This window comes from Lolium rigidum, chromosome 7 (assembly GCF_022539505.1).
Source record: "Lolium rigidum isolate FL_2022 chromosome 7, APGP_CSIRO_Lrig_0.1, whole genome shotgun sequence".
Taxonomy (NCBI): Eukaryota; Viridiplantae; Streptophyta; class Magnoliopsida; order Poales; family Poaceae; genus Lolium; species Lolium rigidum.
Window position 1 is genome coordinate 160717369 of NC_061514.1, and position 72089 is coordinate 160789457.

The window sequence follows — 72089 nt, forward strand, 5'->3', positions numbered from 1 at the left end:
TAGCTAGCTATCACCAGCAAGATGAACCCACCATGGTAGCAACCATGTATAAATAATTGCTTAAGTTGCTCATGCTTAAGTAAAAACAATACAAGCCCTAGTAGCTAATGAATCCAACTAAGTTGTGATCCATCTAAACCTTACTCCAAAAGTTAGTTGAAACCATAATAAACCATAGAACTCCACAACCCTAATTATCATACTTGTTCTTTATCAAAGAACATGTTCTTCAAAAGTTATTCTTTTGAAGTATATGATAACTAATCATTAACCATGCCATATAGAGCTAAAACCAACCAATATTCATTAAATGTTAGGATTATACCAAATGATATTGTTTGGTGCTATTTGTGTTATTATTATGATTTATTACATCACCTGTTTATGATACCAAGTAATTACACCTGAATAAGAACCTTGTATGTGAATCAATCTAAAAAAATGCAACACACCCTAAACCAATCATTACAACTCACTGATCCTAAATCATCGGGGTTAGGTCACGTTTAGAACGATTGCATCTCATACTTATGCATTATTGCATCCTTGGCAATCTTTTAAACATCGTCCTTACCGGACGATGATGCTATTTCAGAATTTGGAGTTACCGCGTATCGAAGACCTTGGCTGCATAATCTTGCAGTCAAGAAAGGCAAGTTCATCACTTGCTCATGTCATTTGAGTATTTTTATCAAATTACTTGCAAAGTATTATGGTTATCACTATTGCACAAAAATCAAAACCACTACTTTCATAACTATGAATATGACTATGTGGTGGGCAATGGAACCATGGATTGTGTTGGTATGGTGGAGGTTCCATTGCACGGGTTTATATCCATCTAGGATTAAACAACAAATGTCGCCGATGATTCTTGTGCCGTAATACCCGTGTTAACCATAAGATCCGGAGTGGGACGGAGTAGTCAAAAGTGTTTCCACCTCTCGTTCATCAACGGATGCGCTTTACCGTAGACACTTGTATCCGTCGGCGGCAAGCGGTAGGGCTGGGAAGCCTTAAGTCCCCACGGCACAGTCCGTAGACACTTGTCGATCGAAGAACAAGCGGTAGGTTGGGGAAGCCTTAAGTCCCCACGGTATTGCGGTCTATGATGGGTTGCAGCCACCGGCGTAGGAGTGTATGGTAGAGCCCAGCATCTGTTGTCGTGGTCGGGGTCCACCCTGAAATTACGGGAATAATGGGACCGACGTGGACCCAGGGTCGGCGCATGCAACAAAGGGTGGGTGTTCGAGGTAGCGGAGGAACATGATTGGCTAGACCTTATACCGGGCCTCACACCAAAGGAAGTGTGGACGGGGAAATTGCCGGTTGGCACCAAGGTTAAGATCTCTTATGGGTAAAGCAACACACCTCTGCGAGTGTAACGAATCGTGACCTGTCACTCCCTGTTCCGGGATATGGAACTGCGAACGCTGCCGGAAAGGAGCTCCATGAAGTTCTAGTAAACCGGTGAAGGCTGACGGACATAGCTCTTCTGAATAAAAGCAACCTCTTGAAGAAATGAATATGAAAACCTGCATTGGTATTAGACTTTATGGTCTAATGCTGTAGCTAGTGCATTAAACACCTCTTTCCTATAATGAACTTGTTGAGTACGCTCGTACTCATCCCACTCTTAAATCCCCTGCTTAGATATGGAGGCATTGAAGGAGGATCTACAGTGCAACTCGAAGGCCGAGGAGTCAACAACTACTTCAAGAGACAGGACACTGTCAGAGGAGTCAGATACCACATCCAACAAGGAGAAAACCTAGTTTAGCCATAGAAGGGAACTAGCTTCCTAAACTTAGCTCCTATTTAGCTAAAATCTATTCATAGCCCTATAGCTAGTCAAATACTCTACAAATAGAGTTCGTGATAAGATTAGACTACGAGTCGTTCTTCTGGAGTTTATTTGCAGTTTTACCTCATTGTAAAGTAGGAGGCTGTGATGATCTTATGTAATAGAGTCGATGTTGTAATTCTATAGACATGCCTTGGACCCGCATATGTTTACGTTGTACCACTCTGAGCGATATAATACTAGTGGAACGGTGTTTCATTGGTGTTATATCAGACTTGCATACTACACCATGCAGTGGTATGCCGGGTCACCACAATTGGTATCAGAGCAAATGCTTTGACCTAGGATTAAACCCTTTAAAGGAGACCTATAGGATTGGTAGTGTCTATAGGAAATTGTTTTAGATAAACCAAATACTTCTTATGACTTGAGATGGATATTCACTTGAGAATAATCCTGACACACTTGAGTCAACATTTCTTACCTAACTTACCAAGATAAAGTAAAGTTAGTCAGCTAAGCCCAAATATGTAGTATACCATTAAGTCCTTAAAACAATAGATGAGTAGATCACAGTTGGTATACAATACATGATAGTCCAAAGAGAGGATACAACCATAAGGAAGATATCCTATTGGAAGATGTGTACCAACATATGTTATGATTAAGTAAGAGTTATCCAGACTGGTAATAGGAATTATATCAATTGATGAAGATAATTAAGATATCCCAATAGAAGATGTAGACCAAGTTAAGTAATGAGTAAGTAAAACTATCTAGACTTGTGAAACCATTGATAGTAAGTGATAACTCTGAGTTTTGTGAGGTAGTATAGACCATGATGAGTCAATCATGGGAGGTAAGGAAGAGAGATAGGAATAAAGTATGTATACTTACAGGGTAGAAATAGAAATCATATATGATTCACCTGAGAATCATTATGTGATGGATTAGAACATCATAATTATTTAGGAGAAGTACAACAAGAAGTCAGGTGATCACCAATAGTGCAAGAGTTGTGTTCCAAAACCATGGGAAGTGTGCCAAGCACATCATGACCATAGGTTTATGGTAGAAACACTTGAAAGGATAGGAGATATATTCTAATAGCTATATGTTTAGAGTAGCCAGGTTAGAACCAAAATACATCATGTGAGGTAGTCCTCAACAAAATAGAAGTTGAGTGGTACTTCCAAAGAAAAATTAGGTTAACCACAACTATCCTAGACCACTTTGTTTCAAGTTTATCTCATTGCTAATGTGCAATTAAGGTAAAGGTTGAGACAAATAGTAGAATTCCCTATATTCGTGCTAAGTATCACGATATAAACCTCTATTATGTGGTGTTCTATACTACACATCGAGCCCGATGTTTAGAGATGTCTTACTCAACAATCATATTCAGGCTTATGATGATGTGTATTATAAGCACAAAGCTGAATCTTCTTGGATTTTATTGGATTTTCATTGTTTGACTAGATCCATACATGAAGTTTGACTTTGATATGCAAATGCATGTTGTAATATCAAGTTCCAACTTAATGCTATAGATCTAGAGGGTAATGGTAAACGTGTGAGGAAGTGACGAACTCTGAAGATCTCAAAGACAAGATGAAGGTTCATCAGAAAAGGGAAGTAAAGTTGTGGGATGTAACCACAATATTCTGAATGAAGTACAATCAGAAACTCATGCTTACCTCAATAGAGGAGTACTTTTGTACGAAAGAAGCATGAAGGTGAGAAATATAATGATTATGGTGAAGCTGAAGCAGATCCATAGTCAACATAGAAGAGGGAATGCATGGGAAATCACTTAGGATACTATAATCATAGTGTCAGCTAGTGGTTTTCTTGCAAAATAAACCCTGAATAAAGGAAGGTGATATATGAAATCATAGTAGACATAAGAAGACCATAGTCGATAACAGAAGACCACAATAGGTATAATATCAATACTGCGAGATAAAGCAGAAGATGACTCGTCCAGTTGATCAGAACCTATAATAGAATCCATTTTTAGATATCAAATAGCCACAGTTGGGATAATAACCACAGCTGGTATCAGTTGGTATTACAAATAGTCCACGATTTAATTAGTTGTACCAAGAAGTTGTGAACAAATAAAATTTTGTTAGCCAAATAACAATGACCTATAATCATTTAGTCGAAGGATTCACATTGGATATCCACAATTGAGTGGATACACCACAAAGATTCTTCGTAAAACCATAGAGGAATATAAATCGTAAACTAGACTTATACAAATATTCTAATTATCAGTCCAATAGTTGGAAGAAAAGGAGTTGAAGAACATAAGTGAACTCTAAGGGGTAGAGTAAAGATTGAGTTGGATTACAATGACTCAATACTTTGAGCAAGATAGAAGAAGAAGGTCTGAACTGAGAGGAAGTTCGATCTTATTTTCATAAGATTGATGAACAATACTTTCAGAAGGAAGTCAGACCAGAAGCCGAGGTTCATACCTCGAGGAAGTAAGAAGTGGATTATAAATTGAGCAAGTAAGTATTATCTACTCAAAAGTACTTAAGCTCAAGTAAGTCAAAGATAAAGAAGTTGGATGAAGAAAATACCATAGACCAAATAAAGCTCAAGATGTCCAAAGACCGAAGAAGATTGACCATACCAAAATTAAAGACTAATTGAAAGATTCCTTTCATGGAACCTAAAAGAAATAAAATAGTTAGAGGTATCAACCATAATCCATGATTGGATGGACTCAATGAGTCTAATCCATTCTTAAAGGAATAAACCATCATGATCAATTCCATAGTTAGTACCTTATTAAGCATCATTATTGCAGTTTTGGTAGTAAGGGAGAACAAAGACCTATTTTATCAAATAGGAGATTGTTACCCAATTAGTCCTCAATTAAGACTGTCAGGACAAGAAGAAGTCCCAATCATTGAATATTCAATGAGAAAGGAAACAAGATTATGATATTGGAAGAAATCAAAGAATCAAAGTAAGAACCATGGTTCAGAGACAGACACTAATGGATTCCAGGAAGAATCTGGACAAGGGATATATTCAATTATATCCAGTAAGACCAATACGGAGTTCAAGAAAAGTCGTAGTCTGCACAAGTCTGATCCAAACTCCGAAACGTGAGAGTGTTCAAACTTCGAGGACGAAGTTTAGTTTAAGGGGTAGAGACTGTAATATCCCAGGTATTGGGGTTACAAAAATAGAGGAAACAGATGTGTGCATTGCATTCATGCATAGAAAATCTGGGGAATTTTCGCGCTTTAAAGTAAAACAGATCACAAGATATCGAAGTTTCACTTGACCTTGGTGGAATTGAAGTAGCTCATCAAGTCAAGCGCTATAAACCTCAATGTGACTTTGCTAAAACTTTGTTTTGGGTAGAGATGATTTGATCTAAGGGGTTAGATCAAATGGAACCAATAATCAACACAACAACACTTTACTCAATGATCAATTGCTTGATCCTATAAGAGATTATAATATGGTAACTCTTGTCATAACAGATGAATATTCATCCATTGGAAATCAAGTGACAATAATTGGAGAAACTATTCTTCACTTATCTTTTCCATGTCTTAAATTAATCCATGATCCTACCATGAACCTCATGGTATTCATTTTACTTCAATCTTGGAAACATGACAAGGAGATCAACTCTAGAAATAAATATTCTTCTCTATTCCAAATAGTTAAGCACCAAACCTAGAGAGGTGAGAGTTCTATTATAATTATTAGAGAAGCATTAACAAACCTCGAGTTAAACCTTGGATATACATCCATGTAATCAAATCATCATCTTTCAGAGAAAACCTAGGATGTTAATCAAGACAATCCTTAGAGAGAGAACCCATTTCTGTTAACCATAAGTATTGGTGACCACATCATTATCTTTGGAGAATAAACTTAAGTTAGCGTTGTAGTCTTTCTCAAATGAGACAAAGACCACTCATACCAATATTAGCTTTACCTATTTAAGAATAAAGGGCAACCTTTGGAATTAAAGTATTAACCATTTTCCTTGGAGTGATGAGATAACCTAATATCACATGGAGTAATACCATACCCCAGAATTGATAAGGTGAGGAAGAGACTAACTCAATTAAGCTAGACAAATGAAACCTTAGCAAAAATACCTAAGGAGATATTAGGAATACACCATAAACCCTAGAATAACTGTTCTTAAATGAGAGAGCTCAACCTATAGTGTTATACTCAAGATAATTGAGACAAACATAACCATGCTCATTCAAGAAACTATAAAGGAAAGTACTATACCTTAATTGATCAAGGCAATGCTTGATCATGGAAGTGAGAAACCTAGTTAATGAGAGATACCTTAGGAAGCCAAACCTTGATCATTATAAATTGAGTAATGATCATAAACCCTAAGAACTTGAGGTAAGGAAATTAAGAACAAGTGGATCATGCCTAATCCATGATCATGCTTTGGAGAAATAGGAGAATAATCCAAGTGCTAACACTTATATGAATAGAAGGTATTGTTCACCACATGAAATTATAGGGAGATCACTAGTATGCAACCCTAGGCTTATATCCTAACCTTATCTTGTGAACCACTTGGTGATCACAAGTAGAATTCTACCACAGATACATTCCACTCATTCTTCATCTAATAAACATAAGCAAAACCTTAGAGTAAAACTCCATACCTAATTGGAGAGAAACCATCCATTCATATGACCAAAGTTAACTATAAAAAGAACTATAATCAATATAGTTAAATCAATGATAAATTGAGGTTAATAATAGAAGTTAATTGGTGGAAGATAACACCAATTCTAAAATCCTTAGTAATTAGAGAAGCATATGAAATATTAAGCAAGTAACCATCTTATCATGGTTAGGGGAGATTAACCCTAGCACATGCAATATAATGTCATCCCAATTCTATAAACTAGAATTGTACCTCAACCCCTAGTTTATGTATCACTATGGTGATCATAATATGAACCTAGGCCATAATTGAAATTCAAACCAATTGACATTAGGTGAATACTATTAGAACCCTAGTATGGCATAGTAATAAAATCTTATACTTCATTTATTAAACCTAAGGAAACCTTGTGATACATCTTATAATTAAATCCATAATGTGATTATCAACCCTAGTATTGCAATGGAAGTCATAATTCTGTCTGCATGGGGAATTTGGATTGTCAGAAACAACAAGATATTCAAAGACCAAAATACAGATTTCAATAACTGGAAAGCAATCTTTCTTCAAGAACTGCGGTTGCTAGTGTATAGAATGAAAAAGAAACATGTAGATTCCTTCAGAGATTGGATTCAGTCTATTAGTTAGTTCTAGCTTCCTTTTTCTTTTCTCTTCTTTCTTTTTCTTTAGTTTGAGAGTTTCTCACTCTCACCTGTAATAATGTTTGATACTCTTTTATTTAAATAAAAATTGCAGGGGGCTTTTGCCCACTGTTTTACCTTCAAAAAAATATATCAAAACTAAACCATGATAAGAGTATTATTAACTCTAAGTATTTCAAGGTGACATTAAAATACCATGTAGTAAACAATCTGAATATTTTCGAAGGCTATTATTCAAATACATGTTCATATGGAAACTTAAACCTTATACCAATACTATTAACAAACAAATGTTGAAGTATCATTCTAAATTTGCAAATACACCACTCAAGAATTTGTAGTACCCTGAACTAATTCTTGTATGAATGAAATGAGCAATACCCGCAAAATAGAAAATAATTCAAGTATGAATTCAAAACAGAATTCAAAACAAGAAATAAAAACAGAAAAGGAAAACGAGAAAAAGAGAAATAGAAGAAGGGCCTCACCTGGACCTTACCTGGCCGAGCAGCCCACTAGAAGCCCAGCAGCATCGGCCCAAACACCAGCCCAACAACAGCCCATACCCCTTCGTTGAAATATCAACGAGAGGGGGATCGACCTCATCCTCTCTTCCTCGTGCATGGACGACAGCACGACGACGTGCTCGCTCCTCCCTCTCGCTGGCGACCACCCCTGGCTCGACGTGGTGACTAGGCGTGCCCTAGCGCCGTATAAAGGCTCAAGACGAACCCTAGCTCGCTTTCTTCTTCCTCTCGCCTCACACTTTCCCAAAATTCCAAAACCCTAGTCCCACGGGCTCCGGCCGTCGCCGTCGACAGAGACCACCCCGAGCCTCGCCGTGACCACCATCGAGACCGCCGTCCTCGACTTGCTCCGCCTGTAGGAGGAATCGACCCCAGATGACCCGTAGCGCCGCCGTCGAGCTCGTCTTCTCCGACGACGGGAGCGGGCGATTCCGGCGAACCAGGCCACGCCAAGCCTCGCCGTCACACGCGTCGTGATACTGGTGAGCTCCTGAGTCCCCTAGCATGCATGCCTCGCTCGATTGCTGGCCGTAGCGCCCTCGCGTCGCTAGCCCGTGTGTGTCGCCGCAGCACCTCGCCGCCGGGCAAGCTCCGGTGGCCATTTCCGAGCGGCGCCGCCACGTAGAGGTTCAGCACACTCACGCGCGTCGTATGCGCTAGTTCGCGCCGCCCCGCATTCGCCTGAGCGTCGAGTCCATCCTCTACTGGGCGCCGGTGGTGGCCATGGTTGCCACATCACTGCTACCGTGGCAGCCAACGTGGCTACTGGCCCACCAGTCAGTCCCTGGGTGTAGATTAACCCGGGTAGCCTTAGTAATTCCGTTTCAAATTCAAATTCAATAAACATCTGCAACTTCAATTGAATTTAGAAAATTCAAATTAAGTCAGAAAAATATAAATGAGATATCAAAATTCTTAGAAAAGAAAACTCTATCCAATAAAAATATAAAATGAAATTTTTATTTTTAATAAAAATTCAATTTTTTTATACTTATTAATTAAGCCTTTTCTTTTAATACAAAATGCAATTAAAATTTAAAAATTAGGAAAACTTTCCAAATTAAATTAAAACCAGTAAATAAATATAGAAACATTAAAATTAATTTTCTTTATTTGTTAAATTGTTAAATCCTTATTAGAAGGATTTAAACCCTGATTAATAAATACCTTAATTATTAATTGTTTAAAAGTAATAAAATATCAAATCTTATATCATTTTTATTTCCAAGTTATTAATAACTTCAACTTTATTAATGAAGTTATTAATCCAATAATTATAGGGTAATTAGGAAACCCTAGTTTCATTATAAACTAGGTGATAACTTCCTAATTTTATGTGGAACCATAAAACCCTAATTCAATTATGCACCAAACCCTAACTCCATTAATTCATATGAATCCTAGTTTGCTTCTAACCTAAACCCTAGGTTAGAACATGTGATCATGTTACCTCATTAGTAATCATAGATTCCTATCTAGCAACTAAATGCTAGTTCTAATCCACATAAAATATGGGAACCCTATCACTACTAATTAGCATCCTATGTGTTCATCTTCATCAGACCTAGATAATTAGTAGGGTTAACCAAGTGTAAACCATAGATCCTATTACCAAGGCCAACATCCTTATTCCTTCCTATTTAGCATCACACCATTGTGATGAGCCCTAACAGCAACCATACCTACTATTTTACTTTACATAACCCTGTTCCACTACACCCTACTAGTGTGAGGTATTTATCCACCATCCTATTTAGGAGTCAATTATTCCTTACTTAATAGAACCAACAGTAAAACCTAGACCACCTCAACCCTAATTGCAATACTTCTTAATATTTAAGAAGTATGTTCTTAAAAAGTTATTCTTTTGAAGAAAATAAGGAATCATCATCAACCCTGCCTTATAGGACAGATAAACCCTAGCTAGCTATCACCAGCAAGATGAACCCACCATGGTAGCAACCATGTATAAATAATTGCTTAAGTTGCTCATGCTTAAGTAAAAACAATACAAGCCCTAGTAGCTAATGAATCCAACTAAGTTGTGATCCATCTAAACCTTACTCCAAAAGTTAGTTGAAACCATAATAAACCATAGAACTCCACAACCCTAATTATCATACTTGTTCTTTATCAAAGAACATGTTCTTCAAAAGTTATTCTTTTGAAGTATATGATAACTAATCATTAACCATGCCATATAGAGCTAAAACCAACCAATATTCATTAAATGTTAGGATTATACCAAATGATATTGTTTGGTGCTATTTGTGTTATTATTATGATTTATTACATCACCTGTTTATGATACTAAGTAATTACACCCGAATAAGAACCTTGTATGTGAATCAATCTAAAAATGCAACACACCCTAAACCAATCATTACAACTCACTGATCCTAAATCATCGGGGTTAGGTCACGTTTAGAACGATTGCATCTCATACTTATGCATTATTGCATCCTTGGCAATCTTTTAAACATCGTCCTTACCGGACGATGATGCTATTTCAGAATTTGGAGTTACCGCGTATCGAAGACCTTGCCTGCATAATCTTGCAGTCAAGAAAGGCAAGTTCATCACTTGCTCATGTCATTTGAGTATTTTTATCAAATTACTTGCAAAGTATTATGGTTATCACTATTGCACAAAAATCAAAACTACTACTTTCATAACTATGAATATGACTATGTGGTGGGCAATGGAACCATGGATTGTGTTGGTATGGTGGAGGTTCCATTGCACGGGTTTATATCCATCTAGGATTAAACAACAAATGTCGCCAATGATTCTTGTGCCGTAATACCCGTGTTAACCATAAGATCCGGAGTGGGACGGAGTAGTCAAAAGTGTTTCCACCTCTCGTTCATCAACGGATGCGCTTTACCGTAGACACTTGTATCTGTCGGGGGCAAGCGGTAGGCTGGGGAAGCCTTAAGTCCCCACGGCACAGTCCGTAGACACTTGTCGATCGAAGAACAAGCGGTAGGTTGGGGAAGCCTTAAGTCCCCACGGTATTGCGGTCTATGATGGGTTGCAGCCACCGGCGTAGGAGTGTATGGTAGAGCCCGAAGCATCGTTGTCGTGGTCGGGGTCCACCCTGAAATTACGGGAATAATGGGACCGACGTGGACCCAGGGTCGGCGCATGCAACAAAGGGTGGGTGTTCGAGGTAGCGGAGGAACATGATTGGCTAGACCTTATACCGGGCCTCACACCAAAGGAAGTGTGGACGGGGAAATTGCCCGGTTGGCACCAAGGTTAAGATCTCTTATGGGTAAAGCAACACACCTCTGCAGAGTGTAACGAATCGTGACCTGTCACTCCCTGTTCCGGGATATGGAACTGCGAACGCTGCCGGAAAGGAGCTCCATGAAGTTCTAGTAAACCGGTGAAGGCCGACGGACATAGCTCTTCCGAATAAAAGCAACCTCTTGAAGAAATGAATATGAAAACCTGCATTGGTATTAGACTTTCCGGTCTAATGCTGTAGCTAGTGCATTAAACACCTCTTTCCTATAATGAACTTGTTGAGTACGCTCGTACTCATCCCACTCTTAAATCCCCGCTTAGATATGGAGGCATTGAAGGAGGATCTACAAGGCAACTCGAAGGCCGAGGAGTCAACAACTACTTCAAGAGACAGGACACTGTCAGAGGAGTCAGATACCACATCCAACAAGGAGAAAACCTAGTTTAGCCATAGAAGGGAACTAGCTTCCTAAACTTAGCTCCTATTTAGCTAAAATCTATTCATAGCCCTATAGCTAGTCAAATACTCTACAAATAGAGTTCGTGATAAGATTAGACTACGAGTCGTTCTTCTGGAGTTTATTTGCGCTTTACCTCATTGTAAAGTAGGAGGTCGTGATGATCTTATGTAACGTAGTCGATGTTGTAATTCTATAGACATACCTTGGACCCGCATATGTTTCTGTTGTACCACTCTGAGCGATATAATACTAGTGGAACGGTGTTTCATTGGTGTTATATCAGACTTGCATACTACACCATGCAGTGGTATGCCGGGTCACCACATCCATGTAGTCGAACAATCTCCCTGAAAAACAGGTTAGCAATATGCGACGCATCGTCGCTTTTGTGGCAGGCAATAAAGTGTGACATTTTAGAAAATCTGTCCACTACCACAAATATAGAATCATGGCCTCTCTTAGTACGCGGCAAACCCAACACAAAATCCATACTAATATCCTCCCAAGGTGTAGTAGGTGCCGGTAACGGAGTATACAAACCGTGAGGCTTCAGCTTGGACTTGGACTTGTTGCAAGTAATGCACCTCTTCACATACCTGTCCACATCCCGCCTCATCTTTGGCCAATAAAAATGATCAGCGAGCATGAGTAGCGTCTTCTCACGCCCAAAGTGACCCATCAAACCTCCAGACATGTGATTCCCGCAATAAGAGCAAACGCACAGACGATTCTGGAACACATAGTTTGTTAGCTCGAAACAAGAACCCATCGTGTATGTGATACTTTTCCCATGCTTTACCCATAACACACAAGCGGTACGGTTCAGCAAAATCATGATCAGTCGCATATAAATCACATAACACCTCTAATCCAGGAATTTTAACATCAAGATGGGTTAATAGCATAGTCTTCCTAGATAAAGCATCAGCAACAATATTATCTTTTCCCTTCTTATGCTTAATAATGTATGGAAAAGACTCAATGAACTCAACCCACTTAGCAAGACGCCTATGCAAAGTAGATTGGGCTTTCAGATATTTTAAAGCTTCATGATCAGAATGTATGATAAATTCTTTTGGCCACAAATAATGTTGCCAAACCTCAAGAACTCTAATTAAAGCATACAATTCTTTATCACAGATAGGATAGTTCAACTTAGCACCGAAAGTTTCTCGGAAAAATATGCAATTGGGCGACCCTCTTGCATCAACACACCACCAATTCCAATACCACTAGCATCACATTCAATCTCAAATTGCTTATTGAAATCAGGAAGTGCAAGCAACGGTGCAGAAGTTAACAATCGTTTCAGTTCATCAAAAGCATGATCTTGGGCAACGCCCCATTCAAATGCAACACCCTTTTTAGTCAATTCATTCAAAGGTGCAGCAATAGTAGAAAAATTGGGCACAAAACGGCGATAAAACCCAGCTAGACCATGAAAACTTCTTACTTGACTCACATTCATGGGAGTAGGACAATTTTGAATAGCTTCAATTTTAGACACATCTACTTCTACTCCATGCTTAGAGACAACATAACCCTGAAATATGACCTTATCTTTGCAAAATGTGCACTTCTCAAGATTACCATAGAGTTTACTATCACGCAACACTTGCAAAACATGTCAAATATGTATAATATGATCAGATTCATTGCGGCTGTAGATTAATATGTCATCAAAATACACAACCACAAACTTGCCAATAAAATCACGCAAAACATGGTTCATCGGTCTCATGAAAGTGCTAGGTGCATTAGTTAAACCAAAAGGCATTACTAACCACTCATATAAACCAAATTTTGTTTTAAAGGCGGTTTTCCAATCATCCCCTTCTTTCATCCTAATTTGATGATAACCACTACGCAAATCAATTTTAGTGAAAACAAGCGAGCACCACTCAATTCATCTAGCATATCCTCTAAGCGGGGAATAGGATGACGATATCGAATAGTAATGTTGTTTATCGCTCTACAGTCTACGCACATACGCCATGTACCATCTTTCTTAGGAACAAGAATAACAGGAACAGCACAAGGACTAAGGCTTATGCGGATATAACCTTTGTCGAGTAGCGCTTGTACTTGCTTCTGTATCTCCTTCGTCTCTTCGGGGTTCGTTCTATATGGCGCCCGATTGGGTAGCGAAGCTCCGGGAATCAAGTCGATTTGATGCTCAATACCTCGCAATGGTGGAAGTCCTGCAGGTACCTCGTCCGGAAACACGTCGCCAAATTCCTGCAAAACATTAGAAACACCAATAGGAAGAGGGGTCATGTCGTTAGAAACCAAAACCGTACCCATGTACAAGAGCACAAGAGGCATGGCTGTAGGATCCTCACTAAATTCTCTCATATCTTCTTTGGTGGCTAATGAGACTAAGGAATTCACTCTCTCACTTTTCGTTATATCACTCACAACATTACAATTCTCTCGCCTATCTAATGAAGCATCCTCCAAGTTAACTTCAACTTTCTGACGAGACTCATTGACAATTTGCTGTGGTGTCATAGGCTGTAAATTGATTTTCTTGCCCTTGAACTCCAAGTGATATGTATTAGCACGGCCATTGTGTTGCACAGAACGGTCATAGAGCCAAGGCCGTCCCAGCAGTAGGTGACACACCGTCATAGGAACAACATCAAAATCAATGCAATCCTTATATGGTCCAATAGCAAATTCAACACGCACCATGTGGTTTACTTTCATCTCACCATTGTCGCTCAACCACTGAATATAGTATGGATGCGGGTGCGGTAGATACTTCAACTTCAGCTTGGTACACAACTCCTTGCTTGCTAAATTGCGGCAACTCCCGCCATCAATAATGACCTTGCAAGCCTTGTCAGGACCAACTAAAGCCTTTGTTTGGAACAAATTGCAGCGCTGAGTAGATGCACTAGGCAACACATTAAGAGCACGCTGCGACACAACAATGGTGCGAGCCTCAGACGGATATGCATCTTCACCATCAGTGTCATAGTCATCATCTTCTGGACCATTAGGATCAACATCATCTCCAGTCTCGTATTCATTGTCTTCATTGATAATCATGACTTTACGGTTAGGACAATCTCTCTTGAAGTGACCCTTGCCACCACATGTATGACAAACCATATCATGGTTACGCGCAGTAGACACATTAGAGCCACTCGTACTTGCAGCAGATTCGGACTTCTTTGTGTTAGACACATTGGAGACCGGCTTACTAGGCGGAGTAGAGTAAGGTGCGGAGCGCGTCGAAGGCGCCGGCGCCGAAGATGGTGCCGCGCGGGGTGTGAAACGCCCACCTCCTGTAGCTCGACCTTTGATCTTTGCTTCGTCAGCCAACTGTGATTCAGCTTCTCTTGCATGATGTAACAATTGATTCATATTGGTGTAGCTGTAGTGACGAACAATGCCTTTGATATCATACTTCAAACCGTTGAGGAAACGCTGCATTGTCATCTCAAGAGACTCACGGACACGGCCACGCTGCATAAGCATCTCCATCTCCATGTAGTATTCATCCACAGTCTTCACACCTTGTCTCAACATAGTCAGCTTATCATATATATTCCGCAAGTAATTTGTAGGCACAAAGCGAGAAGTCATTGCCTCCTTCATGGCACGCCATGTACGTATAGGCTGCTCACCATCCTCGTCTCGATTACGAACAAAAGCATCCCAACAACGCAAAGCGTAGCCATCAAACTCGGAAGAAGCAAGCTTGATCTTCCGGTCTTCAGTATAATATGGATGGTAAGCTCCACAACTTCTCAATCTTGAGCTCCCAAGTGAGGTATTCTTCAACATCAGCTCCTCCTTCAAACTTGGGGATAGAAAACTTGGGCTTTCCCAAACCGTCTTCCTCATCTTGTCCACGACCATTGCGGCCAAGTGGAACCCAACCACGAGGACGATGACCACGTGGCGCATCACGAGCATTGTGTGCGTCATCTTGAAGCTCAGGATCTTCGTCATCTTCTTGTTGTTGTTGCGCGGTCAAATTCTCAACCGCCAAACGCAAATCAGCAAGACTGCGTTGTACATCCGTCATTTGATCTTGCATTGTAGTGACGGTCACATGAGTAGCATCCAGCTTCTGGGAAATCTCATCAATCTTCCCATTAAGCACCTTGTCCTGAGCGCGGAATTCACGTCGCATCTCATTACGAAGAGCCTCATACTCCCATCATGTGATGATATCTGCAGCACTCTTGTTTTCCTGGTTAACAATTTTATGATCACTAGCAGACATCGTTAGTAGATTAGTGCACCAAATCAAAAATATATGGTGGTACTCTCACAACTCACTCAAAACTGATAAGAAAAGGAGATCTTACCGTTCCAAAGTAAATTAGTGTTGCTTACCACTTGTAGTAACAACTAATGCACGGATGTAGCGAAACGAATATCAAGGGTATAAGAACAAATCACACGACAAAGCAGGGTATATGTGGGGCTGTAGGTAGGTTACCTATTTGCACCAATAACAAGCTCTAGCGCTGACCGTAGACAACCAATGATACTCACACAAGGAGATATAATGGGGCAATGCAACTATATGTGGGAAAAGATTGCAATGCACAAGAGAGACGCTAGCAAAGCTCAACGAGACAGGCACAAGATTGCTCAACTACGGGTGCAGTAAAGTAAACTTAGGCCTTCACTTGATTCAACTAGCACTTCACTTTTCTTTTTGGATTTTCTTTTTGTAGAACACACGCAGCTATGTAGCTCTTTTTGCTTCTTTTCAATTTTCTCTCTTTTTTGTTTTGATTTTCTGACACAACTCCTTGATAACATGGCCAATAGAAATATGCAAAGCACCGATAACCTAACGAGCAGCCTGTCGAGCGGTAAAACTAGTCTCTTCTGGGGAAGTTCCTAGTCACTTTATATCGAAAGGATGTGTCTATGGTTGGGAACAAGCACACTGTACGCTATGTGGACTCGGAGTAACAAAACTGACACACTATGATAAACTAGATGATAGAGAAAACACAAACCCTAAAATACTAGATAGAAAGAAAATATACGCAAAAACAACTACGAAAAGCAACTAAAACTCGAAATTAGTGCAATCTAAGGCTATGGCAAACCCTAACCCTAATTTTTTTATGGCTTTTTTTGGATAGGAAAACACTCACAACTCAACTATGGGGTGGATTGTGGATGGCTTACTGAGGAAAACTGGAAATCTGATACCAAGATAATAGGGGGTGGCCCGATCTTCTCAGTAAGCAACGGTGGTGATGATGATCATGGGGTGATGGCAGCGGAGAAACACGACGATGAAGTAGATGATAACTTGTATGACGGAACGAGATCTCTCGATTGGTCCCTGTCGCCAATGCAACAGCTCTCAACCCTGCAAGATATTCGCAACTCCACACACTTGCGCACGTAGCCGCCGACCACGAAGCGGTAAGTTGCAACCGTCTAATTCCCAATGGAACAAGCAGATCACACAAGACTTTTTCAGGATCTACACAATATCAAGCAATATGGTGTAGGGATTCAATAGTTTTGCTAGAGCAAACAACTAAGAACTAGGGTTTATCTTAAACGTGGTCTAAAGCAGCTAGGGGGCGTCCTGGGCACTTATATAGGTGTCCGGGACGAGTTCTGGTCGAAAAGATACAAGAATAACCGACCCAAAATAGATCTGGTCGAGACGGACTCGGACGAATCCGGTCTGGAATCCGGTCAACCGGGCCAGGGACCGGGTCGGCCGGTCTGGCATCCGGTCGACCGGGCGGCAACCGGAAACTTCGCAACTTTCCGGTTGTTTCCCGGTACGATGCATCATTTCCGGTTGGCGGCCGGTTGGCGACCGGTCAACCGGGCTGGGGACCGGGCTGGCCGGTCTGGGGCTCGGTCGGACCGGGTTCTGGACCGGCCTGGACGTCGTCTTCTCCCCTCGCGCATGCCTCCCGCTCCTCCCTCGCGCGACCATGAGATATCTTCATGTCCAGCTCCATGTCCAGCTTCACGTCCATCTTGACGTCCGTCTTCATGTCCAGCCTGCTCCTCTACTCCTCGTGCGACGCTCGTCTCCTCTTGATACACGATGATACATAAGTAATAGGATTTAGGCAGTATAAAGTTCTCATCAATCAAAGTACCGTTTAGAAACAAGTTCACCTGTTGTTTAAGTAGCTTCGCACGAGCCCTTGTAATTGGTCCAATCCGAACTTCATCGGACTTGAGCTTCACAGCAGGTTCATCTTCACTTATCAATGACGGAGGTAGTGGTGTAGTAGGGATGTCCTCATCAAAAAGGGATAGCACCAATGCAAAAAACGAAGTTAGCTGTGAAAATTTCGGCCAGGCGGAACTTCCGGTGTCTGGGGGCGGAACTTCCGGTCCCGGGCGGAACTTCCGGTCGTAATCAGATCTGCGGGCTGTTCATCGATTTGGGCGGAAATCCGAGCCGAAAATCTTCGAATTCGCGGAAAATTTGGCACTAGAAGCTGTGGGAAGGTGGGGGAATTGTAGATCAACACCAAAGACAAGTTTCTATTGGACCAAAACCACCAAAAACTCAACAAATCGCGAGATCCAACCAAGGCCAATTTGAGGCTATTTTTTGGGATTTTCGAAAAAAATTCTCAAGAATTTTTATGGGGGTGTGGGGGTCAAATCCGTGGCAACCAAGGAGCTCTTGATACCATATGATAAGGGCTAAGCCCAAGGGTGTGCCCGATCTTCACGGATTTGGGTGGAATTCGTGGGGGAGGTGGAAGAACGCGATGAACACGAAGAACGCGGAGGGGAATCGTGGCATACAAACTCACACACACACAAATCAGTTTGTCCTCGTTGGCCCGAACCACCAACTCGATAGAGGTTGTAGGAAAAGACCTTCCGGTAGAAGTCCCGCAAGATCGACGAATCGAACCCGAGAGATCTAGAAGGTTGAAAAGACCGGAAGGTTGATAGAAGTGCAAGCAAAAGACCAAACGGTAGAAGTGCAAGCAAAAGACCAACAATCGGTAGAAGTCACCAAAGAGATCACAAAGGTTCGACAAGGAGATCGAGTGATACAAGATCTAAGATCTATGGTAGGGTTTCCCTCCTGGGGCAAGAGCAAAGCTCAGGTTTAATTTCACATCAAGTCTAATCTCAGATCTGAGCCAACAAGGCTATTTATGGTTGGTGGGGCGAAGGGGTAAGTTACATGCTGAAAAAGTGTTGTTTGTGCTGAAAGTCGAGCAGGCGGAAGTTCCGGTCATCCTGGGCGGAAGTTCCGGCTGGATTCCCTTCACTGGGGGCTGGACAACATCTTGGAGGTATCTGGGCGGAAGTTCCGGTCCCGGAGGCCGGAAGTTCCGGTCAGGGCGGAAGTTCCGGCCAACTTCCTGTATAGTTCCGGAAATGGCCAATTTTCTCGCAGTAACATCCAGGGTTGTTTTGGCGCATTTTTGGAACTAGGGTGGAACTTGGGCGGAAGTTCCGGTGGCTGGAAGTTCCGGTCGCTCGGGGCGGAAGTTCCGGCTGGATCCTTTTTCCTGGGCGATGGAAGGCATCTGGGAGGCATCTGGCCGGAAGTTCCGGTCCTGGGGGGCGGAAGTTCCGGCTGGGGCGCTGTAGCTCCATCTTCTTCATTTCCAGCTCCCTCTCCATTGGCTTGGTCTCCATGGCTTGCGTCTTGGTCGATGTACCTGATTGAACATAGGGTATTCGCATGAGGTAGCATGCCATCCAATGATGTATCAAATGTATACGTGGAAAGGAGCGAGTTCACCTCTTGGTGTAGGGCTTGGGCACGAGCTCGTGTCATTGGACCACGAGGAGGACTTGTCGGTCTTGAGGAGGCGGTGTCCAAAGGCCACCCCGTATCACGACGCCTCCAAGAAGTTAACAGTGCACAAGCGCTGTCGTCGCCTGATGATAGATCTTAGGTTTTCACCCTGAAGAAAGACCTCACTCTCAAAACAATGCCTTCAACAAGGCTATTGCCAAGGACAACAAATTAAGGCCAGACCTTGATTTTTCACCCTGGAAGGTAAGGCTTTGAAATTCTCCTGTGCAGTCGCCCCCACTCGCATACCGCTGCTCCAAGTCACAAATCACCAAGCTAATTCCTCCTTGCCATCAAGACTCGAGCCACCATTGCTAGACCTCAGATCTCGGCTTCCATGTCATTCTCCGCCAGCATCACTGAACGAAAATGGTGCTCCATGATATTAACAGCCAGCAAAGCTTCGAAGCGCTCCCTCTGAAACCAAACGGTCAGAGTAAAACACGGGTGTGCACGATCGAATCCCACCCGATCCGGCAAACTCCAGGCATAAAACGCCGAGTGCAGCACCGATGGAGCCTTCCGAAACACGCCACTTCCGCCAGATCGATGGGGAGAAGCACCGGCAGATCATCATCTTGGCGGTAGAAGAAATCCTAGGACCACCACCATTATTCCATCCAAGCAAGCAGCCCCCACGCCACCAGCCGGAAGAAGAGGAGAAGATGATCCCAATCGTCGGTGAAGCATCCCGCTAGGACCAAGTACGCAACCGCTGTCGCAGTCGCATGCCCAAATCGGATCCAAACCAAGACCCGCTGCAGCCACCGCCCTCCATGGCAGCTGCGCGTCAACGCCGCCGAGGAGATCCTCGGATCCGCGCCTCAACGCCGCCACCACGGAAGCTCCTCTGCCCCAAGCTCCCTCGCGCCGCCTCAAGACAGCGAGCCTAGGCGGGGTGCCTCGGCCCGCGGTATGCCTCCACCGCCATGATCCACGAAGATCCAGGACAGATGCAACCGCCGCCTGGCCAGGGATCACTGTACCGACCACCACCGGCGACCATCTTCGTTGGCGCCGCCCAAGCAGCCCCATCAATGAGAATCCCCGTGACCTCCATCCCTGGCACATTAGGTACCGGGGCCCGCCACCACCGCCGCCGAAGCCGGCGGCAGCGGCGGAAGGGAAGGGAGGCGTTTTGGGGAGGCTTGGCTGTGGCGATCTCGCCCCCCGGCGGCACTCTCGGGAGCACCATGTGAGGGAAGGGCGGACCTGATGTTGAGGAGCGTCCCTGTCTTTTTCATATAGACCACACACATATACTCATATTTTAGTTTCAAAATTCGTGCACACATAGCTTTTATTTTACGAAACAATTCGTGTACACATAGTTGCATCTGTTACTATATATGCAAATACTTTTTTCGGAATTATTAAAATTCACAGAAGACATTTTTCGTGCGCCGTAAAATAGTGCACCCTTTCTAGGGAAACTCGATTCATGACTCGAAAAAATTCGCTTATGATGAGCTGAACACATTACGGCATGCTCACAATCACAGCGTCCATGAACTCCTCATCGACGAGAAGCCTCTGCAGCGCGTCCGGCGCGATGCACACCTCCATCGACATGCTCCCTCCACGCTCACCCCCTCAAACACTGTCACCTTCCCGTCCGTCTTGTTGCCGGGGCCGCTCCTCAGGGCAACCGGGTTTCCCTATCCGAAGTCGTTCCCAAACACGTCGAAACGCGGTGAGCTCCTAGTCGCGACCGCAGCACTTGCACCTCCGAACAACTTGTTCCCCGCGTAGACAAAATTCGGCTCCCGGGTCCAGTGATCCAGCCAGTCCGCCATGGCAGCCTCGTCGAACGACGCCACACGCGACTCAGCTGCCACGCCGTCCAGCCTAGCCCCTTGTTTAGGATCTCGCCGACGGTGGAGCTCGCCTTGCCGAACACCGCTGCGCTGCCCAAGTAACCATCTGGTATGCCCTTCACACGTCCCGTCATCCGATGAGCAGAGAGTGAGACGTCTCCTGACCCAGCGGGAGGCGCCGAGCAAGGGACACCGCCCGCCAGACGTGCGCGAGCAGGGCATGGAGCGAGGAGATTGCAACGGTGGCGTCTGTCTCGCTGTTCTCCCTGGCCTTGAGCTTCTGGATGCTCGCAACGGAGAAGGTGAAGAAGCATTCTTGTACCGTCGGGCGCTCAAACCGCCGGACCACGTCCTGCAGCTTGCTGACCGGCAGGCGGATCGGCACGGGGCTGGTGTCGATGAAACACCTCAGGTGCACCGGTGCAGGCGTCCGTACCTCGTGCAGATCGATGCCACCTCGGTTGATCTCTGACCAGGTGTTGAAGAACTCCCAGAAGGCGGTGCCGTCGCCTACGGAGTGGTTCATCGACATGCTGATGAAGACGTCGTCGGCGAGCTCGGTGACCTGCGCTGACAGCACATGAAGCGACTCTGTGGCGGCGTCCGCATTGAGCACATGGTTGAGCGGGAAGAGTGCCCAGACCACCGAAGGGATGTGTATCGAGCCGATGATGTCTGCGACGGCGACCCTGGCGCCACAGCGTGGATGAACTCAGCGCCTTCTCCCGTGCACCGCAACAGGACAGAGACAGCCCCTCCGTCATGAGGCTCCACGACTAGCCGGCCGGCGAAGGGGTAGAATTTTCCAGGGCGCGCGCGAAAGAGGACGCGAGGGTGTCAACGAGGCGCTCCCCGACTCCGCCGGTGGGCGGCTTGGGCAGGAGTATACCCTTCTGGATATAGTTTATGGTGAGGAGGCAGAGGTCCCAGGGCGTGAGGTGGATGTTCACAGCCTCCTCTGAGTCCGACGGGGGCTTGATCATGCGCCAAGATACGACCAGGACATGGTCCGCGGCGACTGTTCCCATCTGCTCGTTGTTGCCTATATCTCGATCTGATTTCTTGGAAGTTGTATTAAGTATGATCAGAGGAGGTGCTTCTTAAATGAACATGTGTTATACTCTTTGGCCTCCTTATTTCTGATGACATGTACACTTATCCCACTGCTATTCTCGCTCTATTTGCTCTTTCACAGGAGATTCTGGTGATGACACACGTGGATCTGTTTCCAAGAGAGGCAGGCATGAGAGGCCTCCTGGGTGCCGTACAAGCACTCATATTCCTAGCAGAGCAGCTCAGGGCAGTGGTCCAGGTAGTTCATCTGGGGGTCGAACCAAGTCAATAGGCAAGAAAAGGAAAGAGAGACACGCAGTCCCAGATGATGATCTTGTTGAGAAAGTGCCAACATACAATGAGGGCACAATACATCTTGCTGATTGGAGAAGACCCAGAGAGAAGAATCCCTATCGGTTCGAGGAAAGAACTTACCTTGGTGGAGATCAGGAATTCTGGACCAACACTCAGGTGAATTTGTGGGATGATTTCTACAACTCTGCAGAGTGTATGAAGAATGGTGTCATTGTGCATCCCAAGGCCATCAACAAGGAAGTACTTACCATGCACCAAGCCACTAAGTACCGCTTTGTGGTTGATACCTTGCAGAAGATGGGGTTGTTTGATCTTGTGTGCCTGAAGCCTAGTAATACAAAGGGAGTTGGGTTATATTGCCCAATCCTTGTCCGTCAATTCCACTGCACTGTGTTCTTTCATGATGATCCTGCTCGCACTATGACATGGATGACTGGAAAGGAGAAGTACTCTTGCAACTACCTTGACTTCTGTGAAGCCATGGGATTTGGTAGTGTCCGTGCTCATGGTTTTCAGATTCACTCTTAGGATCAATTCACTCATGTTAAAAAATGAAAATCAGAAATAGAAAGTCCGCCCAAAGTACATTATGGATCCAAATTCCCGATTGTGTGCATAACATGAGACTGAGAGCAAAGCTTTTATTTAAAAAATTGAACAAGGAAGACAAAATCAATCAACACAAAAAACTCCCCCTCGTGTCGCTCCCCCAGGTGACGCCAGGGGCGAAACCTAGCGCCACCAAAGCTCCTCCCCGCCTGGGCCTCCCGCGCTGCTGCCACCAGCGACCTCCTCCGCGGTGGTGGCGGAACCCCGCTGTCGAAGGTGGTCGAGGAGTTCCTGGGCGCGAGGTGGAGGACCGGCTCGTGGGGGCGGTGGCGGTCGGGGCTTGAGGAAGGCGAGCCGGCGGGCTCGGGTGGTGGCTGCTCGCCGGCGCTGCGGTGGTCGCGGCTGCTGTGGCGGCGGTCGCCCTCGGCGCGGGGCCTTGCGGGGCGGCCTGGTCGGCGTCCTCCCAGATCGAGATCTGCTCGATTTGGGGGCGTGTAGGTCGGCCTCGCTCAAGCATATTATTTTCTGCTTGCCAAGCTATTCCGTGAGAATCTCATCAGCAAGTCAGGAGATACAAGTGAATGCCGAGCCTACCATCTTAATATCATGTACTACTACCGTCCTGAAAACATTAGGACGATTGATGGCTGTCTACTGTGAGCTGATACGCTCTGTTTGCAACCGTATGAATCCAAACTATGCTCAGTATGTTCAGCAGCTCATAAATACGGTTGTGCCATCTCCCAACAATAAGAAAGATCAACTGATCAAGATGGAACCATTCAAGTTTCCTTAGCAGCGAGATAAACCGGAAGTTCCATCTATGATGCCTTCTGAGCACCGGTCCAAGGAAAGGCATGACCCTGCAGCTAGCTCCAGTTCTTCTATGCGCCCCAAGCGGGGTGCCTCTCGCTTCTTGGCAAGCCTGTGGCAGATGTGCAGGAATACCAATGATGTTGCTCATCAAAGCCTTTCCCTGAACCAAGAGACTAGGAGGCGTGGCTGCAAGAAATCATCCTGTCCCTCCACCTGGACCTGAGATGGAGCCTGTGGTTGCACCAACTTGGGAGATGCCTCCCATTGATGATGAGATGCTCCAAAACTTTGATATCTCCCTATTTTCTCATGGTGGTGTTCCCCCTCCTACTACTAGATCCGCTCATGCTCCTGAGGCTTCTAGAACTGGAAATGATGATGATGAATATGAAGATAATGAAGAAGATGATGATGAGGATGGTGATGAGGACTCTCCACCCACTGGGACCGAGTTCTATTGATGGGAGCGCTAGCATCCCTACTCTTTCCTTCGCCTTTTTGGTGTTTCGATGCCAAAGGGGGGGAAGAGAGTAGAGTCTAGAATCACGGGGTTGCTTGGGTGTTGCACAAGCCATGCTTGATACTTTATTTGCTTCTTACTTGGCTTGTGTTATTTTCTTGCTTTCTTTCATTTCCGGAACCATTTGCTACTTTGAATAATTTGTGTATGGACATGTTATTGTATGCTTAATCTCTATGTTAGGATGATTATGCTATATGCTTATATCTTGATATATACCTGTCCATACCATGCTTGTTTCTTAAAGATATTGAGGGAGCTTCTCATGTGCAACAAATGGTGCACTTTGCATTCAAATGCAAACTCTCCAAGTGCACACATTATGGGGGAGCTGTCTTAATATCTTATATGGAATCAAGGTTTGAGCTTATCATAATATTTATATGTGAATCTAGCTCGGTTTATCATCATATACCAAAAAGGGGGAGATTGTAAGGGTATTTTACCCTTATACATTATTTTGGTATCAATGACACCGTTGCTAGAGTATTTGGTCTAATACATATCTATGTGATTATTCCCAGGTATTAGCCAAACAAGCATAATGGTGTATCAATGGAACAAGAAGGTAAAGGGAGACCCCCCACTTCCACAACAATGAAGACTGGCTATTCAGCCTCTGGCCGGCATGTGGTTCGGTCGGACCGGCCTGTGGACCGGCCTTCCCGGCACGGACCGGCTCCTGCTCCGGTGCCAACCGGGGGCATGTTCTGTATGTCAAGAACTTGCCCCGGCCTCGGCCCGGCGCACGGCCCGGTTTGGACCGGCCGGTCCGGCCTCATGCCCAGTCTGACCGTCCTGTGGACCGACTGCCCCGGCGCAGACCGACTCCAGCTCCGGTGACATCCGAGGCCATGTTCTGTATGTCCCCGATCCGCCCCGGGCACGGCCCGGCGCTACGTCCGGTTTGGACCGGACGGTCCGATGTGTGGCCCGGTCTGACCGGCCCCTGCGCCGGATGGCCCGGCCCCAGGCCCGGTTGACCGGACTCCTCGAAGGTTTGCTGAGCTGGACAAGTTGCAACGGTTGGATTTCGTGGGACCATATAAATACCCCTTCACCTAGCTCCGAACACTAGGCACTACATAACAAACTGTTTTTGAGCTCTCTCTCTCTCATACTCCATTGATAGAAACACCAAAAGCCTCAGATCTCCCTCCTCCTCCACCCAAACTCGAATCCCTCCTGGGGAAAAGATAGAGGAGGCCCTGATCTATAGTTCAACCGAGCCAAATCTTGTTCCCCCTTGTATTCATTGAGATACTTGCTCTCTAGGGTTCCTTGGAAACCCTAGGTGGGCAAAAGAGGTCTGGAAGCATCCGGGCTGTGGATTTGCTCCTGACAAGATTATGAAGGTTTGGAGGCTGCCTCAAAGTCTACCACAAGTGAGTGAGCTATTCCTTCGTGGGATAGGCTCCGGAGAATAGGGTGAGCCTTCGTGGCGTTGGGGAATCCTTCGTGGTACCTCCACCCCTCCAAACGTGACGTACTTTCTTGCAAAGGAAGGGAACACGGGAATAAACTGTCGTCTCCGCGTGCTATCGGTTATCCCTAACCGAACTCTTTACTTGTGTTATATTTTCCTTCGTGCTCGAGTTACTTGTATCATCATATAGGATGCCTCACCTAGTTTGAATTAGGCTCACCTTTATATTCCGCGAAGCCTAATATTGCAAATAAAGAATTAAAATTTGTAGAAACCTATTCAGCCCCCTCTAGGTTTACCATCTCTGAACTTTCAGCGTGGTGCCTGGCTTCCTAGATGGCGGCGTGGGGCATATTGTGGTAGGTGGGAGGTGAGTGATAAGATCACCATGTGGACAAGAGGTGAGGATAAAGCTGAGGTCGTATGAAAGCAAACAAAGCGACACCTAGATACCCACCAATGCAAGCCAGCCTAACAAACGAAGTGAAGAATATGACTCAAATCACATTTCTCGGTGGACATGCCGCCATCACCTGCCCCTAGGAGTTTCAAAGTTGGGCGAGACAACCAATCATGCTCTATATATACCGTTAATTTTATTTTGACAATCAATACCACATATATTCATAATAACAAATAATACATGATAGAGATACACGAGCTATCTCCAACGATAACAAAATAAAGTTTAAAAGATACTAAAAAAATCTTCGAGGTCTTCAAACTATTTCTTCTTCCAAGACACAATCTTGTACTTTCCTAAAAACAGCCGAAGATAAATAACAAACCATAGATATGTAAATCCAATGAAGGGTCTCCCATAATTTCAATTTGACCCGCAATGCCAATGCTGCATGCACGCGCGCAACCATTAAAGTAGTCAATCAACATCGGTAAGAGTACCAACACCAGTATGTTAGAGAATAACAACCGATCAACCTTGCAACATCGATGGAGAGCCGAGAGTACGAATTACCATTGTCGAGGATGTAGCAACCGAGACAAAAACTGCGAGGATAATCCTCCTTGCGAAAACCATGAGAAAAGATCCAAAATTGATCTGGCGATAATTGTAATCTTTTAACACCACCATTAACGTCGGGAAGGAGATCTCATCATCGAACGAAAGGCCGAAGATCACTTATTGCAGATGATGCCATCTCCATTGAGGGGAAACCAACAGGAAAACGGCTACCAAAACCCTACATAGACTACTGAAAATAGTACTTTTATTGAAAACACCACACATAGATTGGTTTCCCACTCCTCCCGACGCCGGCGAAGCCGGCTGAAGGAGAGGAACCATTAAACTTAATTGCATATAGTCGGATTGTATTCTTGTATTTTTCCATATTTTTGATAAGGAGCATATATTAATATCACGAAGATACCAATTACACCCAGCCTCTGCAACAATGCATTGCCCTAGCGGTATTACGGATGTACACATCCAAAAAAGAAAGAAAAATTACAAAAAAGAAAAGTCTTGCTACAGTGATCCACTCCTTAAAACAGCAGTACCAACACCACCAGAACAGCACCAGAAGTTCAGCTTCTCCAAAAGCGACGCCTCCAAGAAGGTAACAGTGCACAAGCGCTATCGTCGCCCGATGATAGATCTTAGATTTTCACCCTGAAGAAAGACCTCACTCCCAAAACAATGCCTTCAACAAGGCTATTGCCAAGCACAACCAATTAAGGCCAGACCTTGGATTTTTACCTTGAAAGGTAAGGCTTTGAACTTCTCCTGTGCAGTCGCCCCCACTCGCATACCGCTGCTCCAAGTCACAAATCACCAAGCCAATTCCTCCTTGCCATCAAGACTCGAGCCACCATTGCTAGACCTCAGATCTCTGCTTCCATGTCATTCTCCACCAGCATCACGAAACCAAAACGTGCTCCATGATATTAACAGCCAACAAAGCTTCGAAGCGCTCCCTCTGAAACCAAACGGTCAGAGTAAAACACGGGTGCGCACGACCGAATCCCACCCGATCCGGCAAACTCCAGGCATAAAACGCCGAGTGGAGCACCGACGGAGCCTTCCGGAACACGCCACTTCTGCCAGATCGATGGGGACAAGCACCGGCAGATCATCATCTTGGCGATAGAAGAAATCCTAGGACCACCACCATTATTCGATCCAAGCTAGTAGCCCCCACGCCACCAGCCGGAAGAAGAGGAGAAGATGATCCTAACCGTCGCTGAAGCATCCCGCCAGGACCAAGTACGCAACCGCCGTCGCAGCCGCATGCCCAGATCGGATCCAAACCAAGGCCCGCTGCAGCCACCGCCCTCCATGGCAGCTGTGCGTCAACGCCGCCGAGGAGATCCTCGGATCCGCGCCTCAACGCCGCCACCACGGCAGCTCCTCCGGCCCAAGGCCCCTCGCGCCGCCTCAAGACAGTGATCCTAGGCGGGGTGCCTCGGCCCGCGGTATGCCTTCACCGCCATGATCCGCGAAGATCCGGGGCAGATGCAACCGCTGCCTGGCCAGGGATCGCCTTGCCAACCACCGCCGGCGACCCTCTTCGTTGGCGCCGCCCGAGCAGCCCCATCGATGAGAATCCCCGCGACCTCCACCCCTAGCACATTAGGTACCGGGGGCCACCGCAACCGCGGCCGAAACCGGCGGCAGCGGCGGAAGGGAAGGGAGGCGTTCTGGGGAGGCTTGGCTGTGGCGATCTGCCCCCCAGCGGCGCTCTCGGGAGCACCACGGGAGGGAAGGGCGGACCTGATGTTGAGGAGTGTCCCTGTCTTTTTCACATAGACCACACACATATACTCATATTTAAGTTTCAAAACTCGTGCACACATAGCTTTTATTTTACGAAACAATTCGTGTGCACATAGTTGCATCTGTTACTATATGCAAATACTTTTTTTCGGAATTATTAAAATTCACAGAAGACATTTTTCGTGCGCCCTAAAATAGTGCACCTTTTCTAGGGAAACTCGATCCATGATTAGAAAAAATTCGCTTATGATGAGCTGACCACATTACGGCATGCTCACAGTCACAGCGTCCATGAACTCCTCATCGACGAGAAGTCTCTGCAGCGCGTCCGGCGCGATGCACACCTCCAGCGACATGCTCCCTCCACGCTCAGCCCCCTCAAACACTGTCACCTTCCCGTCCGTCTTGTTGCTGGGGCCGCTCGTCACGGCAACCGGCTTTCCCCATCCGAAGTCGTTCCCAAACACGTCGAATCCTGGTGAGCTCCTAGTCGCGACGGCAGCACCTGCACCTCCGAACAACTTGTTCCCCGCGTAGACGAAATTCGGCTCTCGGGTCCAGCGATCGAGCCAGTCCGCCATGGCAGCCTCGTCGAACGACGCCACCACGCGACTCAGCTGCCACGCCGTCCAGCCTAGCCCCTTGTCTAGGATCTCGCCGACGGTGGAGCTCGCCTTGCCGAACACCGCTGCGTTGCCCAAGTAACCCTCTGGTATGCCCTTCACACGTCCCCGGCATCCGATGAGCAGAGAGTGAGACGTCTCCTGCCCCGGCGGGAGGCGCCGAGCACGGGACACCGCCCGCCAAACATGCGCGAGCAGGGCATGGAGCGAGGAGATTGCGACGGTGGCGTCCGTCTCGCTGTTCGCCCTGGCCTTGAGCTTCTGGATGCTCGCAGCGGAGAAGGTGAAGAAGCATTCTTGTACCGTCGGGCGCTCGAACCGCCGGACCACGTCCTGCAGCTTGCTGACCGGCAGGCGGATCGGCACGGGGCTGGTGTCGATGAAAAACCTCTGGTGCACCGGTGCCGGCGTCCGTACCTCGTGCAGATCGACGCCACCTCGGTTGATCTCTGACCAGGTGTTCAAGAACTCCCAGAAGGCGGTGCCGTCGCCTACGGAGTGGTTCATCGACATGCTGATGAAGACAGCGTCGGCGAGCTCGGTGACCTGCGCTGACAGCACAGGAAGCGGCTCCGTGGCGGCGTCCGCACTGAGCACATGGTTGAGCGGGAAGAGTTCGCAGACCACCGAAGGGATGTGTAACGAGCCGATGATGTCCGCGACGGCGACGCCGGGCGCCACCGCGTGGATGAACTCAGCGCCTTCTCCCGTGCACCGCAACAGGACAGCGATAGTCCCGCCGTCGTGAGGCTCCACGACTAGCCGGCCGGCGAAGGGGTAGAACTTGCCCAGGGCGCGCGCGAAAGAGGACGCGAGGGTGTCGACGAGACGCTCCCCGGCTGCGCCGGCGGGCGGCTTGGGCAGGAGTATGCCCTTCTGGACATAGTCTATGGTGAGGAGGCAGAGATCCCAGGGCGTGAGGTGGATGTTCACAGCCTCCTCTGAGTCCGACGGCGGCTTGATCATGCGCCGAGATACGATCTGGACATGGTCCGCGGCGACTGTTCCCATCTGTTCGTTGCTGCCCATATCTGGATATGCTTTCTTGGAAACTGTATGCAGTATGAGCAGAGGAGCTGCTGCTTAAATGAACACACTCGGACCATGTTTGGCACAAGTGTAATTTCCCTTCCGAATCCTCTCCCTCCGCCGCCGATGAGCCGCAGAGATTCGAGGACCAGCTAGCAGAGCCCACAACCCTCACGCCCTCACCGCCAAGCAGAAACGGAGAAGGCCTCAGCGGCAAGGCCCAGATCGAGGTCTTCACGACATCCAATTCTCCAGATCCTTCAGCCCTTGCGCCGCCATCAGCCGCTTCGGGTCTTCGGGATCCTTCAAGTTGATCATCGCCAACACCGCAGCTACCTGTTCCTCGAGAGCTGAGGCCGCCACCCCTTCGCCATCCGCGCAACCGCCCACGGCGACGCCAAGCTGATTTGGAGGATCAACAGCTTCCGCCGCAACAGTGCCTGCTTCCTCCACTCCGCCATCTCCGCCTCCTTCTCCCTTCTCGCCCTCTCCTCCCCCATCTTCCTTTCCTCTGCGAACGATGGGAAACCCGTCGTCCACTTCGGAGTCGACATGTTGATCCGCGGGGCGCACCGGTGAGTACCAGCGGCGGCGAGAGATCGGGGCGGGGAGAGAGGCGGCGGCGTCGAGAATCGCCAGGGTCGCTGCTTCGGGTATTTTTCGTATATTTTGAGGCGTAAAGTGTCGTGTTTTACTAGCTCTTAAGATGTGAGTTGGGCTCGAGCCGTGCTTCTGTAATTGTTCATTAATTGCTACCTCTATCTATAAATAGACGTATGAGATTTGTGTATATTTGAATGTAGACGCGATTTAGTGTTTTTTTTTTTTGTTTCGCCGATTCGCTCGGCGCATTTTGGGCGAGAGAAAACAGTAGTCAGAGAAATGTGACCTTGTTTTATGGATCGCTCTTGTGAAGGTGCGCGCGCGGACGGAGTAGATTGATCTTAAAACACCGCTTTGTGACCCTGGTAAAATTGTGAGTCGCGGGAGCAAGAAATTCAGTTAGCCAGCAAGAAACTGACCGATCCCTAAAAAAGGAAAAAAAAAAAAGGAAGAAAGAAGCAAACCAATTGATCGGACGGATGAAAAAAAGAAGCTGATTTCATCGATGCATGGTGGACGCTTTAATTTGTTGGAGCCAGCGAGCGAGAAAAGCAAAGGCCCGGGTCCGTACGAGTTAATGCTGCGGCGCGCGTTTGACCGGGCCGAGGCGGTGCGTGCGTGCGTGCAATCGATCGGAAGCACGCGTGGCAGAGATCGAAGAGCCGCGCGCGGAGGCGGAGCACAAACAGAAACAGCTGCCACCCGGGGCAGGGAGCACGCGCGCGGAGGGTCGGTCGGTCCAGAATTTATCCAACACAGCCGCCCAAGAGCACGCGCGGGCGCCTCTGCATGGTGCGTGACCGCCGTACGGACACGCTGGAGGTTTGGAAGCTGCACGCGGGGTCCGCCGGGAAAGTCGATCGATCCAAATCGCTTATGGTGAGCTGACCACATTACGGCATGCTCACAGTCACAGCGTCCATGAACTCCTCATCGACGAGAAGCCTCTGCAGCGCGTCCGGCGCGATGCACACCTCCAGCGACATGCTCCCTCCACGCTCACCCCCCTCAAACACTGTCACCTTCCCGTCCGTCTTGTTGCTGGGGCCGCTCCTCACGGCAACCGGCTTTCCCCATCCGAAGTCGTTCCCAAACACGTCGAAATGTGGTGAGCTCCTAGTCGCGACCGCAGCACCAGCACCTCCGACCGACTTGTTCCCCGCGTAGACGAATTCCGGCTCCCGGGTCCAGCGATCCAGCCAGTCCGCCATGGCAGCCTCGTCGAACGACGCCACCACGCGACTCAGCTGCCACGCCGTCCAGCCTAGCCCCTTGTCTAGGATCTCGCCGACCGTGGAGCTCGCCTTGCCGAACACCGCTGCGTTGCCCAAGTAACCCTCTGGTATGCACTTCACACGTCCCCGGCATCCGATGAGCAGAGAGTGAGACGTCTCCTGCCCCGGCGGAAGGCGCCGAGCACGGGACACCGCCCGCCAGACGTGCGCGAGCAGGGCATGCAGCGAGGAGATTGCGACGACGGTGGCGGCCGTTTCGCTGTTCGCCCTGGCCTTGAGCTTCTGGATGCTCGCTGCGGAGAAGGTGAAGAAGCATTCCTCCACCGGCCGGCGCTCGAACCGCCGGACGACGTCCCGCAGTTTGCTGAACGGCAGGCGGACCGGTACGGGGCTGGTGTCGAGGAAAAACCTCTGGTGCACCGGTGCTGGCGTCCGTACCTCGTGCAGATCGATGCCACCTCGGTTGATCTCTGACCAGGAGTTGAAGAACTCCCAGAAGGCGGTGCCGTCGCCTGCGGAGTGGTTCATCGACATGCTGATGAAGACGCCGTCGGCGAGCTCGGTGACCTGCGCTGACAGCACAGGAAGCGACTCCGTGGCGGCGTCCGCACCGAGCACATAGTTGAGCGGGAAGAACTCCCACACAACCGAAGGGATGTGTAATGACCCAACGATGTCCGCGACCGCGACACCGGGCGCCACCGCGTGGATGAACTCGGCGCCTTCTCCCGTGCACCGCAACAGGACGGCGACGGTCCCGCCGTCGTGAGGCTCTACGACGAGCCGGCCGGCGAAGGGGTAGAACTTGCACAGGGCGCGCTCGAAAGAGGACGCGAGGGTGTCGACGAGACGCTCTCCAACTCCGCCGGTAGGAGGCTTGGGCAGGAGTATGCCCTTCTGGATGTAGTCAATGGTGATGAGGCGGAGGTCCCAGGGCGTGAGGTGGATGTTCACAGCCTCCCCCGAATCCGACGGCGACGGCGGCGGCTTGATCATGCGCCGAGAGATGATCCGGACAGGGTCCGCCCCGTCTGGTCCTGTCTGCTCCTTGCTGCCCATCTCGATATGCTTTCTTGGGAGTTGTATGAGCAGAGCTGCTGCTCAAATGAACACACTCGCTCATGTAGATCTTGCCATTTTTAATACCGTATACCCGCGTCATATGGGACTGAGATTAGAACTGGTACTTTTTTTAAGCTAACTCGTGAATCGTGATTAGTGGCCTTGTATTTTTCTTTACATTATTCACCGTCCTGTATTCTTTTTTATCTACACAAGTTGGGACAGATGGAGACGAAAAAAGGTGCTTACCATCTTGCTCTACACCGTTTTGAAACTGACACACAATTTGTTTATCGGGTTTGCTAACTTTCAATTGACTGGGAGTTGGTTAAATCTCGGTCAAAGTTAGACCTTATGCAGAGATTCACGCTGATCTCGTTGTTTTTGTCTTCTTTTTTTTTTTTTTTGCTGGAAAACTCTATTTACCAGTTGGCAGTAGCTACAACTGGTTGTGGATCGACGATTTCGTTTTTGGTGAGAAGGGTGGAGGAGAATACAATGTGCCATTATGGCATTTAAAGTGTCTTGTATCTTTACAATTCAAACCGCTCCAAGGAAGAGTAGCACCTGCAGAGGTTTGAACATCAGGATACATCGTCCTCTTCGCGTGCATTGGTTATTCTTTAAATCGAGCTTCTTTACTTATGCGTTTACTTTGTGATATTCTTCTTTCTTGAAGTTCTATATCTTGATATGACCTTGTTGCTTGTCTTGCTTAGAATAAGTTGTTGTTGTACATAGGTGAACCCTAGTTTGTAGCTTTTGTGCTTATCAAGTTAAACATTAGTTTTTAAACCACCTATTTCCCACCTCCTTTAGGCGGAATTATTGGCCTTTCAGTATCCTTGAACAATGTTGAGCTGTCCATTACGATTTATTCGGGTGAGCAATCGTGACTTGTTACTCTTAGAAGGTGAATTCTTAGTTGGCTTGTTAGTTGGTGCCGTAGTGACCTCTTCGTGGAGGATTGTGAAGAGGCCACGGCTTTCCCCTTCGTGGGATTTGTGAAGTGATTGTAGAGCTTGTCGTGGCAACCTGAATTTCTCTAAAGATGATTAGCTTACTTCGTGTAAGTCATCATCGGGATACATCTTCGTATCCGCGTGCGTCGGTTATCTATATACCCGAGTTTAATTCCTTGTGAAAGCCCTTGTGTTTGAAGTACTTATATCTTGTTTGTAGCTTGTGATGTATATCTTGTGCTATCTTGCTTAACTTAAGTTGTTCTCGGTGAAATTAGTTGAGCCCAGCTTATTTAGGTTTTGTGCCTATAAAATAAATATTAGTTTAATTCTGTATTCTTACAAGGCTAATCCATAATTATTTTTAAAACACCTATTCCCCCTTCTAGGTGACATCTCGTTCTTTCACACTTGTGCTCAGTGCATGTACCAAACCATATAGTTCAGAGGATGGATCCAGGGCTTCACAACTTACTCTCTCTTTCTCCATTTGTCAAATTCCTTTTCATGTGATGCTTCCACACTTCCCCGTCCTAGCGACCCCTGCACGACCGTCTAAAACCCCGCCCCCGAGATCTCGCATGGGGGTCTTTTTGCTAGCGTCTCAGCATGACTTCTTGGTTTTGTTTGAATACATTTGCATCAACTATATGATTACTTCTTCTATGAATCTGACATATGGATACAACCTCTTCATCAACATGGCCGACAAAAATAATAGTGATGTTGTGGTGGTGGTATTCATGGACAACACATATGTGTTTCTCATTTGTTTGTTTGCATTATTATTTACTATTTAGTCCATATGCAGATCCGCTAGATATTCATAGTTTGTTATATGTGATTAAATTTACTAGTGGATCTATGGATTCGTGTTCGCTAATTACACTCACATGGAAATTGTTAATATTCTAACAATCCAAAACCTTATTTCATTAAGATTTTTGTTGTTGTTTGGCGAAACGGATGCTCTGAAACTGAGCTTGTTTAAGGGTGTCACTTTAAGAGATGTAAGGCCAAAACCATTATGTAGCTCATGGCTACGAACACGCACTCGGTCACAAATGTCACTTCCAGAGGTCCACTTACTCATGAACATGGTAACGTGTTTATGTAGGCCAATATAGTCGTTGTGGGTGTTGTTCTAAGTGTGCTTGGAGACATGTCGGTTGATGTATACATGTATATTTGCAATTCCAAAGAACTATTTGATGCACTAGACTCCTAGTTTGGTGCAACTGATGTTGGTGGTGAACTGTATGCTATGAGAAGTTGATTAACTACAAGATTGTTGTCAATAGAGTTTTCGTACAACATGTTCATGAGATATAGATTATGGCTAAGGAACTCAAGTTCCTTTAGTGTGTACTGCCAATCAAGTTCTTCATGGGATGCATTGTGGCCAAGCTTCCTCATGTATGAACTTTTTTTACTTCTCTGAAACACAAGAGGCATGAGTTATTTGTTAAGAGTGTCTCATTGGATCTCTAGACATCGAAAAGAAGTTGTGTGAAGAAGATAACACACTATAGGACCAAGGGACATTCCGCCTCCAACATGGTGCAAAAAATTCCCACAAGTTCTAGGGAAATAAAAATGCTCCCAAGCTACCAACATTAAGAAAAAGAGGAAGAATAGGGGAACACAAATACTTTATAGGTGTGCGGTGCGACCGACCATGTGAGTTGAGAGACTTACAGAGACCTGCATTTATACGAGTATGTGTTTCTTTCGATACTACCAAAGCTAGTGCGGTAGAAAATTCCAAGCCTTCATAGAACGCTACAAGGGAAGGTTTCTATAAAGGGTCGGGACCTCCAGGTCATTCTCACCCGCACCTCCGAATAGGTAATTAGCATTTTTTCCAAACTCATTTTTGCGAGTGTTCTATTCGATCATGACTGAGTTCAAGTTTGAGAATGTGTATTATAGCATGAGATAGTTATTTAGGAATATTTAAATCAAATACTTAGGTTTTTTATTCAAATAATTTCAATTAAAGTTGACCAAGGTCAAACCTCAATTTTGAATTCAAAAACTTAGAAAGTGTGTTGATTTGGGTTAAGGTTATTATCACACAAATATTTCACACTCAAAACAAACAATTTAGGTTCTCAAGTTTTAGTTTACCCATAATTTAGGTCAAACCTCAAGTTTTTGTTTATTCACATTTTAGAAAGTCCGAGGTTGTCTAGAAATTTAGGTTCTCAAGTGTGAGAGGTGTCTTGTACGTAGGCGGCGTAACCTCTTTGGTCACCGTCAGTGACGACGGCATAGTGTTGTTTCCGTGCGCCCGCATGGTGCCTGGCTTCCTAGATGGTGGCGTGGGGCATATTGTGGTAGGTGGGAGGTGAGTGATAAGATCACCATGTGGACAAGAGGTGAGGATAAATCTGAGGTCGTATGAAAGTAAACAAAGCGACACCTAGATACCCACCGATGCAAGCCAGCCTAACAAACGAAGTGAAGAATATGACTCAAATCACATTTCTCGGTGGACATGCCGCCATCACCTGCCCCTAGGAGTTTCAAAGTTGGGCGAGACAACCAATCATGTTCTATACATACCGTTAATTTTATTTTAACAATCAATACCACATATATTCATAATAACAAATAATACATGATAGAGATACACGAGCTGTCTGAAGGAGATATGCCCTAGAGGCAATAATAAAAGTGGTTATTATTTATATCTCTATGTTTATGATAAATGTTTATATGTCATGCTATAATTGTATTAACCGAAACATTAGTACATGTGTGATATGTAGACAACAAGAAGTCCCTAGTATGCCTCTTAAACTAGCTTGTTGATTAATGGATGATTAGTTTCATAATCATGAACATTGGATGTTATTAATAACAAGGTTATATCATTATATGAATGATGTAATGGACACACCCTTTTAAGCGTAGCATAAGATCTCGTCATTAAGTTATTTGCTATAAGCTTTCAATACATAGTTACCTAGTCCTTACGACCATGAGATCATGTAAATCACTTATACCGGAAAGGTACTTTGATTACACCAAACACCACTGCGTAAATGGGTGGCTATAAAGGTGGGATTAAGTATCCGGAAAGTATGAGTTGAGGCATATGGATCAACAAGTGGGATTTGTCCATCCCGATGACGGATAGATATACTCCGGGCCCTCTCGGTGGAATGTCGTCTAATGTCTTGCAAGCATATGAATGAGTTCATAAGAGACCACATACCACGGTACGAGTAAAGAGTACTTGTCGGGAAACGAGGTTGAACAAGGTATGGAGTGATACCGAAGATCAAACCTCGGACAAGTAAAATATCGCGTGACAAAAGGAATTGGTATCGTATGTGAATGGTTCATTCGATCACTAAAGTCATCGTTGAATATGTGGGAGCCATTATGGATCTCCGGATCCCGCTATTGGTTATTGGTCGGAGTGAGTACTCAACCATGTCCGCATAGTTCACGAACCGTAGGGTGACACACTTAAAGTTGGATGTTGAAATGGTAGTTCTTGAATATGGAATGGAGTTGGAATATTTGTTCGAAGTCCCGGATGTGATCCCGGACATCACGAGGAGTTCCGGAATGGTCCGGAGAATAAGATTCATATATAGGATGTCATTTTATGTGAATAAAATGTCGCGGAAGGTTCTATGGAAGGTTCTAGAAGGTTCTAGAAAAGTCCGGAAGAAACCACCAAGGAAGGTGGAGTCCACAAGGGACTCCACCTCCATGGCCGGCCAACCCTAGTGGGGGAGGAGTCCCAAGTGGACTCCCCTTAGGGGCCGGCCACCCCCCACATGGGAGGTGGGAATCCCACCTTTGGGTGGGAGTCCTAGTTGGGCTAGGATTGCCCCCTCCTATGGAAGGATTTGGTTCGGGTCTTATTCGAAGACTTGGACACCACCTCTTGGGGTTCCACCTATATAATGAGGGCCAAGGGGGAGGGGGCCGGCCACCTAAAACACCACCAAGGTGGCCGCACCCCTATAGTGGCCGGCGCCCCCCTCTCCCCAAACCCTAGCCGCCCGCTCCTCCACATCCCGCATAGCTTAGCGAAGCTCCGCCGGACTTCTACACCGCCACCGACACCACGCCGTCGTGCTGTCGGATTCAAGAGGAGCTACTACTTCCGCTGCCCGCTGGAACGGGGAGGTGGACGTCGTCTTCATCAACAACCGAACGTGTGACCGAGTACGGAGGTGCTGCCCGTTCGTGGCGCCGGAACCGATCGTGATCAAGATCTTCTACGCGCTTTTGCAAGCGGCAAGTGAACGTCTACCGCAGCAACAAGAGCCTCATCTTGTAGGCTTTGGAATCTCTTCAAGGGTGAGACTCGATACCCCCTCGTTGCTACCGTCTTCTAGATTGCATCTTGGCTTGGATTGCGTGTTCGCGGTAGGAAAATTTTTGTTTTCTATGCAACGTTATCCTACATGTGGTATCGAGCCGTGTCTATGCATAGATGGTTGCACGAGTAGAACACAATGGTTTTGTGGGCGTTGATGCTCTTGTTATCTTTAGTTGAGTACTTTGCATCTTTATGGCATAGTGGGATGAAGCGGCTCGGACTAACTTTACATGACCGCGTTCATGAGACTTGTTCCTCGTTCGACATGCAACTTGTATTGCATAAGAGGCTTTGCGGGTGTCTCGTCTCTCCTACTATAGTAAAGATTCAATTTACTCTTCTATTGACAACATTAGTATCAACGTTGTGGTTCATGTTCGTAGGTAGATTAGATCTATATCGAAAACCCTAAACCACGTAAAATATGCAAACCAAATTAGAGAGCGTCTAACTTGTTTTTGCAGTGGTTTGGTGATGTGATATGGCCATAATGTGATGATGAATATGTATGAGATGATCATTATTGTATTGTGGCAACCGGCGGGAGCCTTATGGTTGTCTTTAAATTTCATGTTGAGTAGTATTTCAAAGTAGTTGTAATAGTTGCTACATGGAGGACAATCATGAAGACGGCGCCATTGACCTTGGTGCTTCGCCGACGATGATGGAGATCATGCCCGAAGATGATGGAGATCATGTCCGTGCTTTGGAGATGAAGATCAAAGGCGCAAAGACAAAAGGGCCATATCATATCACATATGAACTGCATGTGATGTTAATCCTTTTATGCATCTTATTTTGCTTAGATCGCGACGGTAGCATTATAAGATGATCCCTCACTAAAATCTCAAGATAATAAAGTGTTCATCCTTAGTAGCACCGTTGCCAAGACTTGTCGTTTCGAAGCATCTCGTGATGATCGGGTGTGATAGAATCAACAAGTGCATACAACGGGTGCAAGCCAGCTTTGCACATGCGGATACTAAGGTGGCCTTGACGAGCCTAGCATGTACGGACATGGTCTCGGAACACGTGATACCGAAAGGTAGAGCATGAATCATATGATTGATATGATGAACACTTTGAGTGTTCGCCATTGAAATTACACCTTGTCTCGTGATGATCGGACTATGGTGTGGTGGATTTGGTTTGTGTGATCACTAAGACAATGCGAGGGATATTGTTTTGAGTGGGAGTTCACCTAGATTTTTAATTATATTGAATTAAAATTTGAACTCAATTTGTCATAAACTTAGTCTAAACTATTGCAAATATATGTTGTAGAGATGGCGTCCCCAATCAATTTTAACCAGCTTCCTAGAGAAAGAAAAGCTTAAGAGCAACGGTAGCAACTTCACCGACCGGTTCCGTCATGTGAGGATCTTCCTCTCCGGCGGAAATCTGCAATATGTGCTTGATGCACCGCTAGGTGACCCTCCTGCAGAACCGAAACCGATGAAGTAAAAGCTGTTTACGAGACTCGGAAAACTCGGTACTCTCAAGTTCGGTGTGCCATCCCGTGCGGTCCGGAATCCGATCTTCAAAAACGTTTTGAGCACCACGATCCTCATGAGTTGATGAAAGAGTTGAAGACTATTTTCGAGACTCATGCGGCCGTGGAATGCTATGAAGCATCGAAACATTTCTTCACTGTATGATGGAAGAAGGCAGCTCCATTAGTGAGCACATGCTCGCCATGACCGGGCATGCGAAGAAACTCGTGACTTGGGAATAGTGATTCCTAACGTGATCGGGGATTAATCGTGTCCTTCAATCACCGCCACCAAGTTACAAGAACTTTGTGATGAACTACAATATGCGTAACATGAACAAGGAGTTACCCGAACTCTTTGGCATGCTAAAAGCTGCTGAGATTGAGATCAAGAAAGAGCACCAAGTGTTGATGGTCAACAAAACCACTAGTTTCAAGAAACAGGGCAAGTCTAAGGGAAAATTCAAGAAGGGTGGCAAGAAAGCTGCCACGCCTCCTATGAAACCTAAGAACGGCCCTAAGCCTGATGCTCGAGTGCTATTACCGCAAGGAGAAGGGACACCGGAAGCGTAATTGCTCCAAGTATTTGGCTGATCCGAAGAGCGGCCTTGTCAAGAAGAAGAAAGAAGGTATATCCGATATACATGTTATAGATGTTTATCTCACCGGTTCTCGTTCTAGTACTCGGGTATTTGATACTCGGTTCGGTTGCTCATATCTCGTAACTCGAAACAGGAACTAAAGAATAAACGAAGACTACTGAAAGATGAAGTGACAATGCGCGTTGGAAATGGATCCAAAGTCGATGTGATCGCTGTCGGCACACTTCCTCTACATCTACCTTCGGGATTAGTTTTAAGCCTAAATAATTGTTATTTTGTACCCGTGTTGAGCATGAACATTATATCTGGATCTTGTTTAATGCAAGACGGTTATTCATTCAAGTCTGAGAATAATGGTTGTTCTATTTTTATGAATAATATCTTTTATGGTCGAGCACCACAAAAGAATGGCTTATTTCTGTTAGATCTCGATAGTAGTGATACGCATATACATAACATTGATGCTAAGCGAATTAAATTGAATGATAATTCTACTTATATGTGGCACTCGTCGTCTTGGTCATATTGGAGTGAAGCGCATGAAGAAACTCCATACCGATGGATTACTTGAATCACTTGACTTTGAGTCACTTGATAGATGCGAAGCATGTCTAATGGGAAAAATGACTAAGACTCCATTTTCTGGTATAATGGAGCGAGCTACTGACTTATTGGAAATCATACATACCGATGTGTGCGGACCAATGAGTGTAGCATCGCGCGGTGGTTATCGTTATGTTCTAACCTTCACAGATGATCTGAGTAGATATGGGTATATCTATTTCATGAAACATAAATCCGAAACTTTCGAGAAGTTTAAGGAATTTCAAAGTGAAGTAGAAAATCAACGTAACAAGAAGATAAAATTTCTACGATCCGATCGTGGAGGTGAATATCTGAGTTATGAGTTTGGCATGCATTTAAAGAAATGCGGAATACTTTCACAATTGACACCGCCGGGAACACCACAACGAAACGGTGTATCCGAACGTCGTAATCGAACTCTTTTAGATATGGTTCGTTCTATGATGTCTCTTACTGATTTGCCATTATCATTTTGGAGTTATGCATTAGAGACAGCCGCATTCACTTTAAATAGAGCACCATCAAAATCCGTAGAAACGACACCGTATGAATTATGGTTTAATAAGAAACCTAAGTCGTCGTTCTCGAAAGTTTGGGGTTGCGAAGCCTATGTAAAGAAGTTACAACCGGACAAGCTAGAACCCAAAGCGGAGAAATGCGTCTTCATAGGATACCCTAAGGAAACTATAGGGTATACTTTCTATCACAAATCCGAAGGCAAAATATTTGTTGCAAAGAACGGAACCTTTCTTGAGAAAGAATTTCTCACTAAAGAAGTGACTCGGAAGAAAAGTAGAACTCGATGAGATTAATGAATCTATACTCGTTGATCGAGTAGCGCAAGTACCGGAAGTTGTACCTGTACCGCCTACACCGGCAACGAGAGGAAGCTAATGATAATGATCATGAAACTTCGAACGAGGAAACCATCGAACCTCGCAGATCGACAAGGGAACGTGCCACTCCCGATTGGTATGATCCTTGTCTAAATGTCATGATTGTGGATAACAATGATGAGGACCCTGCGACGTATGAAGAAGCGATGATGAGCCCGGATTCCAACAAATGGCAAGAAGCCATGAAATCCGAAATGGGATCCATGTATGATAACAAAGTATGGACTTTGGTAGACTTACTCGATAGCCGAAAGGCTCGTCGAGAATAAATGGATCTTCAAGAGAAAAACAGATGCTCGATGGTAATATTACTGTCTATAAAGCTCGACTTGTCGCAAAGGGTTTCCGACAAATTCAAGGAGTTGACTACGATGAGACTTTCTCACCTGTAGCGAAGCTAAAATCTGTGAGGATTTTGTTAGCAATAGCTGCATTTTTCGATTATGAGATTTGGCAGATGGATGTCAAAACGGCGTTCCTTAATGGAGACATTGAGGAAGAGTTGTATATGGTACAACCCAAAGGTTTTGTCGATCCTAAAAATGCCGACAAAGTATGCAAACTTCAGCGTTCAATCTATGGACCGAAGCAAGCATCAAGAAGTTGGAACCGACGCTTTGATAAGGTGATCAAAGACTTTGGGTTTATACAGTGTCATGGAGAGGCCTCGTATTTACAAGAAAGTGAGTGGGAGCTCTGTAGCATTCCTGATATTATATGTAGATGACATATTATTAATTGGGAATGATATAGAACTATTAAGCAGTGTAAAAGGATATTTGAATAATAGTTTTTCAATAAAAGACCTTGGTGAAGCATCGTATATATTAGGCATCAAGATTTATAGAGATAGATCAAGACGCCTAATAGGGCTATCGCAGAGTACATATCTGGACAAGATTCTAAAGAAATTTAGAATGGACGAAAGTAAGAAAGGGTTCTTACCTATGTTACCGTGCAAGGTCTTGAGTAAGACTCAAGGACCGGCTACGGCAGAAGAAAGAGAAAGGATGAGTAATATCCCCTATGCCTCGGCAGATAGGATCTATCATGTATGCCATGCTATGTACTAGACCGGATATAGCACATGCCGTTAGTTTGACTAGCGAGATATCAAAGTGATCCAGGAATGGAACACTCGGACAGCGGTCAAGAATATCCTAAAGTACTTGAAAAGAACTAAGGATATGTTTCTTTGTTATGGAGGTGACCAAGAGCTCGTTGTAAATGGTTACACCGATGCAAGTTGGAACACCGATCCCGATGACTCTAAGTCACGATCTGGGTACGTGTTTATATTGAATGGTGCTGCAAGCAGCCGGGCAAGCTCGAAGCAGCTGCACGGTGGCGAAGTCTTCAACAGAATCGGAGTACATAGCGGCTTCCGTAGGCTTCATCGAAGCGGTATGGATGAAGAGGTTCATTGTAGAGCTCGGTGTGGTTCCTAGTGCATTGGACCCATTAATCATTTATCGTGATAACATGGGTGCCATCGCCAATGCACAAGAGCCAAGGTCACACAAGAGGCTGAAGCATATCAAGCTGCGTTACCACTCGATTCGCGAGTACATCGAAGATGGAGAAGTAAAGATTTGCAAAGTACACACCGATCCGAATGTAGCAGATCCGTTGACTAAAGCTCTCCCTAGGGCAAAGCATGACCAACACCGTAATGCCATGGGTGTTAGGTATATTACAATGTAATCTAGATTATTGGCTCTAGTGCAAGTGGGAGATCGAAGGAGATATGCCCTAGAGGCAATAATAAAAGTGGTTATTATTTATATCTCTATGTTTATGATAAATGTTTATATGTCATGCTATAATTGTATTAACCGAAACATTAGTACATGTGTGATATGTAGACAACAAGAAGTCCCTAGTATGCCTCTTAAACTAGCTTGTTGATTAATGGATGATTAGTTTCATAATCATGAACATTGGATGTTATTAATAACAAGGTTATATCATTATATGAATGATGTAATGGACACACCCTTTTAAGCGTAGCATAAGATCTCGTCATTAAGTTATTTGCTATAAGCTTTCAATACATAGTTACCTAGTCCTTACGACCATGAGATCATGTAAATCACTTATACCGGAAAGGTACTTTGATTACACCAAACACCACTGCGTAAATGGGTGGCTATAAAGGTGGGATTAAGTATCCGGAAAGTATGAGTTGAGGCATATGGATCAACAGTGGGATTTGTCCATCCCGATGACGGATAGATATACTCTGGCCCTCTCGGTGGAATGTCGTCTAATGTCTTGCAAGCATATGAATGAGTTCATAAGAGACCACATACCACGGTACGAGTAAAGAGTACTTGTCAGGAAACGAGGTTGAACAAGGTATGGAGTGATACCGAAGATCAAACCTCGGACAAGTAAAATATCGCGTGACAAAAGGAATTGGTATCGTATGTGAATGGTTCATTCGATCACTAAAGTCATCGTTGAATATGTGGGAGCCATTATGGATCTCCGGATCCCGCTATTGGTTATTGGTCGGAGTGAGTACTCAACCATGTCCGCATAGTTCACGAACCGTAGGGTGACACACTTAAAGTTGGATGTTGAAATGGTAGTTCTTGAATATGGAATGGAGTTGGAATATTTGTTCGAAGTCCCGGATGTGATCCCGGACATCACGAGGAGTTCCGGAATGGTCCGAGAATAAGATTCATATATAGGATGTCATTTTATGTGAATAAAATGTCGCGGAAGGTTCTATGGAAGGTTCTAGAAGGTTCTAGAAAAGTCCGGAAGAAACCACCAAGGAAGGTGGAGTCCACAAGGGACTCCACCTCCATGGCCGGCCAACCCTAGTGGGGGAGGAGTCCCAAGTGGACTCCCCTTAGGGGCCGGCCACCCCCCACATGGGAGGTGGGAATCCCACCTTTGGGTGGGAGTCCTAGTTGGGCTAGGATTGCCCCCTCCTATGGAAGGATTTGGTTCGGGTCTTATTCGAAGACTTGGACACCACCTCTTGGGGTTCCACCTATATAATGAGGGCCAAGGGGAGGGGGCCGGCCACCTAAAACACCACCAAGGTGGCCGCACCCCTATAGTGGCCGGCGCCCCCCTCTCCCCAAACCCTAGCCGCCCGCTCCTCCACATCCCGCATAGCTTAGCGAAGCTCCGCCGGACTTCTACACCGCCACCGACACCACGCCGTCGTGCTGTCGGATTCAAGAGGAGCTACTACTTCCGCTGCCCGCCGGAACGGGGAGGTGGACGTCGTCTTCATCAACAACCGAACGTGTGACCGAGTACGGAGGTGCTGCCCGTTCGTGGCGCCGGAACCGATCGTGATCAAGATCTTCTACGCGCTTTTGCAAGCGGCAAGTGAACGTCTACCGCAGCAACAAGAGCCTCATCTTGTAGGCTTTGGAATCTCTTCAAGGGTGAGACTCGATACCCCCTCGTTGCTACCGTCTTCTAGATTGCATCTTGGCTTGGATTGCGTGTTCGCGGTAGGAAAATTTTTGTTTTCTATGCAACGTTATCCTACACTGTCTCCAACGATAACAAAATAAAGTTTAAAAGATACTAAAAAAATCTTCGAGATCTTCAAACTCTTTCTTCTTCCAAGACACAATCTTGTACTTTCCTTAAAACAACCAAAGATAAATAACAAATCATAGACATGTAAATTCAATGAAGTGTCTCCCATAATTTCAATTTGACCCGCAATGCCAAGGCTGCATGCACACGCGTAACCATTAAAGTAGTCAATCAACATCGGCAAGAGTACCAACACCAGTATGTTAGAGAATAACAACCGATCAGCCTTGCAACATTGATGGAGAGCCGAGAGTACGAATTACCATTGTCGAGGATGTAGCAACCGAGACAAAAACTACGATGATAATCCTCCTTGCGAAAATCATGAGAAAAGATCCAAAATCGATCTGGCGAAGCAAGATCTGAACACCCATACCTAGATAATTGTAATCTTTCAACACCACCATTAACGTCGGGAAGGAGATCTCATCATCGAGCAAAAGGCCGAAGATCACTTATTGCAGATGATGCCATCTCCATTGAGGGGAAACCAACAAAAAATGGCTACCAAAACCCTAACATAGACTACTGAAAATAGTACTTTTATTGAAAACGCCACACATAGATTGGGTTTCCCACTCCTCCCAACGCCGGCGAAGCTGGCTGAAGGAGGGGAACCATTAAACTTAATTGCATATAGTCGGATTGTATTCTTGTCTTTTTCCATATTTTCGATAAGGAGTATATATTAATATCGCGAAGATACCAATTACACCCAGCCTCTGCAACAACGCATTGCCCTAGCGGCATTACGAATGCACATATCCAAAAAAAGAAAGAAAAATTACAAAAAAGAAAAGTCTCGCTACAGTGATCCACTCCTTAAAACAACAGTACCAACACCACCAGAACAACACCAGAAGTTCAGCTTCTCCAAAAGCGATGCCTCCAAGAAGGTAACAGTGCACAACCGCTATCATCGCCCGATGATAAGTCTTAGGCTTTCACCCTAAAGAAAGACATCATTCTCAAAACAATGCCTTCAACAAGGCTATTGCCAAGCACAACCAATTAAGGCTAGACCTTGGATTTTTACCCTGAAAGAGAAGCCTTTGAACTTCTCCTGTGTAGTCGCCCCCACTCGCATACCGCTGCTCCAAGTCAAAAATCACCAGACCAGTTCCTCCTTACCATCAAGACTCGAGCCACCATTGCTAGACCTCAGATCTCGGCTTCCATGTCATTCTTCGCCAGCATCACGGAGCGAAAACGTGCTCCATGATATTAACAGTCAGCAAAACTTCAAAGCGCTCCCTCTGAAACCAAACGGTCAGAGTAAAACACGGGTGCGCACGACCGAATCCCAACCGATCCGGCAAACTCCATGACTCAAAAAATTAGCTTATGATGAGCTGAACACATTACGACATGCTCACAGTCACAGCGTCCATGAACTCCTCATCGACGAGAAGCCTCTGCAGCGCGTCCGGCGCGATGCACACCTCCAGCGACATGCTCTCTCCACGCTCACCCCCTTCAAACACTGTCATCTTCCCGTCCGTCTTGTTGCCGGGGCCGCTCCTCACGGCAACCGGCTTTCCCCATCCGAAGTCGTTCCCAAACACGTCGAAACGTGGTGAGCTCCTAGTCGCGACCGCAGCACCTGCACCTCCGAACAACTTGTTCCCCGCGTAGACGAATTCCGGCTCCCGGGTCCAGCGATCCAGCCAGTCCGCCATGGCAGCCTCGTCGAACGACGCCACCACGCGACTCAGCTGCCACGCCGTCCAGCCTAGCCCCTTGTCTAGGATCTCGCCGACGGTGGAGCTCGCCTTGCCGAACATCGCAGTGTTGCCCAAGTAACCCTCTGGTATGCCCTTCACACGTCCCCGGCATCCGATGAGCAGAGAGTGAGACGTCTCCTGCCCCAGCGGGAGGCCCCGAGCACGGGACACCGCCCGCCAGACGTGCGCGAGCAGGGCATGCAGCGAGGAGATTGCGACGACGGTGGCGTCCGTCTCGCTGTTCGCCCTGGCCTTGAGCTTCTGGATGCTCGCAGCGGAGAAGGTGAAGAAGCATTCTTGTACCGTCGGGCGCTCGAACCGCCGGACCACGTCCTGCAGCTTGCTGACCGGCAGTCGGATCGGCACGGGGCTGGTGTCGATGAAGAACCTCTGGTGCACCGGTGCTGGCGTCCGTATCTCGTGCAGATCGACGCCACCTCGGTTGATCTCTGACCAGGTGTTGAAGAACTCCCAGAAGGCGGTGCCGTCGCCTACGGAGTGGTTCATCGACATGCTGATGAAGACGCCGTCAGCAAGCTCGGTGACCTGCGCTGACAGCACAGGAAGCGACTCTGTGGCGGCATCCGCACTGAGAACATGGTTTAGTGGGAAGAGTGCCCAGACCATCGAAGGGATGTGTATCGAGCCGATGATGTCGGCGACGGCGACGCCGGGAGCCACCGCGTGGATTAACTCAGCGCCTTCTCCCGTGCACCGCAACAGGACAGAGACAGTCCCGCCGTCATGAGGCTCCACGACTAGCCGGCCGGCGAAGGGGTAGAATTTGCCCAGGGCGCGCGCGAAAGAGGACGCGAGGGTTTAACGAGGCGCTCCCCGACTCCGGTGGCGGGTGGCTTGGGCAGGAGTATACCCTTCTGTACATAGTCTATGGTGAGGAGGCAGAGATCCCAGGGCGTGAGGTGGATGTTCACAGCCTCCTCCGAGTCCGACGGCGGCTTGATCATGCGCGGAGATACGATCCGGACATGGTCCGCGGCGACTCTTCCCATCTGCTCGTTGCTGCGATATGCTTTCTTGGAAGTTGTATGAAGTATGAGCAGAGGAGCTGCTGCTTAAATGAACACACTCGGACCTTGTTTGGCATAAGTGTAATTTAAGCTCCCAGCGGATTGTGAATTATTGGAGACATTATTGGATACTTCATTAGCACTAGAAATCGGATTTTTATATACTACTAAGCGAGCAGGTCATGACCAGGCTATTGATGGAGCAGTACCAACAACTACATGATCAAAATGGGTAAGGTAGCATCATATATAAACTACATAAAGCTCGTTGTGTTTACAAGTCTATGGCCATAAGCCAACAAACAATATAGATCACTTTTAAACCCATGTGCATATGCTCCTGCCACCACCGCAAAAAACATTTTAAGATGTGAAAAAAATCCTTGCGTGTACATATCGACATTCTATTTGCACACGGTCAAGTTTTGCGGACAACCGATTTTTTTGTGCATATGCTCCTGCCACCACCGCAAAAAACATTTTAAGATGTGAAAAAAATCCTTGCGTGTACATATCGACATTCTATTTGCACACGGTCAAGTTTTGCGGACAACCGATTTTTTGTGTGTCTTGGACAAAAAACGTAAATAAATGTCTCATGAAGAGTCATTTTTACGTATGACATAAAAAATATCGGTTTTTCTTGAAACGACTTTGCGAGCACATAAAAATATTTTTAAAATGCATTAAAAAAATCAGGAATATATGCTCCTGAGTGTAAAAACACCTTGTCTGAATGATGAAGGCTTCATAAAATTCCTTATGCTAGACTGTCTGGAGCCCATTGTGACTACTCCCTTCGTCTTGGTTTAACATGCGCATACGTAGTTTAAGATAAAGTTTGACCATTAATTTGGTTAACAAAATATAAATTATATGTCTACCGAATCTATACCATTAGATTTGTATTCATTTTTTTTTGAATAGTATAACTTTTTTAATATTTATTTTATATTTACTTGACCAAAATAATGGTCAAACTAATTTTTTGAACAACGTGCATGCCGAGACGGAGGAAGTACCTATATTGCTGGACCATCTCAGATTCTCAGTAATACAGATGGGTTCTTACAGTAAAAATAATCTTCATAAAATTGTACATACAAGAAATGTTATTATTTTTTACACAGGAAATGGTATTCAGAGTATATGGTTATTTGATAACTTGAGTGAACAGCCTGATAATCCTCCTATCGTATGAGAACTGTTCAATTAACTCCACATGTATAAGATTGCTTTATTTGAGCAGAAGATTAGACTGATGCATTTGTACATTACCAGCTCACTTCATTTACAAAAATGTTACTCTCAACAATAAGAGAAAGAGATAGATTCTTTCTATGTTAAAAAAAGAAAATCAGAAATAGAAAGTCCACCCAAAGTACATTATGCATCCAAATTCCCGATTGTGTGCATAACATGAGACTGAGAGCAAAGCTTTTATTTAAAAAATTGAACAAGGAAGACAAAATCAATCAACACAAAAAAACTCCCCCTCGCGTCGCTCCCCAGGTGACGCCAGGGGCGAAACCTAGCGCCGTCAAAGCTCCTCCCCGCTTGGGCCTCCCGCGCTGTTGCCACCGGAGGCCTCCTCCACGGTGGTGGCGGCACCCCGCTGTCGAAGGTGGTCGAGGAGTTCCTGGGCGCGAGGTGGAGTACCGGCTCGTGGGGGCGGTGGCGGTCGGGGCTTGAGGAAGCCGAGCCGGAGGGCTCGGGTGGTGGCTGCTCGCATGCGCTGCGGTGGTCGCGGCTGCTCTGGCGGCGGCCGCCCTCGGCGCGGGGCCTTGCGGGGCGGCCTGGGCGGCGTCCTCCCAGATCGAGATCCGCTCGATTTGGGGGGCGTGCAGGTCGGCCTCGCTCAAGGAGGCCAGGGCGGCGACCCTAGGAAGCCATGGTGGCGTTGGTGGTGTCGGGGTCGTGCCCCCGACAGCGGGCAGCCGACATGGGAGGCCGGTTTGCATTTTCGGCGCCGGCGGTTGGCCGGAGAAGAGGATGTTGGGGCAGCGGCCCTGGAGACACGGTGGCGACGGGGATGTGCCGGCCCAGCTTCTCCTTGGTGTGGCGGTCGCGTGGAGGTCGGAGTTCGGGGTGGCTGCGGAGGGCCACCACGTGTGGCAGGGTGGCTGGGGTGCGGCGACCCTTGCTAGTTTCTGCAGGCATGTGGCGGAGGTGTGCCACGGTGCAAGGATGGCGGCGCGACTCTTGGTGGGCGGGGCGCTGTTTCCAGTACGTGAGGACTGCGTCGATCAGGCCGGCCCTGAGGAAGAAGAGTTCGAGGAGGACGAGTACGTGGTCCTCCTCAGCTGCCATTATCAAAGATTATGGGAAGCGTAACCCTAACTAGGGCCGCCATCATTATATATGTTGGACATTACATGTGTACCCATACAGTACACCGTACAAATACAGGAGACCTATACATATCTATAGATACTAGGACAGCTATATATACATGGTTTAACACTCCCCTCAATCATAACTTATCTAAGTTAAGATTGCGACGAAACACTTCCAGCTGTCTAGTAGCTAGTGACTTGGTAAAACCATTCACCACCTGATCTCCTGAAGGAATAAATCGTATGTCCAACAACTTTCGAGCAACTCTCTCACGAACAAAGTGATAGTCCACCTCGATATGCTTTGTCCTGGCATGAAAGACAGCATTTCATACGTGCACTTCCATGCGTGCCCCATTTTTCATAACGATGTTGTGTTAGCATTAAAATAAAATTTCTGCACTCCGCAACTAAGACATGATAACTCCTGAATGGAGGGCAACTTCAGGTCAAGTTAACAGAATTAGGTGACAACTTGTTGATATCTCCTTCAAGACTGTACCTCAAAACAACAGGTAAGATTGGTATAATAGCTAAATAATAATGATGGATTCTATTTGTAGCTACCTAATAGGAAAAATATGATTGTTCTATAATAGGTCCGTCTGTTTGAACTAAATTTCATTTCATTATCACTCACTGGATCTTTGCTATTCCTTTCTCATGATCCAGTGCACTAACTAAATATCAATTTGATCCAGTGCCATGGAGTTTTGTTGTCGGTGACTGGTGTCTGCTAAACCATGTGAAATTGCAACCTACATGAAATTGAAAACATCTTAGTTGCAACCCACGTGAAACTGAAAAACTTAGTTGCAACCCACATGGAACTGCAAAAATCTCAGTCGCTACCCACATGTAACTAAAAAAAACCCGTTAAACTCATGTGCAACAAGAAAGATCTCAGTTACAACTTACAACCCACACTTAACTTGGAAAATCTCAGATCCGACCGACCTACATGTAAATGAAAAATCTCAATTGCAATCCACATGCAACTTGGAAAGTCTTAGTTGTGATCCACATGCAGCTGGGAAAGTCTCAGTTGCGACCCACATGCAACTCTCAGTTGCGACCCACATTCAACTGGTAAAATCTAGTTGCGACCCACATGTAATTAGGAAAATTCTGAGTTCTAACAAACATGCAACTGGTTGCGACCAACATGCACCTGAAAAAATTCCAGTTGCGACCCGCATGCAACCGTCAAAATATTAGTTATGACCCGCATGCAACTGGAAAAAAATGTAATTCTGACACACATGCAAGTAGGAAAAATTTCAAATACGACCTAAACTATCACGTACTTCAATGGGCCAGAACATTTTTTTCAGCTACAACATACACCTTGCCATTTTTTTTTTCAAAGAACAATAACGAAGTACACGAAAAAGCAACAAACATTTTTTTTTGCTAAACACCACACTCTACAAAGGCATGGTAATGAATCGGAGCAAAGCAGCCCATGACAAAAGCAAGACAAAAGCAAATAGCCAGGGGCAGCCCGTGGCCAATGAATCAGCGTGCAGCTTGTCATGGATGCCGATGCAAAACAACAAGATTGCACAAATTTAATTCACTTAATATATGGCTAATTAGGTGACTGAGATTTATTAAATCTCAGGCGCCTGATTTCTAACAATTCCGGCAGAAGATTAGGCTGATGCATTTGTACATTACCAGCTCACTTCATTTACAAAAATGTTACTCTCAACAATAAGAGAAAGAGATAGATTCTTTCTATGTTAAAAAATAAAATCAGAAATAGAAAGTCCGCCCAAAGTATATTATGCATCCAAATTCCCGATTGTGTGCATAACATGAGACTGAGAGCAAAGCTTTTATTTTAAAAAATTGAACAAGGAAGAGAAAATCAATCAAGACAAAAAACTCCCCCTCGCGTCGCTCCCCCAGGTGACGCAAGGGGCGAAACCTAGCGCCGCCAAAGCTCCTCCCCGCCTGGGTATTCATATTTGTTCAATGAATTACCTCAATTTGAATTATAAAATAATCACGTGGTGTTTGAATTTGAAATTCAAACACAAATGGTTTGAATTCAAACACAAATATTTTTAAAATGCATTTAAAAAATCAGGAATATATGCTCCTGAGTGTAAAAACATCTTGTCTGAATGATGAAGGCTTCATAAAATTCCTTATTGTTAGAAAGTCGTTCCAAGATTCATCTTCGTCCCGGCGGATCCCGAATCAAACGAACGATGCTGCGACACTCCCTCCTGGTGCTCGATCGTCAAACCCAACGAGCCGCACTCTCCTAGCGTCACCAACGCCGGCAAGCCCTGCCTCGGCGTGTTCCTCCTCGGCATGCCGTCTGACGGGCTATTCTTCGTCTGCAACCCTTCGATGGGCGGCCTGCTGCGCCTCCCGCCGCGCCGCCCGGCGTGCTACATCCACAGCCTCGGCTACCACGCGGCCACCGGGGAGCACAAGGTTCAGCTGCGTCTCCCGCGCCTGGAGGGATCTCATCTCCTCCAACGGGTTCAAGCAACACTACCACGACGCTGCCGCCACCGCTGCCGGTAACGCCGTTCCAAGATTCGTCTTCGTCCCGGCAGATATTGAGAAGCCAACAAAACAATGAGTATGCGATGCCCAAGCTTGTACAGCAGCAACCAGCAGACATGCACATGGCTCAGAGCCGTGATGTAAATCCTTGCGTTCAGCCTTCAAGTCGGTTTTATGATGAGTTGCGAATTTTCTTGGGCCGATTTCATAGCTAAATCGATTACTTTCCTAACCCTATCCCCAAACTATGTCCAGCTACATACTGCTTGCTTTTGAATCTTTGGGTAAACATGCATCGAAAGAAAGAACTAACCTGAGAGCCGCAGCCTCCTTGGCCTCCGCGGATGAAATGCGTCTAGTTGACGGATTGCAACAACGATTTGACAGAAAAAAGAATGAGAGCCGCGGCCTCCTTGTCCTCCACAGTGCATTCACTCATCCAACATGCCTAGTCAGATCAACAAAAGAAATAATCAGATCGAACCAACAGATCACAACTCGCTGAACACCTTTGTGGACTGAGCCACAGGAGTGCAACTTCGATGCCGCCAATCCGGCCGTTCATGCCTCCCCTCTTCTCTCCTCGACAAGTAAAAGTCAAAGTCTAAGTCACACACGCACCCCGCACGCGGTCTGTGACGGCGAACTTATACTTATAGAAGAGTGTGGGAGACTGGGAAGGAAGAAAGGGAGCACACTCAAGTTTTTGAGATATGGAGGAGATGATCGGAGGGATGAAGGGCTGAGAAGATAGAGGCACACGGATTGCTCACGTGTCACACGATCTAACCCACCATCCCGTCCATTAACGAGGCTATGGTGATTATTGTTTCATGGGATTTGATGGGTCATCCCATCCATGGTAATAACTAGGTCTATTAATTTCTGGGTTTCCCTTTCCAAGGAAACAGAGTTCAACTTTTTCCTGAAAGTAGTCTATTAAATCGTTTGATTGATGGGCGGTCACGTGGGAAACAAGCGTTGCTCATTACTTACCTTGGACAGGTTAGGGCATGGGAAAAGAAAGTAGCTCCACAATGGATTTTCCTAACGCACAAGTCTACACCAAGACGTCGTTGTCTCCTCAAATCATGTCTTCTCTCGCGCTCGTACCAACAACTCGCCCAAATCGAGCTAGCTTCCCAACACATGTAGAACTTGTACTCCGCTCCCTAGACATGCGCCCCCTTGACTCATGTCTACTCACGCTCGTAGCGTCGACTCGCCCAAATCTAGCTAGCTTTCCAACAAACGTAAACTTGTACTCCGCTCGATAGACATGCGTGATCTTTGCTATATATATTTCAATATTTTAATCACATTGCAAAATAAAGGATAATAGAAAAGGAATAATGTGCAAACAAGCACAAAACTTGCGATACGCATATATAGAATTCAACCAAAAAACTAAGATGTCGCCATTCGGTACTTTTTGAAAACAAAAGGTGATCACCCAAGTAGTTTTTCTTAACTCTCTTAAGGAAACAGACTATCACACCGGTAAAATTAGATCAAGCACTAGTGAAATAAGATGAAATGTTACAAAATTAAGTTGCCAAGACAACGACCACCAACTGTATCAGCCGGAGCTACATCTCACTAGTACATAAATCAGTTGCTAGGCTTCCGTGTCCTTGCTGCCTCCAGTAAGCTAAACTTGGGGAGATGGCCCAGGCGTGGTAAAAGATGAACTCGACTCAAGCCTCCGCTGAGTCGGCGCCGTCCAAAACAAACCCAGACAGCATGGCTAGAGTCTGGAGCTAGCTGATGCCGAATACCGGGGAGCATGACTCTGTAGCTGATGCTTCACCTGGAACTAGCTCGCGTACAAATGTAGCAAAGCAAGCTGGCTTAAACGTGAAACTAATTGACTGATTAGACCGGTTCTGGTTGACTTCTTCTCTTGTTTACTTTTTCCTGCTATTTGTTTCAATTGGATGTAAGAAACTTAAAGTACCCACCTAAGATATCAACTCCATTTTTTGACATGACCTATGTTGTTTTTCTAGGACATCTATATCACAGAGTAAATAATACATAACAAAATTGATGGAAGGTAGCTGCCCTCTGTTCAATCTAGCACGAAATAGAACTGGCATGCAAATGATGGATCAATCATGCAAATATGTACAGCTTATCTCATACAGATTACAAACAGTTGAATTTCGTGCTAGAGCATCATGACCTCTGTTGTTTTCTCAACCTAAAAGGTAAATCAGCAACAGTGTCAAAAAGAATTTTCATGAACTCTGCTATTTTCAGGACTTCCAGATCACTGAGCAGGTCACAAACAACAAAACTATGCATAATACAACACATGCTCGCCGGGCATCAAACATTCAATCCATCAACTCTGACCACCACCAAAGGTCTAACTAACTAACCAACCAACCAACAAAAAAGGAAGATGCCGACCCTGGGTGTCTTCGAGGCAAAGCGTTCGACGCACCACAACACGGAAGTGAACTTTCCGCCATCAATCCATCTTACCATCCTAGGATATAGAGATGGTGTCTCCTCCTTGCTTGTCCCCCCTTGCGTCAGCTTCCTTCCTTCCAATTGATGATGCATCAGGCTATTGTGCACAGCTACTTCCAACACCTCCTCTCCATCCTCGTAATAACACATGATCAGTACACCGAATTTGGCAAAGAAAAAATAAGAGTGCTTGACTTGACAAACGCAAGACAAGTATAGATCAAGATTCAATGTAAGATTTTTCTAGATTTTCAAGATGTCAACTATGTGGATGTATTACTCCAAACAACACAGTTGTGTTTCGTGAACTCACAGATCAAGATTCTCCTATATAGGCTAAAACACTCGAAACTAGCAAACAAAAACAAGATATAACAACCATGGCTCAAGATGGCTACGATGTATTGAAAATCATGTAGAGGACACAAAAAGAAAATCAACATATGGTGTTGAACTTCAAAACACATGCAACAGAAAGATGAAAACATGTAACATCCTAGTTGGATTTGTTAAGACATGTGAAGACATCAGAAGGCAACATATGGTGTTTGATTAAATTAGCATACAAGTAACTACAATAAAGCCATGGCTTCATGGTTTCACAGAGCACGTAGAGAGCCCGAACACGGTACAGTCAAATTTTAGTCAATAAATTAAACCCAAGATTAACATGTGCCTGGAAGGAATGATTACTAAACAATTCTCAATACGCAACAACTTAAAGCCAACTCAGCCATAACATGAAACCTGGATATCCATCAAGTACAGAGATAACTATGCCACATGTCAAAAGTTATAACTACAAAGAGGGCACCCAAAAACCAGCACATCATATTAGTAAGTTGTTCTATTCTCTAAAAAAAACAATAAAACATAAATCAAAATCCAACTCTCTACTAATGCGTCAAACTAGTGTTCATCCATAATTACAGCGCATCATAATATGCACCGAGTGTTATATGCATTATCACAAATAGGGAAATTGAGCATCTACTTTTGAACCTCATGGGATTTTAAAATCCCAATGATTCTTGGTTGATTCACGATGATCCAATTACGAGCACACTTAGGAATATGGACATACAAAAATGCACCGTTTACTAACATAGAGTTGAAATAAAGGGCAGGGCCTCAAGGTTTAGAAGACAGATGACTTACTCATCAACAAACATATGCTTACTACGCCAAACTTTCAACATTTGTCTTGATCATCATCTCTAATATCCAAATCAATATGAGAATAAATCTGCAATGAAGAAGTGAACTTTGGGTTAGCTATGAAACTAACATGTAAACAGAAAGTGGTTTACACAAGGAAATTTAATAATAATATTTCTATCAGCCGAACAAAGACATAAGGCAAGCACCTAGAACACACTAAGAGAGAGAAACTACGATAGAACAAAATATCAATTTACAAAAATGTTATATACCTCCACTGCTGGGTCGAGCATGCTCTTCATCCGTAGGAATTCGTTAGGTGACATAATAAGGAGAAGAGGTGCTCCTGGAACTCCAACAGTTTGTACACGATAAGCATCTGCCATAGGAGCACCAAACATTGATGCAACCTGCAATCAAAAATATTTCTTAGGAGAGCCAATGCCACCTGTTAAGCCGCAGACAAAACATAGGATTAAAGGACATGCCCTACAAGGTCCTATAAACTGCTCATAGGATGATTCATCCAAAACCCATGAACAATTAACTTGCTACAAGCTAAATAAGATTCTATGCACAAACAAATTACCATGTGGTTCAATAGATACAGTCAGCACAACAACCATCTTCTGATAGGGAAACTAGAGATCAGATATGTTCAGATTACTCCCACTAGTGAAAAGCAAGTGCAAAATTATACATACAATAGGACCAAATAAGTAATCTACTGTAAAGTAATGTCCAGGCCCAAAGATCGGGAATAAGAACTAATAGTCAAATGGGAAAACATTAACTCCTTTATATATGACTACATACGAAAAAATCATATGAGAGAAGAAATTGCTACTGCTCAGTTAGCCAAATTTCCTCAAACCCAAAGATATCATAGTACCGTCTCCAAATGTAAGAAGTGGATCAGTGTCACTTTACAGTGCAGACATTATACAAACACACAGCTCATGTGAATTTCAAAACCTTGCTAAATGAAAGAAGCAAGCCCAAATGGCTTGATGCCAAACATAGAAGTGTCAGGTATAGAACAGTCCGAACAAGTATGTCATTAAAAAAATTTAATCTCTCATGTGCCTGTATGTTTCTCGTTAGTTCCTAACACCAAGGCCGAGACCAGTAGTACCTTTGTACATCATGACAGGAAGTAACATAGTTTGACAGAGAACTCAAGGTGGACCAAAAATATTTTATAGGGAGAAAACAACATGGCCCAGTGAAGTTGGACAGATTTAATTGATTTTTAGTGTTGAATACTCTCACAGTTGGGCAGGCCCTGGCACATGTTTATTTCAACTAAGCTCCGCCACTGATGGAAGGTACAACAACATCATCTACTGTATGAACTACGTAAGTTTTATTCACGTCTTCTACTAGGTTTAAAGTATTTGGGGACATATCAAAATTGTAAAGCAAACTTTACACACATATGCTTAATGCTGAGTAAGAACCTAACTTTACTAACTTCCAAAACCTAGGATCCCCATCTATATGGCACCACATAGCTCCCTCCCCACCAGGAATACTACCGTCAACCATAAATTTGTAAACGAATACCAATGTTTTATAGAAGTGGGGCTAGAAATTCAAAGAAAAAGTATTTCTCCCATTTAGTTTGAACAACATCTGCAAGCCTACAAGAATATGTTTATTCATTATTTTGTTTCTCCCTAAACACTAACATTATCCTACTATACTCAGTTCCGTAGCTTTATCATGGTGAGATACATAAATAATGTTTGTTAGATAAAAAAGAGTCCGCCAAGAGATGTGCAACTAAAAAAGTATAAAACCAACACAGTAAACAGTAGTAAAAAAATAAAGCAGTATGGTCACGCACCATAAACACTGACTTGCTACTACTTGCTACCTAGCAAGTGGTGCTTGGCGTGGACTTTGCCACGAGAGGAACACATGGACGACCGTGCGGCATCATACCGATCGGTGCCAAACACGCAAGAATGATCACACCAAATGCGAGAAAAGTTGTAGTAGAGAAATTAAAAAAAAAAAAAGAGAAAGGAATGACCTACCGACCTTGAAAATTTGAACAAATACTACAGTACTCGATGGCTCCTTTAACATATCAGGACCGTCGGGGCGTGTTCGGAAGTCCTCCAGCTTCCAGTTTCCCTATAATTCACCATGGAGCAGTGCCGAACGTCCTAAATCCCCGAAGCAAAATCTGAGAAGCTGAGGCAAATTTATGTAGAAAACTTGAAGCAGCCATTTAACAAATCCACGGATCAGGGAAACACGAAGCTGTAGCCATTTATGGCAAAAAGCCACCAGTTGATCGTGAGAGAACCTGTACGCTCTCACACATGTCTCTCTCATTTCTCCGCTGCTCCATATCTCTCTCTTGTCTCAGTCCCCTTCGCTCTCCTCTCCTTCAAACTCGATTTTCAACTGTTAGGGTAGCCACAGACCACCTCTGTCGTCCAGTGCACGTGGTTAGGACGGTGACATCAACCGACGCTTCGATCTCGCTGGGAGATGATGCGACAAGTACATATGCTCGATGAGATCCAGACTTTTCAAGTAAAAAATATCGCCACGTGCGAGGCAGAAGGACGAATAGAGGCATGCAGTGGTGGATGACTTGCGGTTGCACACCAACCACAGCCGGGACGAGCTCAAGCATTAGGTGCCCGCCGTGGCGACGCTTGATTTGTATTTCTGGCTGGCTGAGCCCAATGGTGTGTCGGCCGCGACCGTGCCGAGGCTCGATTCAGGTCTCCGGCTCGCCGAGCTCAAACGTGCACTGGGCTGTGACCATGGCGAGGCTTGAGGTGGAGCTACCTGTTTGCCACCACCATATTCTTGTGTGAACAGACAGGAGATCAAGAGAGAGAGAGAGACAGGTGGCTTTTTCTCGCTGTGCATAGAAAGACAAAAGCCAAACCTAGGCAGCTATTTCTTCCCACCTTGACCTAGCTGGGCTTGCAGCCCAACCGAACCATGCAGTTCAGCCAAACATTCACTACTCCACGTGAGATGCCGGAGTTGGTCCTGGAAGCTGGATCGACAGAATTCAATGAAGCTGGACCATATCCGAACACGCCCTTATTTGCTTCATTTATCGTCATTTTTTTTGTATTCAAGATCAATGTCCTGAATGCAAGGTGCAAATTCAGTACTGGTTTGTAATTGGACTGCAGAATTTGAGCAACGAACTTGAGTCAAAGAACGGTGAACGAGAAAAGTGGAACTCGCGGATATGAATGCCCAATCATTTATTACCTTACAGTGAAGGATCAGTGCCAGTGAAGATAAAGAATAATTAACTAAGTATTACTACTGGGAATGCAACTGTTCTGCATGATCAAATAAATAAACTTGGGTCAGAATATGAACAAAGCAGAAGGAAACTTAAATGCCCAGTCATTCATTACCTTAGTATGAAGGATCAGTCGTTGGGTAAATTCCATTTTGCGAGTGGCTGGGTACAATAATTTCAGTAGCTGGCATAAACTTGGTGGTACATTGCTTCAAAATTGATGTACTTCGGTCCTAAAGGAAGAATTCGAGTAACAATATCAGATTCGTGTAGAGTGTAACTCAAACAAGTTGACATAAGTAAGAAGATATCCATACCATTGTATAAAATAGATGCCTATCTCGTTAGATATATGATATATCGGGTACTTGAAGGAAGGCCCATACAAAGCGACAACCCTGTTAACGGATTCAAGTAAGATGAAATAATGGTATTTGATTCATGAAAATAAAATACTTTTTGGATAACAATGGAATACCTCCTCTTCGCTAATACTGATGCCAGCATATTAGCCCGTTCAGTGCTGGTGCTTCATGCAAGAAAGGTAAAAAAGATGATTCCATGATTCCAGCCTCACTTCTAGCGATAAAAAAGCACCAAATGCAGTTACAACTGCACTCATCTTCTTCAACAACACCAAACGAGTGATATCCTCGTACCTCACTTTTTTATTTCACATAGGGAACATGTCCGACAAAGAAAATGCACAAATATTACACAACATCATGGTGTTGACATCTAAAGTAATGGCATCAACCATCAATCTCAAGCCTAATACAGAAGAGGAGTCCAAAAATAATAAGACTGGATAATAGAAGCGCATGTGCTACAGTGGGTAATTATAAAGTACAAGAAAAAGGAAAAAGCAGGAGAAAGATAAATAAGCAAGCCAAATTGGTTGCTTGTGAATCTAGTCATAAATAAAGGATCGGAAATTTAGTTATGGGCGTACATTTGTTTTGACAAAACAAATCAAAGAGGATAAATACCCTCATGTGTATGTTTCCGCTCGACACCACATGAAAAAATCAATATTTCCTGAGAAAGCCCAGCGACAAACTAACACAATATTTTAGACTCAATGACCTGATGCTCTTTGTTGCAAAAGAGGTTCAACCACCTCATTGGCTACACGCGCGACTAGTCATAAATAGTCACAACATGTCGAGGATTATTGCCAAAAAAACAATCATTTGAGCTCTCTCGAAAGCTAGTTGAGGAATTTTGGTTGGAAACTAAGTACCAACTAAAAAACAGTCTACCGCCGTCGAATTACTCTCAATCATTGGTGAGCGATGAACATATTAAAGCAGCATACTTCCATTTTCTAGAAGTGTAGCACGTTTGAAGAAGATAAAGTACTCTATAATGTAATAGGATATAATATGTGTGTATATTTCCCCGCAAAAAGAAGTGTACACATTCTAGCAACTAAACAATGTCACCATATTCTCATAAGTAATAAACATATGTTACTAAGCATGACCCAAACCAAACAAGATGGAGTTAAGAATAACAATGGTTTTTTTAGTATAAATATTGGATAATTTAATATAGCCAGTTCAAAAGAATGACTTAGAAACAGGACCAAACCTCCCTTGTTTGTGCAAGTGACACATTGTAGGGGTATTGTAAAGGAAATGCAGAATCATAAAGACAAAAAAAAAGAATTACATATAAATAAATATCAACAAATCACGTACATCAACTACAGACTAGCACCTGTACACAAGAAAAATAAATCAAAAAAGCACGTACATCAACTACATGCTAGCATCCGTACACAAGAAAATCAAAATATTCAGAAATATTATTCCCTTTCCAAGTTGTAAACAGATTCCTTTGTCACTTAAGTTAATGAAGTTAATATCTTAGGGCGATGTCGATACCAACCATTTCAAGCAGAGGCCAGGCCACAACAACTTGCAGACCAGAGTTGTCAGCTAGTACATAATACACTAGCTGATTTTCTCTTTTTACCGTCCAACACAAGCCTATCCCAACTTGCTTGTGAAAAAGGCTATGATGTTGTTGTACCATCCAACACAATGTATGCAACGAAAAGAAAGCCACAAATAAATCTCACTAGATTTAGATGTGCGCCTTGGCGCACGATCCCGTAAAATTCGCACTAATTTACAGTTTGTATAACATCGATGAAAATCGAGTGGGTAAATGATAATACGTTTTCCGGTTTCACATAACCAAATCAATAAGATAAAATTAGGATAAAACGCACGAAATGATGAACATTACATTTAAATTACTCCATCGTTAGTCCAAATTCTTGAATTTGTTTGATTTGTGGGTGCGTTCAAATTGGTTGATCCAGAATCATATGAAGCTCTTGATGATGCCTTTCTTAGTCCATCGATTGTTGGGTATAAGGTATTGTTATATACCTTATACTGATCAGCTAGAAAAGGGGGAACACGATCATCAGAAACCACGACATGCGATCAACGGGACACAAACATTTGCCTTTTGCACCGGTAAACCATTATGGACTGGATCGGCTATAACGAATGTGTGTTTCACATCACAATCATGAAATTGAAAGTGAACACAGAAAATTTGATAGTTCTATAGGTGGTCGGACTCGGCACACCCAACCGAAGTGAAACAGAGTACTTGACTGCCTTCGGCTGCCCAAATCTCTTGTTCGAGCTGCAAAATTATTATGTAGAAAATTAGAATAAATGTCGTATTATCAGTGTTCATGTGAGAATACTACCAAAAGATTAAGAGCACACCAATCATAAAGAGAAGATACAAGGTCTATTCCTCTCACACAACTTTAACCAAAATCTAAAGAATTTTATGTAGTTTTTAATACAAAGGAAAACATGCCCCAAACTGAAATCTAATTTAAAAGTACACTAAAAACAAAGCACATTATCAATCTAAAGGTAAAATGTTATGTGGATCGGATATGTTACAATACAAACCATTGATAAACGAAATCTCAATAGATATGTGGATAAGCAGCCTAATGTAGATGACATCGGGTTCCATACAACAAAGATTCGTAGTGGTAGATAACACCAACCTAGCACTCGTAGATCTACGAAGCCAATTCCTCGAATGTAGTTTCGCTCCGGCAGGTGAAGTGATGGTCGAAGTAAGCCCTGAGAAAACGAAAATTAATGAAACACAGTAGCCATCTAAATGCATCATACATTGGGAAAGAGGTGCACAATAGAGCTAGCCATACCAAAAAAATACCTACATGCATATCATGTAGAGATTATCAAGCTTCCATCTGAAAACCCACACACACATTGAACACCAGCGCACATTCCATGGAAGAACAGGACACTTTTCTTACCTGCACGTGAAAGTAAGCTTTCATGTTTACACAACAATACCTTCCCAAGAAAGTCAAGCATGAATTTACCAAAGAAATATTTTCAGTTGGATATAGCATATTTGGAAACCCAAGTCTGGAGATTCATCCATTGATAAAACAAATGAAAACGTACTTATTTTCAGACAGTAATTCAATGTTTTTTCATTACAAGAAATGAACTTAGTTTTGGACCAATTCAACAGATGACAAAGAACACAAGCGATGATATGTGCAATAGTAATGAAAAGAGGAAAACATATAGAGATCAAGCCGCATGGTTGCCGAAACACAGTGCATACACATTCTAGTTCATGCCGGCTAGGTTTTTCCTAGACTATGATATATACATGACATTACCGGAAAAAAAAAGCAACAAGCGGGAGAAAAAAAATATAGCCATCACCCAAGCTGTAACACATAATGGTAATGGCCAGGCCATTGACATGAACGAATAAAACATGCATAAAGAGTAAATAGAGCAGTCAGGAAACTTGTGCCAATGTGATCATGAGCAAGCATTAAATAAAGCGTGAATAATTATTCTTTTCATTTTACTTGGATATAGGGAAATATTATTAGTTGACGATGAAGAGGAAAATAGCACAATATATCATGTGTCTTGCATTCGCTTTCTTGGGTGGCCCTACACGACGCCTAATATTAGGATTGTAGAGATCAGACACACGACACAAATATTTGCCTTTTGCACCTTTGTGGACTGGATTGGCAGTAACGTAGCCAGGTGCGGCCCAATCAATTCCTTATCATGTAAGTAACATTTAATCAGCCCATTAATTTAAAAGCCATTGGCCGTCGGTGGTCAGCCAAGGTGCACAATTCAGAGAAACACTTACATATATTATATATACCTCTTAGAAGCGACTAACCATGCCACCAGCAACATATATATTGCATCAGAGAACAGAAAGCTTTTATAGTCCAGGGACACTCTAAAAATGAACAATCAAGTACAGGGCTAGCCAAGTAAGTGTACAATCTACAGGTAAGAAAGAAATGTATCGTAAAGATAAATATACAGAGAAGTACCTAGTCATGGTATAGATGAGTATGCCAGATGCACGTACGGCTCCTTGTGGAGTTCAAACTGAATCTGCACTATAGGTTCACAACCTTTGAACTTCTTGTGCTCCTTGTCCGCCTGGGTGCGTCCTCGAAAGGGTGCACTGCCGTCCACCTTCGAGGTTGCCTGATCCGACCCATTCGTGTCAGAGAGGAGGAGACTGCTAGCTGTAGGTTCAGCTTTGGTACTTCCATTTCTTCACTTCAATGTTAATAATTACGGTTGACGAAATACTAACTCAGCTTGCTAACAATGAAGTTCACATGGGAACATCCACCATCAGAGCAATCAGGTTGCAGCCATGCAAAATTCAGCAACAACACACATGCAGTTCCCGGGCCATGCATATCACACACAAGACACCAACCAAACATGCTACTTGGATTCAGTTTGACTTTATCTCGGATGCAAGTTGGTAGCCATAAAATACACATGCCGGCTATAGAAATAAACCGAAAATAAGTAATTTCAATGAACCGTTAGGCAAATAGTGAACTGCACAAACAAATTAATGAAAGATAGTATGTAGTGATGCAAAAAAAAGAAAGAGAAAAGGCTACCTGTATCTTGCTATCCAGGCATGTAGGTCATTGTATACTCTTCTTTTCGTTCTGTAGAAGACCTTGTGCATAACCTCCTCAAGGATTCTCCCGCATCTGTAAAGACTTGCTTCAGTTCCTTTGAATAAACTGTCATTTTTTATAACTGAGACTCAAAAGGTACATCATAAATCTCTAGAAAGTATTATTTAAGTAAGTTTGAAACTACTATCAACTACTTCAGGAAACACGAGGTGAGGCCCGCTGGCTAATTTACTTAAGGAAACAACTCAATTCTGTTATTTTTCCTATCTCTCCTGAACCAAAAGATTAAAAAAAATGCAGAAAATCAAATAGATGGATACATCAGTTATTTTTAAAGGGAACCAAAGAAAAGTTCGATTCATGTAATTAATCAAAATATCTAGGCAACTACTAAGAAAGAGGCAGCTATCTCACTATGGACAATCGTAGCTTGTCACATTACAGAAGCAAGGTTAAAGACCATGATCAACGCAGGATGATTCATCTATGCATGAACATTGTTTTAACAAATCATCTTGATTGGTTCAGCCAATGAACTATGATTAACCAATTTTCTTAACCCTTTCTACTAAGAAACTTTTTTTTTAAAAAAGGTGGAGCTCATAATGTGCTTTCTTTCATAGATCAAATAGCTGCATGTTCCTTTTTGTGGGGAGGATACGTACCTGATAGCCTGCAAAAGGTCAACAATCTGAACTCTTTATGCCAAGTAAAATTCATATACCTGCTGCAGATTTCATATACACATATGCACGAGTGCAATGCTACACTTTGTCGAGCTCGACATTGAATAATACATGAAGAGGAAATCCATACAATACATAATAATAGTCAAGCAATCGGAGACATGCTCCCGCACATGCTAATCAGTGGCGTGTCTCCTTGGCTTGGTTTCGTCGCTTCTCTTTGATGAACCTATACAAAGTTTAGAACATTAACTTCAACCCTTAAAATTAAATTCAGAAAAATAATAAGAACTAAACCCTAGGAATAAGATGACTAGGAACTGTAACATTACCAATCTAAAAAAAGTTGGTCCAATAACTAATGGTGACCACGTACTTCAACTAATATCCCAAAACTGTAAGAAAGAAATTTTACACAACTACAACTTGATATGACCATACAGTAGTTGTCTTAAACTTCCATCTATTCAGTGAAATAGAAAAAAAATAGATAGAAAAACAGAAAATTTTCGAAAGGATGCAACATAAATACTCAAGCCATCTAACCACAGAAATAGTGCCAACAATTACAAAACAAATAAACTCACAGTTTGCTAGTATACACAAATAACTGTATTTATGTATCTCCTATAAATTATTAACTTGAAACGGTATGCCAGTGCTACCTTGAAGGACACATCAACACAATTTTACTATTTTGTGTTAGCAATCATCAAACCATTCTTATACATGCATCCTGGTATGCCAATACATGCTTATCTCCATGATTTCAATACAGTTGCTAGTTTACCAGAGGGGCGAGTCTAGCAATCTGTGCATCCTACAGGTTAGTTATCTAAACAAGAACCACATAGCATATGATCCAAACTGACCTGAAGAACTGTTTATTACTCCTTGAAAAAGAACCGGAACACATCCAAATTATAATCCTCTGAACAGAATAGTAAACGGACAAGAACAACCAACGGACAAGTGTTTCCTTGGTAGAAGTAAGCATAGTAAAAAAAACGTATGTTTTCTAGGTGATATTATTTGGTATGACCAATTTATGTTGCAAAAGCATCTCCATAATATAAGAAGTGTTTTAAAAATAGAACAACCTGCATGAATATAGCCATTTGTACCATCCCTGAAGAAATGCCAATGCCCATGCAGAATATCAGAAGTTCAGAAATAAGTTAATTTAGAATAATTATTCATGTCTGGGAAAGAAAAGGGTAGTCGCAAAGGATCATAATCATTAGAAAAGAGCTTATATTTAGCTAAGAGAATACAGGGGGCCTCCAGGCTGCAGCACATGTTAAGGTGGCCTCCAGGCTGCAGCACATGTTAATGGAGTAACATGCAACAGATCATGATTCCTGTCACCAAACATCGATATAAAAATGATCATAGAGGATGGAAGTATATTGTTGAAGCAGATCATGATCCACATGCTGAATTCGATTAAACCAGAAAATAAGGACCTTACCATAGTATGATGAACCACAAACTGTGCACAAGTTGATTAAACGATTGTCATCTGGGACAGATCTAGAATCCCAAAATACAAGTCTAGTAATATCCAGCTTCATCTTCTAACAATATCTGATAAATATCGGTGCAAACGAACAATTCTTTGCCATTCATCACTTCTTGGAGATCTGATAACTCTATCATAGTTAGAACTGAGCTTAATTTTTGAATCCATGAAGCCATAAACCTGCGAAGCATGACTGTTAGATGACATGAAAGTTTTCGCAGTTAATGAGTGACCAGCTGCAAGGAAATTCTTCGCGGTTGATAATGTGATGAAATGAAATCATGTATTTTAGTAAAATACAGAGTGTTAATTAATATAGCATATAAAAGTCTAGCCAACTCTTCTAGCAAAAAACTAATTTTCTCAAGCAATTTTATCAGTGATAGCTTGCACATTCTAGTGCCACATGCGAGATAGAAAATATACTACACATTCAAGTCACATATGCGAGTGAGGTAATATCTTGTACAAGCAAGTCATCTTTATATGCATATAAATTTCAGAGATATAAATATTACATGGATTAATCTTCCGCTATAACCTGCTTGGAATTTGCATTAAAACCTTGTAGGAAAAGATAAAACAAAATCTGAATATACAAAGATGAAAGGAGAGGAGTGAGATAGATGGTTACCTGGAAGAGAGAAATGTAGAAATTGATAGGAAAGGTCCAAAGATTGGGACCCCCCTTGCAGCCTATGCGAAGATCGGCACCAGTCCAGCGACAAAGGCATGAGGAGGCAGAGCAGGTGAAGCATCCTCCTTCATGGTTGATGCGGTGATTACAAATCGAGGCAAATCCTACTGTGTGTTCTTCAACCTTTGGAAGAAAAAGGAGATCAAAACACACACAGCACACCACCCACCCAGGCACGTACAAACCAGGACACGGAGGAGACAGACCTGTATGTTTATCACGCCGACGAGGTCGGTGCGCTCGCCATGGCTAAGCCCCTCCTAGCAGGGCGACCTCCCCTTCTTTGCTGGCATCGAGGAACCCTCCCAGCGGCATCGGCACCGGCGAACACGACAGCTGCGACAAACAGCACGACGGAGGAGGATGCCTTCCTCCTTGGCGATCCGTGGCGGTTTCTCGGACTTGCTCGGGGTCGAAGACATGGAGCTCGACGACGAAGACGAGCCGGGGACGGAGTGAGATGCGTCGGAGCTCGTGCGCGAAGAAGAGGGCGGAGATGAGGAGCAGCGACGGCCTCGACGGCGCCAAGTGCGATGGAGAGGAGCAGGGATGGACGAGCCGACGACGATTGGAGAGAGGAGAGGTGCGAGACCGGAGAGGAGACCGACGGCGGGGAGCGGCGGCTGCGGCTGCGGGAGCGAGAGAGGCGGCGGCTGCTGGATTGGGATAACGAACGACGCGCCAACGCCGGGCCGGGCGGGCTTCATCAACCCATGGATAAAATGCGGGTCCGCGCGAGGGCCTCGCGCCCGGACGGAAAGGCCGGCCGAGATCGCGCCACGTCGGCTCGATCGGACGGCCGAAAATCCAAACGCTCGTGAGCCCCCTATGGGGGGCATCATATACACCTTCAGATGTAGAAGGATAACTTCTATTATGTACTTTCACAGAGAAGCAAGCTGAGTGCATACCCACTAGCACTTGACTTATAAATAAATATAAAACGATGCACAATTACACATCTGAAGATTCAAATATAAAATGATGCACAATTACACAATTGCAGCCAACAAATATAAAACGATGCACAATTACACATCTGAAGATTCACTTTTTATAGCAACGATATTACATCATGTAAAGCCGGACAATTTAAAACCACACCGCATGAATGTGGAGCACGAGTGCACGAGCACATAATGGTACCACGGACCACGTAGAAAAGGATGAAGGGGGCATGAGGAGCTCACCGGAGAGGATGTAACCGATTCTGAATGTCATGGAGTAGTTGAGGTAGCCAAAGCCATGGTCCAGCCACTCACAAGGAGCAGGAGGCTACACCAGTGCGAACCACAATCTCGTTTGTTTCATTGGGGCTGTCATCGGTCACCTCCACCAAATGGATCTCCATCTGCCAATGCAAAACCAACACATTTGTGGACTGAGCCATAGGAGTGCAACTTCGATGCCGCCAATCCGGCCGTGGAGTTCATGCCTCCCCTCTTCTCTCCTCGACAAGTAAAAGTCAAAGTCTAAGTCACACACGCACCCCGCACGCGGTCTGTGACGGCGAACTTATACTTATAGAAGAGTGTGGGAGACTGGGAAGGAAGAAAGGGAGCACACTCAAGTTTTTGAGATATGGAGGAGATGATCGGAGGGATGAAGGGCTGAGAAGATAGAGGCACACGGATTGCTCACGTGTCACACGATCTAACCCACCATCCCGTCCATTAACGAGGCTATGGTGATTATTGTTTCATGGGATTTGATGGGTCATCCCATCCATGGTAATAACTAGGTCTATTAATTTCTGGGTTTCCCTTTCCAAGGAAACAGAGTTCAACTTTTTCCTGAAAGTAGTCTATTAAATCGTTTGATTGATGGGCGGTCACGTGGGAAACAAGCGTTGCTCATTACTTACCTTGGACAGGTTAGGGCATGGGAAAAGAAAGTAGCTCCACAATGGATTTTCCTAACGCACAAGTCTACACCAAGACGTCGTCGTCTCCTCAAATCATGTCTTCTCGCGCTCGTACCAACAACTCGCCCAAATCGAGCTAGCTTCCCAACACATGTAGAACTTGTACTCCGCTCCCTAGACATGCGCCCCCTTGACTCATGTCTACTCACGCTCGTAGCGTCGACTCGCCCAAATCTAGCTAGCTTTCCAACAAACGTAAACTTGTACTCCGCTCGATAGACATGCGTGATCTTTGCTATATATATTTCAATATTTTAATCACATTGCAAAATAAAGGATAATAGAAAAGGAATAATGTGCAAACAAGCACAAAACTTGCGATACGCATATATAGAATTCAACCAAAAAACTAAGATGTCGCCATTCGGTACTTTTTGAAAACAAAAGGTGATCACCCAAGTAGTTTGTCTTAACTCTCTTAAGGAAACGAGACTATCACACCGGTAAAATTAGATCAAGCACTAGTGAAATAAGATGAAATGTTACAAAATTAAGTTGCCAAGACAACGACCACCAACTCGTATCAGCCGGAGCTACATCTCACTAGTACATAAATCAGTTGCTAGGCTTCCGTGTCCTTGCTGCCTCCAGTAAGCTAAACTTGGGGAGATGGCCCAGGCGTGGTAAAAGATGAACTCGACTCAAGCCTCCGCTGAGTCGGCGCCGTCCAAAACAAACCCAGACAGCATGGCTAGAGTCTGGAGCTAGCTGATGCCGAATACCGGGAGCATGACTCGTAGGCTGATGCTTCACCTGGAACTAGCTCGCGTACAAATGTAGCAAAGCAAGGCTGGCTTAAACGTGAAACTAATTGACCGATTAGACCGGTTCCGGTTGACTTCTTCTCTTGTTTACTTTTTCCTGCTATTTGTTTCAATTGGATGTAAGAAACTTAAAGTACCCACCTAAGATATCAACTCCATTTTTTGACATGACCTATGTTGTTTTTCTAGGACATCTATATCACAGAGTAAATAATACATAACAAAATTGATGGAAGGTAGCTGCCCTCTGTTCAATCTAGCACGAAATAGAACTGGCATGCAAATGATGGATCAATCATGCAAATATGTACAGCTTATCTCATACAGATTACAAACAGTTGAATTTCGTGCTAGAGCATCATGACCTCTGTTGTTTTCTCAACCTAAAAGGTAAATCAGCAACAGTGTCAAAAGAATTTTCATGAACTCTGCTATTTTCGGGACTTCCGGATCACCGAGCAGGTCACAAACAACAAAACTATGCATAATACAACACATGCTCGCCGGGCATCAAACATTCAATCCATCAACTCCGACCACCACCAAAGGTCTAACTAACTAACCAACCAACCAACAAAAAAGGAAGATGCCGACCCTGGGTGTCTTCGAGGCAAAGCGTTCGACGCACCACAACACGGAAGTGAACTTTCCGCCATCAATCCATCTTACCATCCTAGGATATAGAGATGGTGTCTCCTCCTTGCTTGTCCCCCCTTGCGTCAGCTTCCTTCCTTCCAATTGATGATGCATCAGGCTATTGTGCACAGCTACTTCCAACACCTCCTCTCCATCCTCGTAATAACACATGATCAGTACACCGAATTTGGCAAAGAAAAAATAAGAGTGCTTGACTTGACAAACGCAAGACAAGTATAGATCAAGATTCAATGTAAGATTTTTCTAGATTTTCAAGATGTCAACTATGTGGATGTATTACTCCAAACAACACAGTTGTGTTTCGTGAACTCACAGATCAAGATTCTCCTATATAGGCTAAAACACTCGAAACTAGCAAACAAAAACAAGATATAACAACCATGGCTCAAGATGGCTACGATGTATTGAAAATCATGTAGAGGACACAAAAAGAAAATCAACATATGGTGTTGAACTTCAAAACACATGCAACAGAAAGATGAAAACATGTAACATCCTAGTTGGATTTGTTAAGACATGTGAAGACATCAGAAGGCAACATATGGTGTTTGATTAAATTAGCATACAAGTAACTACAATAAAGCCATGGCTTCATGGTTTCACAGAGCACGTAGAGAGCCCGAACACGGTACAGTCAAATTTTAGTCAATAAATTAAACCCAAGATTAACATGTGCCTGGAAGGAATGATTACTAAACAATTCTCAATACGCAACAACTTAAAGCCAACTCAGCCATAACATGAAACCTGGATATCCATCAAGTACAGAGATAACTATGCCACATGTCAAAAGTTATAACTACAAAGAGGGCACCCAAAAACCAGCACATCATATTAGTAAGTTGTTCTATTCTCTAAAAAAAA

The 72089-nt window shown here is 44.6% G+C and overlaps 2 protein-coding genes and 2 pseudogenes across 2 annotated transcripts; all 4 read right to left on the bottom strand.

Moving 5' to 3' along the window:
* Positions 1–20655: 20655 nt before the first annotated feature.
* LOC124672195 lies at positions 20656–22021 on the bottom strand (annotated as a pseudogene).
* Positions 22022–28672: 6651 nt separating this feature from the next.
* LOC124679357 (uncharacterized acetyltransferase At3g50280-like) lies at positions 28673–30061 on the bottom strand. The gene has a single exon (XM_047215127.1). The coding sequence runs from the start codon at positions 30059–30061 to the stop codon at positions 28673–28675; it is 1389 nt and encodes a 462-aa protein (XP_047071083.1).
* A 1496-nt stretch (positions 30062–31557) lies between these two features.
* On the bottom strand, positions 31558–32958 carry LOC124672196 (uncharacterized acetyltransferase At3g50280-like). The gene has a single exon (XM_047208468.1). The coding sequence runs from the start codon at positions 32956–32958 to the stop codon at positions 31558–31560; it is 1401 nt and encodes a 466-aa protein (XP_047064424.1).
* A 13822-nt stretch (positions 32959–46780) lies between these two features.
* LOC124672197 lies at positions 46781–48153 on the bottom strand (annotated as a pseudogene).
* Between the last annotated feature and the right edge of the window lie 23936 nt (positions 48154–72089).

Coding starts and splice junctions, on each gene's coding strand:
- LOC124672196 (XM_047208468.1), bottom strand. CDS start 32,958: ATGGGCAGCAAGGAGCAGACAGGACCAGACGGGGCGGACCCTGTCCGG.
- LOC124679357 (XM_047215127.1), bottom strand. CDS start 30,061: ATGGGCAGCAACGAACAGATGGGAACAGTCGCCGCGGACCATGTCCAG.